General features: G+C 37.0%; 1 long non-coding RNA gene across 2 annotated transcripts; it reads right to left on the bottom strand.

The window, feature by feature from the left end:
* Positions 1–30564: 30564 nt before the first annotated feature.
* LOC122422742 lies at positions 30565–35298 on the bottom strand. Of its 2 annotated transcripts, none has more exons than XR_006263944.1 (3): positions 35188–35298; positions 32355–32470; positions 30565–31924 (listed from the first exon to the last, which is right to left on the bottom strand). It is a non-coding gene; the product is annotated as an uncharacterized LOC122422742 (long non-coding RNA). The 2 variants fall into 2 exon arrangements; XR_006263945.1 differs by having other exon boundaries at positions 32355–32466; positions 35188–35260.
* Positions 35299–72089: the final 36791 nt, after the last annotated feature.

Raw genomic sequence — 72089 nt, forward strand, 5'->3', positions numbered from 1 at the left:
TTTTAGTATCAGCAAGAATTTTAAGCCTTGCAACTCTCCAACTCAGGTTCTGGAACTTTTCCCTAGCCACAACTCCTAGCCACTATGAAAACTCAATCTACAGGTCCTATCTCATTCATCCCACTTGAACCCACTTATACCTCCGCTATTCCCTCCTTTAGATCGTCTCTTTGAAAAGACACAATACATTTTTACTTGGCTGCCCATGAAAGTATCTCAAATTCTGCCATAATACACAATATTTGCAAACAAGATCTTAACCACATCCAACTTTTTTCAAAAACACAAGTATGATATTACATTAATGACCTCAGCCCCACAGTTGGATTCACCCCTTATTTCTTTATACTAACCTCAGGCCTGCATGCGTATTTACTTCTCATGATGATAGCTACACAGCTGGATTCACCCCCAACGATGACCTCAAAAGTTGGATTCCTCCTGGGTATAATCATCTGCAACCTTGAGTCCCATTATAAAACCCATGAAATAAATATTTTCTGCCCCCTATATTCCCTTCTACTCCTCAACTTTCAGGAACCACATTTAAGCAAGACACTCTACTGAAGGCTCAGATGATGATTAGCATTTTTACCAATAAAATATTTTTAAAATTATGGTTTGTACTTTTTTTAGACATAATGCTATAACATGCTTGATAGACTACATTATAGCATAAACATGCTTTTATATGAACTGGCAACCAAAAAAAAAAAAAATGTCTGTGACTTGATTTTTCATGATATTCACTGTATTGCAGTGATCTGGAATTTGCCCCACAATATGTCTGAAATAAGCCTGTACCTAGATTTTGTTTTATCATATTTTGTCAGTTCTTTTGTTTCTGGATTCTGGCAACTGCCAATCTTTTTCTTTTCTTCTTACATCATATCTGAAAACACTGTCATATCCTCACTTTCTGTTTCTGATTTTGACTTTTTGCTCATCTCTGGTACAGCCTGGCTGTCTGCTTCCCTTGGCTTTTAGCTTCATCCATCCATTCTTTCTTCTGTGGACATTTGCTCCCCAATCTGCATGGATTTCCTGTATCATGTTGCCTTTTCTCTTCTACACCCATCACCTACACAGTGCCTTCTTGACATACTAATTTCTAGTCTTAGTTCTTTTTCTTCGCCCAAACCTAATGTCACTGAAATTTATCACCTCTAACGTTTTCCTCTCTCAAATTCTGTCTCTGCCAGGAGTTAGGAAGCTTGGCTGTCTCTGGTGGTATCACGATGTGTAGTGTGTTCTTGTTATTTATACCTAACCAGCAGGTGTTCACTCTTATTTTCAAAAGCCCTATTTTTCTATGACATAACACCTAGTACAATCTTAATCCATGTAGTTTGGAGATGAGAAGGTGATTGTACCTCAATATCTTGGAAGACTAAATGGAGTCCCTTGGAGCTGACAAAATTTAAAGCTAGAACTTTTTTGGAAGTATAGGAATATAAATAAATTATTTTCTGGGGACTCTATAAGATTAGACCTAAGCTTAGAGATTCTTTGTAATGAACCCCTGGAAAGAGAGCACTCTCCTTGTCTCTTCACATTGTATACAGGGAGATCTGGACTCGATTTATAGATCTGTAAATCATTACCCAGTGTACTGTAGTATAAGCCAAAGATGTAAGTGAACTCCCTGAGGGACTTGACTATCTTCAGAGTCAGAAATTTCGCCAAATGGAACTTTGGAGGAGTGTCCAGTATTTCATGATTAGGTGGAGGGAGATAAACCCCTAGAAGAAAAGAGAATGGCCAAGATAATTAGGGAAAAACCTGAGAGAGATAGCTAAAATAAGGCAGAGAAATATTTTGAGAAATGAGATATGATCAACAGAATTAACATCTGCTGAGGGACCAAGCAAATTAAAACTGAAAACTGTCTGGTTTGTGGTGATTTTGACAACAGATACTGCAATAAATTGATAAAAGAATGGGAAATGAGGAAAAGTTGATGGTAATACACCTAGTCTTTCATAAAGCTTGACTCTAAAGGGAGGAGAAAGGTAAGGGAGCACCCAAAGACTGAAAAAGTATCAGAGAGAGAGATTTTTTGAGGATGAAAAAGATTAATGTATGTTAAAACATTGACATAAAAAATAGGTGATGTGAGAGAGGAGAGAGAGAGAGATAGAAAGGAAATTGAGGATAGGAAGGAACAAAGGAAGAAAAAGTGAAAAAAAGTCTTATTTGCTGGAATGAAGTCTCTGAATATGCAGGCAGGAATAGATTTCAGACCACAGATGAAAAAAGAAGATTCTCCGTCTTCTCCACCCTGCATCCCCTGTCCCCACCCTGCTCCTAGGACTGAGATTTATGGCTAATCAATTTTATCTTAAAGTTATCTCCAATCCTGCATACACCAAATAGTTCCTTACCTTTTCTCTGAAAATCTATTTCCTATTGTATCTTATCTCGATACAACCATATATTTTGCATCTACTTCCCAAGTCAATAATCTTACATTCATTCTTGAAATTTTAATATACCTTATTCTTACTAGCTCATTAATCAGCAATATTTTTGTTTTAAGTCCTTATCCTTATTTACTGAATGGAATCAGTCTCTGTGTGTGCTGTCTCTTCATTCATGTCAGAATCTTTGCAACCACATGGACTGTAGCCTGCTTGGCTCCTCTGTCCATGGGATTCTCCAGGCAAGAATACTGGAATGGGTTGCTTTGCCTTCCTCCAGCGAGTCTTCCTGACCCAGGGATCAAACCCACATCTCCTGCATTGCAGGAGAATTCTTTACCCACTGAGACACCTGGGAAGAACAATCAAATCTCTAAGAAGAGTCAACATTCTCTTAAGAATCTCTAGTCTCCTTCATAGACCTTCACAGGCAATCCTTTCTCTATTCATTTATGTTTGAAGAAATTGATTTATGTTGTAGAATTGCTGTATATAAAATCTTAAAACAGGTCCTTTGGTATTTTCATCTCCTTTATATTTTCTTTTTCCAGATTTGTAGGCTCTTCATTGTGTCTCTAATACCTTTCATAGTCAACATCTGTCTATCTAGTAACCTTCTCTTCTTCTGGGAATGCTTCCCATTCTGTTTCTCTCCAACATTTTATGTGGTTGGTGTTAGAATTACCATGTTTTTATATGATGTTGATTTCTAGAAATAGTTAATCAGATCTGAAGTGCTCTAAGACCTATTACGATACAGGACTATTTGGACAAAATTGACAAATTGAAGGAAATGGTTTTTCTTTGATGGTGTCCTTTTAAGGATAGTTCATGGTCTGTAGAAGAATTTGGTATGTAGTCAGAGACCACACACACACACCACACACACACGCACAAATACACTCTCAGAAAGAGAGAGAGAGAAGGATAGAGAAGTTGGCATACACAGAAAGATAGACGAGATTTTGTGAACAATTTCAGGTTATTTACAAGTCTGTGATATTATCTGTTTGTAACACTCAGCTTTAACTGTATGCCTACTGTTACTAAGGTCATGCTCATTTATAATGACTATTTCAGGTGGTTTTTTGTTACTTGCAACAGAAAATCAAGTTTCAAGTTACTGTAGTTGCAAGTTACTTTCTGTTTACTTGCAACTAAAGGATTTTTGAATAACAATCTCAATTTACAACTTTTGGTTGAGAAATATGAAAAAAATAAACCTGTTGTTCCTTCATAATTTGTGATAACAAAATATTTTGTGGTAACAAACAGAACTGTTACTATATAACAGTGACAAACGTTTATATCTCTCCTTTTATATATGAGTTGAGTGTCACAGTGGGTTTATTCCTCATGTGATCCAGACCAAAGAAATAGTTGTTATTTAGGATATACCATTCTCATGGCAGAGGGAAGAACAATTAATAGAACTATGAAATAACTCTAAAGCTTCCGTCATTCATGGCTTCATCTCTTATTCTATTGGCTAAACCAATCACTTGACAAAACTTGTCACTATGATGCAAAGTGTTTTCATTCCGTAGGGAGGTTCTGTAAGCCATACAGCAGTGAACATGATATATGACTCTCATAAGAAGGATGATGAATAATTGCTAATAAGAATACAAGCAACCAAACCTAGTTTTTCCCTACATATTCCATGTTCTAAATCTACATTTTCCATTCATCAAGCCAATTCATCAAAGAGAAAAATAAAAGTTTACTTCTCTTACCTGATCGCAGATATATATCAGAAAAAAATGATAGGATCTGTACTAAAGCCTTCCGAGAATTATTTCTGCTGTTAAAACAGAGGTTGGTTTAAAAAACACTGGAGTTGTTCAAATAATAAATAATAGAAGTAAGTGAAATATCTGTGTGAGGGAAATACATTTTGAGTTTATATCTGCTTATTTTATGTATCTTATAACTAGTTAAAATATCTCCTATTTTCCCTTAAGCTCCATGAAAGAAGATATCGAGTTGGCCCAAAAATTCATTCGGGTTTTTCCATAAGATGTATTGGGAAGCCTTAACAAACTTGTTGACCAACCCAGTACAAGAAGCAGGAAGCATGGCATGGTAGTCATATGTCCCTTAGTTTGGAGTTAGACCACCTGGGTTGAAATTCTAGCTCCGCTCTTTGCTAGCTATGTGACCTAAGTTCTTTTTCCTCTCAGTACCTGAACTTCAACTGACTAATACCTTTTCATGGGGTTAATAATTAAGCAAGTCTAGAAAAGGCAAATAACTCAGAACAGCATCAAGCATGGATATAAATCTTTGTTACTGTTATTATTATAGAGACTAAATGTCTTGCTTACAATCACATTCCCAGGGCTTAGCATAATGTCTGTATATAGCAGGCATTGCAAATATTTATGTATTGAGTGGATGGAAGCCTGTATAAATGGATGGAAGCCTGTATAAATGAATGGATAATTATATCTTTATATATATTTTATGCATTTGAATGTACAACAATGTGTGTGTGTGTGTATATACACACACATACATGTAATTGTTTCATCTTTTTACGGTAATATATTAAGGCAAATACATTTAAAATGTAGAAGTAGTAAAAGTCTTACATTTTTAAAGCTACAGAATCATTAATTTTGCAAGATGTCAGAATGTGAAAGGAAATTATCAGTGAAAAGCCATGGAGATGTCTCTGTGTAATGGGGGACAAAAGGAAAGAGGAATGGCTTTTATTCTTCTTTCCTGTCACTTTGACTTTATGTCAGCTGCTTAAAAGGTAGCACTGAAGCGTGTGATTGGTTTCATAAGAGCCTTAAGAATGGTAAAAGAGTGCTCGCTTCGGCAGCACATATACTAAAAAAAAAAGAATGGTAAAAGAAAAATGACTCTTGCATATTAAAGCAAAGGTCCAGGAGACTGACCAGACTAAAGGAGAGGGAGGAACAGACATATCTACATTTTATTGTGGATACCAGTGCTTCTTTACATCCTGAAGCTGACAACCAAGTTAACCAAAAGTATTAGGCCATTGCTTGTGTACAGATGATTCTTTGTGTTAGACACATGTTTGTAGTTTTAGGGAGCTTCGGCAGTGATAGCCAGCTGGAAACGTCTCATAAACAGAATCATCAAATACTTATGCTAGAAGGAAACTCAGGTTGTCTGACTTCGGGTCCAGTAACCTGTCCTTGTTCTACAATTGCTTGGTCTGGTTCTATGGAGCCTGTTAGGCCAAAGAACAAAATATTTACCAAATGTGAAAAATGAAACTCAGCAGTTTGAGCATATAGTATTATTCAGTCAAATTCAGAGGATCTTTTCCTTTTACTGTATTTGAAAGTGAAAGTCATGTCTGACTCTTTGCTACCCCATGGACTCTACAGGCCATCAAATTCTCCAGGCCAGAAAACTGGAGTGGGTAGGCTTTCCCTTCTCTAAGGGATCTTCCCAATAGGGGATTGAACCAAAGTCTCCCACCTTGCAGGCGGATTCTTTACCAGCTGAGCCACAAGGGAAGCCCAAGAATACTGGAGTGGGTAGCCTATCCCTTCTCCAGCAGATCTTCCTGACCCAGGAATCGAACCAGGGTCTCCTGAATGGCAAGCAGATTCTTTATCAACTGAGCTACCAGGGAAGCCCTTGTTTTCCTGTCTGTGCATGTGCATGTTAGTGGCTCAGTCATGTCTGCTCCTGGCGACCCCATGGACTATAGCCCACCAGGATTCTCTGTCCATGGAATTCTCCAGGCAAGAATACTGGAGTGGATTGCCATTTCTTCCTTCAGGGGATCTTCCTGATCCATGGATCTAACTCACGTCTCTTGTGTTCTTTACCACTGTGCCACCTGGGAAGCCCTTTAATAGTGATTAGAGATTTATTTAATAAACCTTCAGTAAACAGCTTAAGATTAACCACTGGAAAATGACTTTTCTTTTCTTTTTTTTTTTTTTTTGCTTCTTAAAAGATTATTTAAGCCAAATTTACACACAATAAAATCTCTCAGTTTAAAGCGCCCAGTTCAGTGGGTTTGCTGTTCCTGCTTAGTTGTTCGGTCATGTCCGACTCTGTATGAGCCTATGGACTGCAGCCCACCAGACTCCTCCGAATACGGGATTCTCCAGGCAAGAATACTTGAGTGTGTTGCCATGCTGTCCTCCAGGGGACCTCCCTGACGCAGGGATCGAACCCAGGTCTCCTGAATTGCAGCCAGATTCTTTACTGCTGAGCCACCAGAAAAGCCTTCAGTGAGTTTACCTGTTGTTCAGTCGCTCAGTCGTGTCTGACTCTTTGTGACGCCATGGATTGCAGCATGCCACTCTTCCCCATCCATCACCATCTCCTGGAGCTTGCTCAAACTTATATCCATTGAGTCAGTGATGCCATCCAATCATCCCATCCACTATCGTCCCATTCTTTTCCTGTCTTCAATCTTTTCTAGTATCAGGGTGTTTTCTAATCAGTCAGCTGTTCACATCAGGTGGCCAAAGTATTGGAGTTTCAGCTTCAGCATCAGTCTTTCCAATGAATATTCCAGATTGATTTCCTTTAGGATTGACTGGGTGATCTCATTGAAGTACAAGGGACTCTCAAGAGTTTTTTCCAAAACCACAGTTCAAAAGCATCAGTTCTTCAGAGTTCAGCTTTCTTTATGGTCCAGCACTCACATCCAACAAAGGTCCAAATTTGCCAACAAAGGTCTGTCTAGTCAAAACTGTGATTTTCCGATAGTCATGTATGGATGTGAGAGCTGGGCTCTGAAGAAAGCTGAGCACCGAAGAATTGATGCTTTTGAACTGTGGTGTTGGAGAAGACATTGAGAGTCCCTTGGACTACAAGGAGACCAAGCCAGTCAATCCTAAAGGAAATCAGTCCTGACTATACATTGGAAGGACTGATGCTGAACCTGAAACCGGCGGCCACCTGATGTGAAGAACTGACTCATTTGAAAAGACCCCGATGCTGGGAAAGATTGAAGGCAGGAGGAGAAGGGGATGACAGAGGATGAGATGGTTCGATGGAATCACCGACTCAATGGACATGAGTTTGAGCAGTCTCTGGGAGTTGGTGATGGACAGGGAAGCCTGGCATGCTGCAGTCCATGGGGTCATAAAGAGTTGGACCCGAATGAGCAACTGAACTGAACTCACATCTATAAATGACTAGTGGAAAAACCATAGCTTTGACTATACAGACCTTTGTTGGCAAAGCAATGTCTTGGCTTTTAATATGCTGTCTAGGTTTGTCATAACTTTTTTCCAAGGGGCAAGAGTGTTTTAATTTAATGACTACAGTCACCATCTGCAGTGATTTTGGAGCCCAAAAACTAACATCTGTCACTGTTTCCATTGTTTCACCATCTGTTTGCCATGTAGTAATGCGACCAGATGCCATGATCTTAGTTTTTTGAATGTTGAATTTTAAGCCAGTTTTTTCACTCTCCTCTTTCACCTTAATCTAGAGGCACTTTAGTTCCTCTTTGCTTTCTGCCATAAGGGTGGTATCATCTTCATATCTGAGATTACTGATATTTCTCCCAGCAATCTTGATTCCTTCTTGTGCTTCATCCAGCCCAGCATTTCTCATGGTGTATTCCGCATAAAAGTTAAACATGCAGGGTGACAAAATACACCTTGACATACTCCTTTCCCAATTTTGAACCAGTGTGTTGTTCCATGTTCTATTCTAACTGTTGCTTCTTGACCTGCCTACAGGTTTCTCAGGAGGCAGGTATGGAGGTCTGGTACTTCCATCTCTTTCAGAATTTTCCACAGTTAATTGTGATCCACACAAAGGCTTTAGCGTAGTCAGTGAAGCAGAAGTAGATGTTTTTCTGGAATTCTCTTCCTGTTTCTATGATCCATTTGGGTGTTGGCAATTTGATCTCTGGTTCCTTTGCCTTTTGTAAATCCAGCTTGAACATCTGGGAATTCTTGGCTCACATACTTTTGAAGCCTAGCTTGGAGGATTTTGAGCATTACTTTGCTACCATATGAAATGAGCCCGATTGTGCTGTTTTGAACATTCTTTGGCATTACCTTTCTTTGGGATTGAAAAAAAATTGTTCTTTTCCAGTCTTGTGGCCACTGCTGAGTTTTCCAAATTTGTTGGTGTATTGAGTGTAGCACTTTCACAGCATCATCTTTTAGGATTTGAAATTGCTCAGCTGGAATTCCATCACTTCCACCAACTTTGTTCATAGTGATGCTACCTGAGGCCCACTTGACTTCACACTGGCTTCACAGGATGTCTGGCTCTAGGTGGGTGATCACATCATTGTGGTTATCTGTGTCATTTACTTCTTTTTTGTATAGTTCTGTGTATTCTTGCTAAATCTTCTTAATATGTTCTGATTCTGTTAGGTCCATACCACTTCTGCCCTTTATCGTGCCCATCTTTGCATGAAATGTTCCTTTGGTATCTCTAATTTTCTTGAAGAAATCTCTAGTCTTTCCCATTCTATTGTTTTTAGGCAAACAGTAGAATCAGCCATCTACCATCAAGAACAGCATGTAGAATATTTCTTTTACCCCAGTAAATTTCCTCATGTCCTTTCCCCCAAGTTCCTTCCAGCAACCCAAAATCAGCGCTATTTTTGCTTATTCTTAAAGTTCATGGAATTTACATCATGCAGTATGAACTATTTTCTTTCTGTATTTACTCACTCAACATAATGTTTTGAGATTCCCCCCTGCCCAAATTTTTGCATGTATCAGTGGTTTATTGTTTTTAATTGCTTAGTGGGATTCTGTTATAAAGTGTTACACTTATTTTCTTTATTTTCCCATTGCTGGATACTTCATTGTTTTGCATTCATTATTTATTATGATTAAAGTTTCTATGAATGTTTTTATATTGGTATTTTGTGACTGTATTTCTCTTTATTCTTAGCAGTAAAATTGATGGGTCAGAGTGTAGGTATGTTTTTAATAAACTATCAGTTACTTTTCAGAATGCTGATAGCATTTTACACTCACACAAACAATATACGCAAATTACAATGGCTCCATATCCTCCATATGTTGGTATTACCAGTCCTTTAAATTTTAAAGATTTTGAGTATGAGACAGTATCTCATTATGCTCTTAATTAACATTTCTCTAGTTACTAATGATGATTAACATATTAACAGATATATATGTTTAGGTATTTTCATTTTTATGCATGGGTCTATATTACATCTCAATTTAACTTTTATATACTAAATAGAGATCAAAGTTTTTGTTTGGTTTGTTGGTTTCATTTTTAAACATATGACTATTCAGTTGTTCCTGCACTATTTGTTGAACATGTATTCTTTCCTCAGTGAATTATGTTGGCATTCATATCAAAAAATGTAATTAGTCATACATGTGTGGGTTCATTTCTGTAAACATTGTTCTGTTTCATTTATCTATGACTGTATGCAAATCCTACATTATCTTGATAGTATGGCTTTATGTTGAGTTTTAAAATCAGGTAATATAGTTTCTCTAAATTTGATACTTTTCAAGACCATTTTGGCTATTTTAGGTCCTTAGTTTTTCTATCATTTTTAGAATCAGCTTATCAATTTCTATAAAAAACAGATTTCTTGAATGAGATCACACTGAATCTATAGATAAATTTATAGTGCATTAACATCTTAATAATAGGTCTTCAGATCCATGAACATGGTATATATCTCTATTTATTTAGGATTTCTTTAATGTCTATTATGTTGGAGAGATTTAGTATAGGGATCTTGAACAGAATTTTTAAGTACATTGCTAAATAAATTATGTTTTTTTTAATGTTACCGTAGGTTCTATTTTTTCTTAATTTCATTCTCAGTTGTTTATTGCTGGTATATAAAAATTAAATTGCTTTTGTATATTACATTCCTTAAATCTAACTGAAATCACTTTTGATTTTAGGAGCTTCTAAATGACTATCACTTGGGAATAGTAGTGTAACCACCATTGCAATCAAGTATGTTGTTAAATATGTGTGCAATCAACTAGGCCATAACCACAAATATTTACTTCATGCTACTCCTATATTTTCATAGCTGTTCTCTATCCTCTAGCCATCCCTAATTCCTGCCAAACACTAATCCGTTTTCTACATCTATAATTTTGTAATTTGATAGACATTACATGAAGGAATCATATAGTATGTGATCTTTTGAGATTTTCTTTTTGACTCAGCATAATGCTTTTGCAATATATTCTAGTTGTTGTTTATATAAACAGTTACCTTTATTCTTGAGTAGTATTCCATGATATAGACATGGCATTGTATTTACCTGTTTACCTATTGAGAGACATTTTTATTGTTTTCAGGTTTTTTTTCCTACCCTAAATATAGCTGCTGTGAACATTCATACACAGGATTTTTCATTTATTTTGGAAAAATGCCCAGCAATGTGATTCTTGAGTCACATGATAAATGTAGTATAATGTTTCAAAGAGACTGCCAGACTGTTTTTCACAGTGGCTTATCCATTTTACATTCCTATCAGCAATGTATGAGGGACTCAATTTTATTGCATCTTTGCCAGAATTTTATGTAATCACTATTTTGCTATTTTAGTTCTCTAATATATGCTTTGTAAGATCACATCATGTTCGTATTTGCATTTTCCTAGTGACTACTGAAGTTTAAGATTTTTCATGTTCTTTCTTTTTTTTCCACTTATATACCCTCTTTGGTGAAATGTCTTCTCATGTACTTTGCTCACTTTTCAATTATATTGTTTGTTTTTTACAGTTATATTTTAAGGATGCTTTCAAAATCCTAGATACAAATTCTTTGTCATGTGTCATTGACAGATATTGTATAGTCTTTGTATCTACTTAACAGGGTCATTTGTAGGAAAAAGGTTTTTAATTTTAATGAAGTCCTTTTTATCAGTTTTTTTTCTTCTTTTATGCATCATGATTTGGGTTATTTCTAAAAATTCTTCCCCAAGCCTCAGCCCTTAAAGATTTTCTCACACATTTTATCATAGATGTTTCACTTTTAACTATGATCCATTTAGAGTTAAGCTTGTATCAGGTGTGAGATTTAGCTAGAGAGTATTTTTTTTTAACCTATGTTATATCAGGCAAAAGACTATTTAAAGGCAATTTTCCCTCTTCCTTCATTGAATTGATTTTGCACTTTAGCAAAAAAAAAAGTGTTGACTATACTGGTATATACATCTGTATTTTAAATTCTGAATTCTTTATTCTGTTCCATTGATTATGTGCGTATTGCTCTGCCAGCACTACTGTTTTGATTAGACTAGCTATATAAAAATCTTAAAATTGTGCAGAGGGATGCTTTCAACTTTATTATTCTTTTCTTGTTAAAACATCTATTCTTTCTTTGCCTTTGTAAGATTTTAGAATAATTTTATTTAAATCTATAAAATACCTTGCTCCTTGCTCTAATTTTGGTAGAGATTATCTTGAACATATATCAATTTAAATAAATTTAGTATTTTTACAATGTTAAGTGTTCCAGTCCATGAACATGGTATGCATCTCCATACCATTTACATGGTATGCATCTCCATACCATTTCGATCCTCTTTGATTTTTTTCCAATAAATGTTTTATTTTTCAGCATGCAAGTCCTATACATCTTTTGCTTATTTATTTTTGCTGTTCAGTCACTCAGTCACAACCAACTCTTTGTGACCCCACAGAGTACAGCATGCCAGAGTTCCTTGTCCTTCACCATCTCCCCGAGCTTGCTCAAACTCACTGAGTTAGTGATGCCATTCAACCATTTTGTCTTCTGTTGTCCCCTTCTCCTCCTGCCTTCTATTTTCCCAGCATCAGAGTCTTTTCCAATGAGTCAGCCCCTTGCATCAGATGGCCAAAGTATTGGAGCTTCAGCATGAGTCCTTCCAATGAATATTCAGAGTTGATTTCCATTAGCATTGACTGGTTTGATATACCTAAATAGTTATGTAGTTTACCTAGCATTATTTATTTAGAAATATCTAAGTATTTTAAACTTCATGCATCTATTTTTCTTACTATTCATCTACTCCAATCATCAATTTCTCTTACCCTCATTCCCTGCCTCTGACAACTACCAGTCTGAGCTCGGTTTTGTTTTATTTTGCTTTAGATTCCATTTGGTAAAGAAATCATGTGGCACTTGTCCTTATCTATCTGACTTATTTCACTTACTGTAATACTTCAAGATCTGTCCACATTGTCAAATAGTGAGGTTTTATTTTGTCTTTTTTGTGGCAGAATAATATTCCATTTGTATGTGTGTGTTTGTATATATTTTTTAATCCATTCAGTCATGGATGGACAGCTTTAGGTTGTTTCCATATTTTGGCTATTGTGCATAATGCTGCAATGAAAATAGGGTTACATATATCTTTTTGATTTAGTGTTTTCATTTTCTTCAGATAAATACTCAGACACGAAATTTGCTGGGTCATAAGGTTGTTTGATTTTTAATTTTTCGAGGAACCAACATAATGTTTTCTCATTTGGTTACCCAGTTTACTTTCCCACCAACAACTCACAAGAATTCTCTTTCATTTACATCCTCACTGACTTATTATTTGTTGTCTGTTTAATAAGTCATTCTGATAGGTGTAAGGTGATATCTCATTGTGGTTTTAATTTGCATTTCCCTTATGGTTAAGGATATTGAGCATCTTTTTATGTACCTGTTGGCATTCTGTATGTCTTCTTTGGAAAAATGTCTATTCAGATATTCTGCCCATTTTTTTTTTTAAAAGGATTGCTTCTGTTTGATATTTAGTTCTATAAATTTTTCATATATTTTTAATATTACCCCCTTATTAGATACGTGACTTGCAAATATTTTCTCCAATTTAGTATGTTGGCTATTTATTTTGTTGCTGGGTTCCTTTGTTGTACAGAAGCTTTCTAGTATGGCATAGGCCCACTTATTTATTTTTATGCTTTTTACTTTATGGTCAGATTAAAAAAAATCACCACAGTGTGTGCTGCCTATATACTCTTCTAGAAGTTTCATGGTTTCAGGTATCGAGCTTAAGTCTTTCACACATTGTGTGTTGATTTTTGTGTATGGTGTAAAACAGTGATCCAGTTTCATTCTCTTGCATTTGGCTGCCCAATTTTCCCATCATTATTTTTGGATAGACTTTCATTTCCCTATTGAATAGCCTTGACTTGTTTGTCATCAATTAATTAACCATATACACATGGGTTTGTTTCTGGGTTCTCTACTGTGTTACATTTATCTATGGGTCTGCTTTTATATCAATTCCATACTACTTTAATTACTATAGATTTGCAACACAGTTTGAAATCAGGGAGCATGATGCTTTGTTTATTTTCACTATTTGTGTGGGGGAGTCCATACAAATTAGGGAATTATTCCATTTCTTTGAAAATCATTATTGAAATTTTCACTGGGATTGCATTGACTCTATATTCTTTTGGTAGTATGGAAATTTAACAAATATTGGATTTTTCTAATTCATAAGTTTGGAATACCTTTGATTTATTTGTGTCTTATTAAATTTCTTTCATTAATGTCTTATTTTCAGTATAGGTCTTTCATCTCTTTGATTAAATATATTTCTAGGTATTACTTTTTGATGCATTTGGAGATGATTTCTTTTTATAGTAGTTTATTATTTGTGCATAGAAATGCAACAGATTTTTGCATATTGATTTTGTAGCCTACAACTTTGTTGCATTTTTTTAGTTCTAACAGTTTTTTGTGGTTTTTTTTTTTTTTTGAGGATTCTTTAGGGATTTTATGTATAGTATCATGTTGCCTGCAAATAATGACATTTTTATTTCTTCCTTTACAACTTGGATGCTTTTTAAATTTATTTTTCTTGTTTCATTGATTTTTCTAAGATTTCCAATACTATGTTGAATGAAAGTATAGAGAATTAGCATCCTTGTCTTATTCTTGATGTTAGAGGAAAGATTTCATCTTTTCCCCATTGAGTATGATGTAAGCATTAGACTTGTCTTTTATGACCTTTATTAGATTTTAAATGGTTATAGATGTAATCATACTTTAAATTTTGGTTTCCATGTATTTGTTGGTCATTTTGGAAATAAAATTAATTTTGTTATTTTGATTTTGTATTTTGTGATCTTGATGAAATCAGGTATTCTTTCTAGGAGTGTTTTCATAGAGTTCTTAGGATTTTCTATATAAACAAGTGTGTCATCTGCAGATAAGGACAGTTCATGTCTTCTTTTATGATCATTATGCCTTTACTTCCTTTTATTTCCACCTTCTTGAATGGTCAAAATCTCTAGTAGTATGTCAGATAAGACTAGATATTTTACCATATTCCAGATTTTAGGGGAAAAGCATTCAGTTTTTTACTACTACATATGATGTAAGATGTAGTTTTTTTTGTAGTTTAGGAAATTTGCCTCTAATTTACTGTGAATTTCTATCATGGCCAGGTATTAAATATTGTCAAATGTTTTTTATACCAGTTTGTAATGATAATGTGATTTTTTTTCTCCTTTGACTTGTTAATATGGTAGATTATATTGATTGGTTTTCAAATATTAAGCCAGCTTTGCCTCCCTGGATTAATCTCATTTTTCATCAAGTATAATTCTTTTATACACTACTCAATTTCACTTGCTATTATTTGGTTAAGAAGCTTTGCAGCTATGCTCATGAGAAATATTAGCTTGTAGTTTTTCATGTTTTGGTACTGCCTTTGTTTCTTTTTGTTATTAGAGTAATACTGGCTTCATAAAACAAATTGAGAAATTACCCCTTTTGCATTTTCCTCAAGAGATTATGTATATTGGTGTTAATTCTTTAAACATTTGGTAGAAGTCTCCAATGAAATCATACAGGACTCACTTGGAGAATTTTAAGATTTTGAATTTATTTTCCCTGATATTTTTAGAGCTACTCGCACCTGGGCTACCAGATGCTATATGGTTTTTTAAAGAACTTCCTATTTCTGGGGGCTACAGTTTTCTTCCAGAAAGGGCGTTAATGAAAACAGAATAATAAGTCTGAAATCACTTTAATTTTCTCACTTCGTATCTAATGTTTTGTTATCCTTCTGTAGCAATAGTTTCCAAATATTTTTTTTTCATAAGATAGAAATGTTGAAGTCCAATGTAGAAAACAAATAAAAGATGTGATCAGGACTAGAAGAGTTCTGTCTTGTGTTTTCTCCTAAGGTGTCTCTGAAATGGACAGAACTCTGTGAGACACACTTGTTAATAACCCTTGTTTAGGAAAATACATTACTGTACAGTGAATCAGCAGGCTTGCCTTCCTGAATCATCTCTGCCATAAAATTTCTGACCTCAATTATGTCTCTTCATTTCTCTATATCTCAATACTCTACAGAAAAGAGCATTGAAATTGATCAGACATTCATACCTGGGACGCATGTAATGCATGAAGTTACATTTAATATTTTGCTTGCCTATGGATATATGTATTTTTCTTGGTATAATATCTATAACTTTCATCAAGTTTCCAGTAAGTTCTATGACCTAAAAATGTTTAGGGAACCTGGAATTAGAAAATGTTCTCTGTTCCATTCTAGTGCTAAAAATCTGTGATTCTAAGTTCATTGTAAGTACAATAAAGCCAGGGTATAGAATAACTTGGAGTTTCTAAAATGCTATGGTTATAATTTGCTTTTATCCATATTCTTGTTTGATTTTTTTAACAGTCTGATAACATAGCAGGGCAATTTTTTAATCTAATCTATAGGAAAGAAAGAGCTAAGTCCAAAGAAGAGAGATTTTTATAGGGAAGCTGACAAATGAACACAGGCCTTCTAGCTTCAGATCCAAATTCTTTTTTTCCTATCTCATCCTGCTGCCCCATATACTCCATATAGGGAAATTTTGAAATGTTTTGAGGATAATTTTATGTTAAAGCAACCTATGTTAGTTTAATTTATTTAGTGTCATGTGAGGTTCACTAAAATTCTGATCCTGTTTTCCCAGTATCTTCTATCTAATAAAATAAAAGACATAACATTAAAATTACTCAACATCACTCATTATCAGAGAAATGCAAATCAAAACCACAATGAGGTACCATAACACGCCGGTCAGGATGGCTGCTATCCAAAAGTCTACAAGCAATAAATGCTGGAGAAGGTGTGGAGAAAAGGGAACCCTCTTACACTGTTGGTGGGAATGCAAACTAGTACAGCCACTATGGAGAACAGTGTGGAGATTCCTTAAAAAACTGGAAATAGAACTGCCATATGACCCAGCAATCCACTCTGGGCATGCACACTGAGGAAACCAGATCTGAAGAGACACGTGCACCCCAATGTTCATCGCAGCACTGTTTATAATAGCCAGGACATGGAAGCAACCTAGATGCCCATCAGCAGATGAATGGATAAGGAAGCTGTGGTACATATACACCATGGAATATTACTCAGCCATTAAAAAGAATTCATTTGAATCAGTTCTAATGAGATGGATGAAACTGGAGCCCATTATACAGAGTGAAGTAAGCCAGAAAGATAAAGACCAATACAGTATACTAACACATATATATGGAATTTAGAAAGATGGTAATGATAACCCTATATGCAAAACAAAAGAGACACAGATGTACAGAACAGACTTTTGGACTCTGTGGGAGAAGGCGAGGGTGGGATGTTTGAGAAGAACAGCATCGAAACATGTATATTATCTATGGTGAGACAGATCACCAGCCCAGGTTGGATGCATGAGACAAGTGCTCGGGCCTGGTGCACTGGGAAGACCCAGAGGGATCGGGTGGAGAGGGAGGTGGGAGGGGGGATCAGGATGGGGAATACATGTAAATCCATGGCTGATTCATGTCAATGTATGACAAAAACCACTACAATATTGTAAAGTAATTAGCCTCCAACTAATAAAAATAAATGAAAAAAAAAATTACCTGTAAGTTAACCAACAAGGACCTACTGTATAGCACAGTGAACCCAGTTCAATGTTCTATAATAACCTAAATGGGAAGAGAATTTGAAAAATATGGGTACTTGTGTAGGTATTACTGTGGAGAAGGAAATGGCAACCCACTCCAGTGTTCTTGCCTGGAGAATCCCAGGGACGGGGGAGCCTCACGGGCTGCCGTCTATGGGGTCGCACAGGGTCAGACACGACTGAAGCGACTTAGCAGCAGCAGCAGCAGTGGGTATTATTGAATCACTTTGCCATACACTTGTAACTAACACAAGTGTTAATTAAGTCTACTCCAATATAAAATAAAAATAATTTTAATGCCTAATCTGATAGACTTTAAAAATAGTAAAATAAATAAAGTTGAAACCACTCTGCCATCTAGAGTGTAGGTAAAATCAGATGCAGGAAAAAGCATCTAAAAACTGTACTTAAAACCTTTTGATTTATTATAAGGAAAATGATTTTTAAAAACTTCTTTTGTATTTGTTTAATTTTATACTCTTAGGAAACATTTTAATCACTTTGTTATAAATACAAATATTAAATTTCCTATTTCCAGCTACTTGCTTCTAAAAACTCAGAGAACATTACTTCTTAGAATAATGACAGAGAATTATTGCAAATTATAAGTATTAACAGGAATTCAGAAGATAAACTGAAGGTCCAAGGGAGGTGATGCAGAAACATTTCACTGCTTTGATATCCCTGTTTCTGAAATGAGTTAAATCTATTCTTAAAAGTTGTCAAGAAAAAAGCTATGTAGTTTAATATTCTAACAGCTTGTACCAGATTCCTAAAAGTTGTTTGTGGAAAGAATTTTGCTGACAAGAATACTTTTTCTCTCTTTTTAAAATTTTAACTCAGAACTCTATCCTGCTGAGTAGACTTTAACAGGAACATAGAAACACAAATTCAGACTTATTTAAAAAAAAAAAAAAGACTATTCAGAAGATATACTCTGTGAAGCGAATCAAAGAATAGAGTTACTAAACATACTAAAAGGTTTTTAATGGGCTTTTCTCTTTCTACCTCAGAAAATATCTACGCTTCATAATTAGAAGTTAATGGAGAAGGTTATATAACTGCCTTCACAATGACAGCCTGAAATGATTAATTGGATATTCATGACCACCTATCTTGGTCTTGCACATAAAATTTCTGAAATAATATTCATCTTTTAATATTCTGTGCATATTTCTGATAAAGCTATTTGTATTATTCCTGCTTTGAAATAAATTTGTTTTTATACTTTTAGAAGAATTGTGATCTCAAGTTAACTACTTTTTACAAATAAGTTTTGAGATAATCAGATTTGAATATATACAACTATCCCATATAAAGAAATTATCATAGTTTACAGAGAGCCATTTCCTTTGAGCTTCATTGCTGATAAAGAAAATTTAGAGGGAGTTGCCTTTAAGCTTAAAAAAAAAAAAAAAAAAAAAGGAGAGAGAAATCCCATGCTTGGGCTGACATCTGGTAAGTAGGAAACTCATCTGCCCTTTGAGCAATGGAATCTGAACTTCAGTGAGTAGAGGTTACAGTGAGTCCAAATCTTTTAAAATTCTCTTTGCCTCATTCAGTATTCAGAAATCCATCACAGTGGGGCTATTGTTGTTGGTATTGCTCAAAAGCTTCAATAAATATGCATGCCAATATTTGTGGGAAAGGTTAGTAATCTTCCTATTTCAGAAGAAACAGGAATACATTTCTTCAAACTGGTGGAAAAATACCCGAAGCTGTTATTTATTTTTATTGTGGTTAAAAACACATCACATTAAAAAAATCTACAATCTTAACCATTTTTTAAGAGTATAGTTTGGTAGCATAAAGTATATTCACTTTATTGTGAATGATATCTCCAGAACTTTTTCATCTTGTAAATTTGAAATTCTCTACTCATTAAGCAACATTTTCTCCTTTTGCCGTCTCCCCAGGCCCTAGCAACCTCCATTCTACTTTCTCTTTCTGTGAGTGTGATTACTTTGTTCCCTATGTAAGAGGAATCATATAATATTTGTGCCTATGGCTTATTTCATTCAGCATAATATCCTCAAGGATCATCCACATTGCACCATGTGGCAAGATTCCCTTTTTTTTTAAAGGTTAAATGATATTTTATGTTGTGTATATATCACATTTTGTTTATACATTCATCTGTCAGTGGACATTTGAGCTGCTTTCACCTCTTGGCCTTTATGAATAGTGGTGCTCCAAAGCTTTTATTTTCTTTTACTTTTCAAATTTAATCTAATTGTTTGGCTTATGACAAAGCAGATGTGGGAGAATATATTTTTTCAGTTGACTAGGAGTTTTGTTTTCCTGTAGAGTGACCCAGATAAGTAAATATGTATAAATGAATGTTAATAAATGAGTCAGGTACAGTTTTTCTAAGAGCAAAATTAAAGAGGGAAATACTCTAGTAGAGACTATGGGAATTGGAGGGAAAATGGAAATTGGGCCTAGTTCGGAAGGGAGATGAGAAGCAGGGTTGATTTGCTTGCCTCAATAATCTGGTTCCCCATGCAGGCCTAGGAGATGACTCCTCTGGTCCATGAAAGTTAGGAATTTTAAACATGGGGCCTTCACTTAAAGTGGGAGGCCATTTCATCAATGAAATGGCAGACAAAATAAGTCCACATACCTGTTTAGGAAGATAATAAGGAAGGCTTTTGCTCTGGTTAGAAAGGTCAAGTGTCCTCTAGGAATGTGTAACATTTTTGCCTCTTATGTCAGTTTGATATTTGAATTTACACAACTAAGCTGAGAAAATGACACAAAAGGGAGCCCCCCACACACTAAATATTGACAAAGACATAGAGGAACTCTAATTCTCATACACTGCTAGTGGGAATATAAAATAGTATAACCTATGTGGCAAGTAATTTGGCAGTTTCATAAAAACGTAAAACACCTACCATATAACCCAGGCATTCCACTCCCAGGTGTTTATCCAAGAGTATTTAAACATTTCTTCCCATAGAGATTTGTATATAACTGTTCATAGCAGATTATGTGTAGTAACTTAAACTGAAAACCATTCAAATATCCATTGGTAAGTGAATGTATAAACAAACTATGATATGTCCATGCAATGGAATACCACTCAGAAATAAAAGGGAATAAAATATTGATGTGCTCGATAGCCTGGATGAATATCAAACTGTGACATTTTCAATATCAAATATCAAAGCCATTCTGCTAACTTTTAGAAGCTATGCCAACAATAGTACCTACTGTATGATTTCATTTATATAAAATTCTAGAAAATGAAAGCTAATACAAATATAGTTCCTCCTCTGCGAAATTACAGATTAATGGAAAAGGAAGATCTATTTAATAAATATATACAAAAATAATTTTCAGATGGATTAGAGACCAAAGCACAAACATTTGCAACTCTTTAAAACAAAATAAGAGTATATTACAATGACCTTAGAGAAGGAGAATTTTCGTAAATAAGACATTAAGTGTATAAATCAGAGCCAAATAGAAGCATTAAATTTTAACTCTTTTGTTTAACAAGGTTACCATAAACACTGTTCATGGGATTCTCAAGGCAAGAATACTGAAATGGTTTGCATTCCCTCCTCCAGGGGACCGTATTTCATCATATATGTGTATGTATCCCAAATGTATATAAATATGTGTGTGTGTTTGTATATATATTCCCAACAAAGAATTTGGGTCTGTGAAATGTGAAGAAACCTATAAATGATTATGAAAACAAGAACATAATGAAAAGCAAAAATAAAACAATTTACAAAAGAAGAAACCTAAATAGCCAGTGGACATGTAAAAAGTTGTTTAATTTTATGAGCAATCATAGACATGCAAATTAATATATATACATATATTTTGTTTCCTAATAGTTTTTTAACCATTTTTTATTAAAATACAGTTAAGTTGCTATGTCATCTTAGTCTAAGATGTACAGAAAAGTGATCCAGTTATATATATAAGAATCTGAAAAAATATATGTATATAATATATAAAATATATATTCTTCTTTTCAGATTCTTTTCCATTATAGGTTATTATAAGATATTGAATATAGTTCTAATATAGTTCCCTGTACTGTACGGTAGGTCCTTATTTATCTATTATATATATATATATATATATATTAATGTTTATATGTTAATAATACACTCCTAATTTGTCTCCCCCCTCCTCCCACTCTTCCCTATGGTAACTATAAATTTGCTTTCTATGTCTGTGAGTCTATTTCCATCCTATAAAAAAGTTCATTTATATAATTTTTTAGATTCCACATATAAGTAATATTATACAATATTTTTCTTTTCTCTGACTTCACTTAGTATGATAATCTCTAGGTCCATCCACGTTGCTGCAAATGGCATTATTTTATTATTATGGCTGAGTAATATTCCATTACTCAGTAAAGAATCTGCCTGCATTGCAGCAGGTGAAAGAGATGATCCTTGGTTCTGGAAGATCCCCTGGAGAAGGAAATGGCAACTTACTCCAGTTTTCTTGCCAGGAAGAATCACATGGATGGAGGAGCCTGGTGGACCCCAGTCCATGGGGTGGCAAAGAGTCAGACACGACTAGCATGTAGCACACACTGACCACATATACACAGACACACCCCAACAACATCTTCTTTGCCCATTTATCTGTCTGTGAACATTTAGGTTTCTTCCATGTCTTGGCTATTGTAAATAGTGCTGCTGTGAACACTGGGCTGCATACATCTCTTCAAATTATAGTTTCCCCTGGATATATGCCCAAGAGTGGGATTGCAAAATACTATGGTAACTCTAGTTTTTCAAGGAAGCTACATACTGTTCTCTGTAGTGATTGCTGCACCGGCTTATATTCCCACCAACAGTGTAGGAGGGTCCCCTTTTCTCCACATCCTCTTCAGAATTTATTAGTTGTAGACTTTTTGCATGATGGCTTTTCTGACTGGTGTGAGGTGATAACCACATTGCAATTTTGATTAGTGTTTCTGTAATAATTAGTGATATCGAGCATCTTTCCATGTGCTTTTTGGCCATCTGTATATTTGCTTTGGAGAAATGTATACTTAAGTCTTCTGCCCATTTTTTTAATGAAAAAAATAAAAATTACAAACAGACTATTAAAAAAGTTTTAAATATGCAAAACAGAATGGTAGCATAGAATACTTGCATACAGTACTCATGGTGCGAGGATAAATTGGTGCAGCCACTTCAAAGAGGAACTTTAAAACATCCTTTAAATTTTAAGATTTGTATATATCTTAAAATCCAGAATTTCAACTTCTTGCCTTATACACTATGGAAACTCTTAAAAATATACCTTCTAAAACACATACGTATTTTCTTTTAGCATCATATGTAAGAGTAAAATCAGAAACATCCTACATGTCTAGCTAAACTATAAATAAAGGAATTATAGCTTATTTGTTGCCATCAAGTAAAACATGAGCCAGAAAATTTTTCAATAAAGGTAAAACTAAAAAAATATAGGTCCATTAAAAATAGCAATTCAAAACACTATCTAAACATTTTGACCAATACCATGTACTTTTTACCTAAGAGAAGTATGGTAAAAATATAAGATGAACAGTCATGCACTTGATAAAACACTACATTCACTCTGATGGTTACATTTCGAGATGGGAGACTGGAAAATTGCATTAGAAGATGTATAGATGTTTTCAGCTATGTCTGTATTGTTTTATTTCTTAAGAATAAATTTAAACTATCTCAATTCAACACAACATAAAAGTTTAGATTGACTAGAGTTGGGAACAAACTTTGAAAACATGCTTAAACAATAGCAAGAGAAGCTAGAAGTTATCTGTATGACAATATGATTTTAAAATATTTGGTGTTTCCATCACCTGCTTCTGGATTCATTTGAGTCATTGCCTTACAATGGAAAAGGAAAATGAGCAGTGCAGGCAGCTTGGGTAGTTATGGTTCGAGGATACCCAAGCCCACTCAGCCTTTTATCCTAGCTGACTTTCTTTTGCATGTACTAATCAATTACTTGAAATAGTCATGCAGACTTAGGTTACTCTGGGAAATGAATTTTGCAGGTTATGATCCCAAAGGAAAATTTGTGACACATTTGAAGATTTTCTTGTTTTTCTAATTCATTGTCTAGTAATTGGGGTGGCAAAGTTAAAGAGCATTTAACCAGGACTCAAGAAACTGTTCTTAGCTACTTTTTTGATTAGCTGCTCAATCGTGTTCAATTCTTTAGCAACCCCATTAACTGTAGCCCGCCAGCCTCCTTCGTCCATGGATTTTCCTGGCAAGATTACTGGAGTGGGTTGCCATTTCCTCCTCCAGGGGATCCTTCTGACCCAGGGATCCAACCCACATCTCCACATCTCCTGCACTGCAGGGAGATTCTTTACCTCTATTTTTTTTTTTTTACCTAGTGAAAATTTCTTAAGTTCTCCACACTTACCTTTTTTTTTTTACCTAGTGAAAATTTCTTAAGTTCTCCACACTTACCTTTTTTTTTTTAATGCAGACTTTGGACTAGCTCACCAATAACCATCTTTCTAGTACTAAATGTTTCAAATTTCCATTTTAACATTAATTCATACTATTAGTCCTAAGAGAATTATTGTAATTCTATCTACTGTGTTGACACAGTCTCTTTGTGACAAAACTTTAAGATGCCTAGTTTGAGGTCTCAGATGTTATTGCTAACATTAATTCTCTGAAGACATAATTATATTTAATTTATCAACTAAAGGTATGTTCAGAGAATTTTTATCAGACTACAGTTTAAAGTGTACACATATATTCTTATAAATTAAAGATTCATGTCTAAAGATTTCATTATGAATCAGTCAATTTTCAAGCTGTTCAGGGAATTTAAATACTTCTAGGAAAAGCATTAAATTTTGGTCACAGCATGAGTCTTCCTTCTCCAGACTATATTTCATTGACACACCAAAATTAATTGGTTTTTAAAAAAAATGTTCTCTTCGCATTTATCAAACTGGCAAGAAATTGATCTAATTCATTATTTAACTTTTTAACTTGAAATAGCTTTTAGAGAAATTTTTAAATATTTCTTTGTCATATGATTTATAATGTCCTCAAAAATACAAATAGTTCAAGAATATTTGGGGTATGAGAGTTGACTATTCTTTAGCCTAGTATAAATAGGAAAGCTTACATTTTGTAATATTTGTTTAATGAGGTATGTATTACATTAACTTGTAATGAGATGATTTCAAAGATAGAGTTGCAAATACCAAACAATCTGCTACACATTAAAACTAATCCCTTCCAAATGGTTGGAAACTCTGTTATACACTCTAATCATCACTACCACCCCACAAAAATAATTCTGGGATTTACACAATAACACACTTTTTTAAAATTTAAAAATGATACTATAACTTTAAACCTTGTTAAGTGTGTAACTAACTGTATTAAAATGTATCTAAAAGAAACCTTTCCATAATTTCCTGAAGTTTTAGTCCTTATCATACCAATGTAAGTAAAAGGATTTCTGGGAGAAATCTGTTTGCAAGGAAGTCTTTCTCGTTACTAATTGGGGTTTTAAATGAATTAATTCATAACATATGAATCTAAAAGAACAATGTAGGGAGTTTTACACAATATAAAGCATAATATTCTTGTACTGATCTCTTGCCTAATACTTGTGTAGCAAAATCTGTGTTTTTAACGACTGGCAGACTGGCAGAATTCCTGTTTAGGTACAAATGAGCTATGTGTTAATTTTCACTGATTTTTCAGAAAATTATTCATATCATAAGATTAATTTATAAATATAACTTATTGAAAACTAATTATTTTAAATATTTAGGTGTATCAGTATTTCATCATGTATCTATGATTCTTCTGAATATATTTGTTAATGATTCACCACTCAGTCTCAATTTTCCAACTAAATTTAAAGCCTCAGCTATCTTCTGAGGTTCTCAAAAAATAAAAGAAACAAATATGTTCACAATAGTTTTAAAACAGACAAATTTATTATTTTGAAAAAACTTATTTTTCACAAATTCATATAAAAAGCCTGAAAGAATCTTGATGATGACAAAATATAGGTTTTAACTTTTTTGCTTGTGACTGAGTATAAAATTTAATTCCCCAAATTCTAAATTTAATAACAAAGAAATTTTGGGATTGTTCTCAGTTTATTTACCTAGAGGTTAAATGGTCAGTGGAGTTGGGAAAGAATGTATTAGCATAAGCTTCACAATGTTGTGTCCAAATCTGTTATGGCAACTGTATTTGCTATCACAACTGTATGATTTAATTAATGTCACAGTAAACCAATTATTATCACAAAAAAGGCTAATGAGAAATAGTGACAAATGGAACAAAGTTGTTATTTCTATGAAAACTCAGTTAAAAATTTGGAAATATTGCCAATATTAAGGTGAGTTGCTAAAAAATGTTAAATTGACTTTGATCAGAGAACTATACAGTTTAGAGGAAAATATTGTAAAAATCTTAAAACAGCCTACATCCAGAGGGCTTCACAAGTGTCTATATTTAATTGCTTGTTCGTCTTTAACAGTCTGGTAATCACAGATGGTGTTTTATGAGTGTGACTTATGCACAAAGACTGGGAACTCCAATCGTTGGATCTTCACCCAAAGACTCACCCATGCATTAAAGGAAGATGAATGAATGTACCTGTTTTACATATATGTGTGTGTGTGTGTGTGTGTATGTATATAATATGTGTGTTTCCAATCTTGATAAACTTAAAAATTAATCTACCAAGGACTGTTTCTAGTCATTTGAGAACAGAGGGTATCTATTTTAAATGCCAGGCAAATTATGGACATAGAGAATGGGATGGTGGAGAAAGTCCTGCACCTTTACACATCACTTTCTGTATTTGTCCTGACAACCTCTTAGGTGCTGTTTTAAATTCTTTAAATATATGAATATGCTAAATACCCACAACATCCCTATTAGACATATGAATAAGAAAGTTGCCTAAAGTAACACTGCTGATAAGTGGCAGGGCTAGTGTTTGTATTAAGGGAGTCTGCCTACAGAGCCTGAAATCTTTTCATTTTGTAAGGGAGATTTTTTTTTTCTTTTTTTTTTTTACATTTGTGTTGAGGTACAAAGTGCATAAAGTATCCATAAAGAAGATATACAGATAACAAATAAGTCCAGGAATATATGTTCAAAATCATTACAGAAATTCACATAAAAATTATAAGATATCACCCCTATCAGAATGGGTAAGAGGAAAAAATAATGATAACTCCAAATGCTGAATAGAATTCAGAAAAAGTGGATCACTCACACATTGCTGGTGGGAATTAAGATGGTTCAGATCTCTAAGGAATAGTTTGGGAAATCTTTCAAAACTGAAAATGAATTTAAAATAAAACTCAGAAATTGCACTGTTGGGCATTTATCTCAGAGAAATGAAAACTTATTTTTAATCATGTTTGTAGCAGCTTTATTCATAATAGCCAGAACTAGAAACTACCCAAGTTTCACTCAGCGGTAAATGGTTAAACAAACTGTGGTATATTCATGCATGGAATACTACTCAGAGATAAAAAAGGAGCAAACAATTAATATGCATATCAACTTGAGTGAAACTTAAGGAATGCTGAGTTGTTAAAAAAAAACAATCTCAATACATACTACATGATTCCATTCAGTTGTATTCATAAAATAATATAATTAGAAAGATGGAAAGCAGATTAGTAGTTGTCAGGGGTTAAGGATGGGGGAGAGAAAGGAGAATGTGGCTGTTAAAGGCTAGGGCAAGGTAATCGAGTTGAGTATCTTGATTATGATGGTAGTTTCATAAGGCTACACCTTACTAAAATTGCACTGACATGTACAAAAAAGAGTGTTTGTGTAACCTATGACATTTGAATAAGTTCTGTCATTTGTAGTCATCTCAATGTCTTGCTTTTGGTATTCTAATATAGTTGTGTAACATGTTCACTTTGAGAGAGGCTGGGTAAAGGAGGCATATGATTTCCATTTTTTGCAACTTGTGAATCTATATTTAGTTCCAAATAAAATGTTTTTTTAAATATAGAAAGCAAAGTACAAAAGTGTGCCATTACCAATATACAGTTTAATGACATTTCACATGTAAACATGTCCTTTTACCAACCATCATACAAATTAAAAAATAGAGTAATCCTAGCACCCTATGAGGATTCCATGTTCCCCTTCCTAATCAATACCCAGTCGCTCAGACTTCTATCACTATTCTGACTTACATTACCACTGACAAGTTTTTGTTGATCTTGGAACGTTGTAGAAATGGAATCCAATAGTATACTCTTATGCATCTGGCTTTCATCCATGCTGTTGAATGCATCAGCTATTGTTCTTTCCCATGGCTATGTGGAAGTCCATTGTGTAAATACACCACATATTTTTTTACTTTGCTATTGATAGATACTTGGGTTGCTTTTCCGTCTTTGGCCATTTTGAATAAAACAGCTATGATTGTTCTTACACATGTGTTTTGGTACACATATATATTTTTTTTCCTTGGGAATGTGCCTTGAAGTAGAATTGCTTTAGTACATACAGCCAAATAATTTTGGATCAATTACATTTCCACTTCCACCTGCAAAATGTGAGTGATCCAATTGTTTTACAGCTTTACTAGCATATAGAAACTGCTATCATAACCTGAGTGCTATACATAGGAGTAAGGAAAAGATGTGAAATAAGCACAAAAGAGAGAAGAAAACATAATTTACTTGGAAAGTATAGTAGGATTGATGATATCTGTAAATGTCCATTTGAAATCTATTGATACTAGTTTTAAAGGAAAATGAGTAGTCCTGATTTTGTGGTTCACTCCATAAAAATTTATCTACTTGAGTGCTAGTGTTGCTCATTGAATTCAACCAACATGTTTCAGGAAAAGCAAGTTGAACAAACTGGAGGCCTTTGAAGTTTGTTTTTGTAGCTAGAAGGTTTGTATTTGGTGACAACAAGGACAAGTGATGCATGCTTGAAAAATTGGGAGTTGCTATCTTTTGGGATACTGCATATTTCTTGCTTAAAAACTTCAATATCTTCTCTATATCTTCTTAAAGTTTTTAATACATCTTTTACAGAGTGTGCAAATCTATGGTATTGATAAGAAAATAAAGAATCATGGCAGATGAAACTGCAGTAATATATCATTGTTTACCCATTAGTATCACCCATTTTGCTTGTATGTTGCTTGTGCTTTTTACTTGTAAAGCCCATTGTTTGATATTCTCTATAGAACCTCACATCGTTTACAGTTTATATATCCTATAGTACATCCATTATGTTCTCTTTCAAAGCTTTTAGAAACATAAAAGGAGACAGCATTGTTATCACAAATCTCTGATTCCAGTTCTCCACATGTTTTTTAAATCTGTTCTATAATCCTGCCATTTGGAAGGTTTCTTTGAGAATTCCATCCAGAGATGCCATTGCCTTTTCATATTTTACCCACTAAGGAGACTTAGCCAAGAAATTTCTTTCAGGGGTAAAAAAATAACCAAGATAGTCTTAATTAATTTTTTACCAATATAATTATTGATAAAGGTATTTCAATTTTCCAGAAAGTCAGCTATTATTTCTTCATCATCATCTTGGGTTTTCATAGTCTTTTGCAAACAAAATTATCTCTACATGTGGATGTGTTTACAATTATGCACTGAAAAAATTTCATGAGTCTTTTGACTGGGCCATCCCTTTAATAACATAATTTTGTTTCATGATACAGAATTCTTGACCAAGAACTTTGACTGGAGTAACTTAAATGTATTTTATTATGCTTTTTCTCATTTATATATAGAGCTCATTTTTAAATTTTGACTACATAGTAAATTGAATTTTTCCAATGCTATTTCAAAAATTTCTAGAAAATACCTTTCTGTAGCTCATGACAACTTAAAATGTAGAATAATTCCTCATATTAGAACAGACCTATCCATTGTACTGGGAGGTATTATGATTTTTAGTGGTTTTAGTAACAATTTGTGCAAAAATACCATGTGCTTCAATCTGTGTATGCCACATGATTTTGAATGTAGTTGGAATAACCTTGTAGGTAAAATATGTCAGCTCAATAGTAAGTTAGTTTTTCTTTGTTGTTGTTGCTCTGTTGCTAAGTCATGTCTAACTCTTCAGTTAGACATGGACTAAAGCCTGGCAGGCTCCTCTGTCTATGGGGTTTCCCAAGCAAGAATACTGAATTGGGTTGCCATTTCCTTCTCCAGAGGATATTTCTGACTCAGGGATTGAACCAATGTCTCCTGCATTGGCAGGTGGGTTCTTTACCACTGAGCCATCTGGGAAGCCCAATGGGAGTACTTCAGTTCAGTTCAGTCACTCAGTCCTGTCTGACTCTTTGCGACCCCGTGAATCGCAGCACACCAGGCCTCCCTGTCCATCACCAACTCCCGGAGTTTACTCAAACTCATGCCCATCGAGTCGGTGATGCCATCCAGCCATCTCATCCTCTGTCGTCCACTTCTCCTCCTGCCCCTCCAGCATCAGGGTCTTTTCCAATGAGTCAACTCTTCTCATGAGGTGGCCAAAGTATTGGAGTTTCAGCTTCAGCATCAGTCCTTCCAGTGAACACCCAGGACTGATCTCCTTTAGGATGGACTGGTTGGGTCTACTTGCAGTCCAAGGGACTCTCAAGAGTCTTCTCCAACACCACGGTTCAAAAGCATCAATTTTTTCAGCGCTCAGCTTTCTTCACAGTCCAACTCTCACATCCATACATGACCACTGGAAAAACCATAGCCTTGACTAGATGGACCTTTGTTGGCAAAGTAATGTCTCTGCTTTTTAATATGCTGTCTAGGTTGGTCATCACTTTCCTTCCAAGGAGTAAGTGTCTTTTAATTTCATGGTTGCAATCACCATCTGCAGTGATTTTGGAGCCCAAAAAAATAAAGTCTGACACTGTTTCCACTGTTTCCCCATCTATTTCCCATGAAGTGATGGGACCAGATGCCATGATCTTAGTTTTCTGAATGTTGAGCTTTAAGCCAACTTTTTCACTCTCCTCTTTCACTTTCATCAAGAGGCTTTTAAGTTCATCTTCACTTTCTGCCATAAGGGTGGTGTCATCTGCACATCTGAAGTTATTGATACCAGACCACCTGACCTGCCTCTTGAGAAACCTGTATGCAGGTCAGGAAGCAACAGTTAGAAGTGGACATGGAACAACAGACTGGTTCCAAATAGGAAAAGGAGTAGGTCAAGGCTATATATTGTCACCCTGCTTATTTAACTTATATGCAGAGTACATCATGAGAAACTCTGGGCTGGAAAAAGCACAAGCTGGAATCAAGATTGCCGGGAGAAATATCAATAACCTCAGATATGCAGATGCGAGTAGTTAGAGGTAGTCAAATCTGGAATATATTTCAGATATAGAGCTGATGAGATTGTCTCGTGAACAATATATGGGGGTATAAGAAAGACATCAAGAATGATAGCAAGATATATTGACCTGAGGACTGAACTGGTTGCTAATTAAGATCGGAAAGACTATAAGAGTAATTTACATGGTTTGGTACATATTAAGCTCAGGTTATTATCAGATGGTCAAATGATGATATCAAGCAGGCAGTTGGAAATATAGGAGAGGATTCAGACATATTATTGGTAACATGGCCAAGTCTTTATATACAACTTGAGTACAAAGATTAGTGATTTAGACATCAAGTTACTTTATAGTAACACTACAGTTAATTATACTTTTCCTATTCTTAGTATACATGCTCTAGAATCACCATGTACTAACAGAATGTTTAGCCTTTTAATTTTTTTGACACATGATCCAAGTATCTAACTCAGGTAAGACATTCAGATATATTACAAAAAACTATGTTTTGAACCAGTTTTCTTAAAATTTTATCAAAGAAAATTTTATCTTCCTAATTGTATTTATGCTCAGTTGTTTCTGACTCTCTGCAGTCACATGGACTCATGGGGTCCCATGGAGCTCACCAAGCTTCTCTGTCCATAGGATGTTTCAGGCAAAAATTCTGGAGTGGGTTGCCATTTTCTACTCCAGGGGATCTTGCCAACCCACGAATCAAACCATGTCTCCTGCTTTGGCAGGAGGATTCTTTACCACTGAGACACCTGAGAAATCCATCTTCTTAATTAAGTAGTTTTAACTATTGGTTGAAATGGCACTTTCCATGTTGATAACTACTTTGGCAAATCTGAACTCTCTAAACACATTTTTTAAACCAATTAACACTCAGTAAATTGGTCCAAGGTACAGTTTCATGGTCAGTTCTCTTCATTTAGATTCCATAGTTGTTTTCCTATGTGCTTTGCCCCTTGGAAAAAAAGCCCATCCAATATTGTCTATATGTGTTGCTTTCCAACATGGTCACATTCTCTTAGGTGAAAAGTGGGAGGGCTGGATCTTCTTTGAAATTCTCCGGCTGAAGCAATAGGATTTTCTCTTCCACTCTGTTCTTGGCCTGGAATCCTTAGTGATGCAGCTTCATCCTGGGGAAGATGCTCTCAATGGCTCTGTGGTACTCTTTGAGCTCTGCTTAAGAAGAATATCCACAAAGATGGTGACTGATTTTTATTTTAGTTTGCCCTGTTGTCACACTGATCCTGTTCCTGATGCCAATTGTCTTGCTGTTCACACTGTTCACTGAACCTAGGGTAGGCAAGGCACGAGCTAAGAGGCTCAAAGGAGACTTGAGGAGCCATAGGAACAACAGACATGCTTATTCTCTCCTGGCTGACACAGCCTCTCTCTCCTGTCTGATGCAACGCTGGTAGCAGCAGCCACAACATAGCCGTAATGGAGCCATAACATGACCTCACAAAGCATAGCCACGATGCCGCTCCAATGTAGCCCCATTGCAGCACCAGCTCGGACTTTCATGCTGAAGCTCATACAGGCATAAAGCACAAAGTGCTCTGTGACCAAGTGAGCACCTCATGATGCACACATGCAGTGCTACAAGTGATCTCAGCTGTTACACAACCATGCAGAGTCACTGTTTACAGAACATGGGGTGAGAGGGCATGAGACAGTGGGGCAAGAGAGGCTGACGGGAATGATTTTGTTAATTTCCCCATACCTGCCATTCATCCAGCCATCTTCATGAACTCATTTGCCAGGATGGAACGTCTTCTGAACTTTGCTGTGTACCCTTCACTGTCTCCTCTTCAGAAGTACAACAGCCAGTAGTCCTTCCTCCAAGGAAATAAAAATATGTTCATATTACTACAGTATCATTTGCTACTTCTGTTGAGAACATTTACAGTAGCGATTTTTAGAAAGGACAAATGTTGTATAGATTTCAAAATTCCAATTACAAGGAGAGGCATTTTTCAACTCCCTCCTAATTTTAAAACCATAGACCTTATCTTATTCTCTTACTATGTTGAGAGAACTTGTCTGGCAATAAAGATATTATTGTTATTCGATGCTGTAGAAATTGTTCTTCAATGCTGTAGCTTTTTGTATGTAAAACTGCCAATTTGATAGTTTTTAAAATGTTTTTTGAAAAGAAATCTTAGATGGCAAGTTTGAAACAGAATCCGTTCTCAGCATTTGCATTGTCTACCTTACGATTGGCTATCAGAGGCAGAAACTGATTCTGACTTGCTTATATGAAAATAAAGAATTATTAAATGGATAGGAAGGGCCACAGATTTAATGGGAATCTGGGAACCATGCCGGACACTACAAGAGGGGCTTAGAACCAAAAAACTAGAAACAAAATGACTATCTTTTAACAGAAAGAGTAAAGCTAGATCTTCTGAGGCTCTTTCTTCTGAAGAAGAAAGATTATTTCTTCTTTCTCATTTTGTATGCCATTCACTCAAGAGAGAAAGGCCTACTGGGGCATCTGATCAGCTTTTGCAAAGTGGCACACATTTGTGTTGCTTGCCAGAGTAGAGCAAAAGTGCTTGCCTTTCTGGTACTGGTATTAGGAAACAGATCGTTGCCCTTCAGTAAGGTGACACATGCAATAGGGAACTCCTGCCAAATAGAAAAGAAGGATGAAAGCTCATCAATCAAAAGATGGTCCCAAACTTACAGATGAGCTCTTCCCCCTTAAAAAATTAAATCTATACATATATACATGTATAAATGTACATATATGTATACAATGTATTACACATTTTAGAAGAAATAACATTCCTTGGAAAAAAGAGATCAATAAGTACATTTTGCAAGACTCTTTCCCTCCTTTTCCCCTTCTGAGTCATAATATTTTAATCTAGAGAAAGCGTATTCTCACTGCTGATTTCCTCAACTGTATGCAACACATTAGTGTGTTAACAATGTGAATAAAATACATATAAATATTTTCCAGTGATATAGTCCTCTATAATCCGCAGGGAAAAAATGTACAATTGTCCCATTATTTCACTTTCCAAATGACAAGAGTGAGGAGAAATTCCAAGTTGCTTATTTTAATAAGGAGGAGACACGTGATGCTGTCACAGGTGCTACATGACCCTGTTGCCCCGAGAAGGCTCCCTGACATGCTTCCATCAACCCTCCCTTCATCAGGGGTCTGCACATTCTGAGGAGACTCTGCAGACAGAGCTAACGTTCCCCAGCTGTGCCCCGGTCTCCCCCTCCTTTCACTCACTACCTTGCCAGGAAGAGGCTCGAGGGTTCCGGCAGTTCCAGCCACAGGGGGTCTGGCTAATTAGATTTCTACTCTAAATGGATTTTTCAAATAATACAGTTTAAAGTTCTGACTTTTGAAAAAGTGCAATTTCTTGTGCTAATGCTACATCTCATATGGGAACCAGAATCTTTAGTCTGGAAGTTTGTGATTAGAGATGAGGCAAAGTAGAGCACTATATGATATCAGATTATTAACCAGGAGATAGACAGCTAGGCAGATAGATGAACAGATAATCACTTGAAGATAATCATACTCCATACTTATAAAATGTCTTTGAGGGAAAATAGTGCTTCCATTTTCTTGTCCTTATATTTAACTAAAATACACATTTTAGAAAACAATATATAGCTATATTTATGATTTCAGAGTCCTATCTGAAGCTCTGTTACTTACAAGGTAAAGAGTAACATAAATGGACTGAATTTGGATTCCAACAGTACACAGTTGAGAAAATAATTCTCTGTTAAGTTTGTCCCTGTGTGTAGGGCCACTCTTAAATTCATTCTTTCCATGACAATGACCCACAATTTTTAACAAGAAACAATTCATTTACAACTTTTAGATATTTTTCCTTTGGACTTTCTTGATATTTATATTTTCTATTAAAATACAAAAGAATAAATTTCAGCCCACTCCTAATATGGAAAGGGTGACCCTTCTAAAATATTTTTTGGCATATTTAAGTTGTGGTGCAACAATACAACATTTTCTAGTGTTTAGAGATGATGTATGGAAGAAAAATATTAGAGAGCAGAGTTGGCTTAAATCCTTCACAGATGTAGTCGGCACAACTTTAAAACTAAAGTAGAAAACAAATACATCCGATGTGATCTAGGTATATCTCAGCTGTAATCGAAGCCTGTCTTTTCTTTCCCTTTGGAAACACTGAGTCTTCCCAGAAGTGGATTAAAAGACAGGCCACCTGCTTCTCATTTGCGAGTTGACAGGTCATCAAACATTAGTGGTTCTTGCTTAGTTCTTAACATTCTTTTCCCTGTTCTGATTTTATTTTCATTCTCTGCATTTCACTGTGAATTAATTTTCATTCCAAATAGCCAAACTCATTCTTTCTTTACGAACCAGCTTGTCCCTTACCTTCCTACCATCATCTTTTCCTTGTTTTGTTGAGTCATTTCTTTATTCCTCCTCTTTAGTGAGTCACTTACACTCAGATAATCCCCACTGAGCCACCCTGACAAACACAAAGTCACTTTATAGCAACTACTCTTAACTACCAACAGGAAAAATAAAATTTAAAGCAAACCTTGTTCTTGTAAATGGAGGTGTGAAAGGAAAACTGCGCCTTTGTTTTCATAGCCACATTCTCTCGGCTTTTCTTTTTCCAGTTTAGGAGTAGAATGTGAGTGTATCTGACACAGAAGCATATTTTATATCCCCAACCTGAGAAAGAATAGCAGGAAATAGTTTTAACCTAGTGATAGAATGACCAACTTTTGCCTATTGTGGTAGTACATGGTGAAAATATTCACATTGCCGAGAAAAGAACCCTTTCTAGAGGATTTTTGCAAATCAAATATATTTCATCCTCACTAATGCCTTTCCCCTCTCCCTATTAAGTTTCTAAAACTTCATTAAAATGATTAGACTAAGGTTGAGAAGAATCCACTTTCTCTAGATGTTTCAAAGAGGAGCTATTTTTCCTGTTTATTTTTTTTAATTGCTGAACATTTTTTCCCTTTTTTCCTCCTTTGCTTTCACATCATTGAGTCCCAGAGAGGTTAAGTTACTTTGAGTACTTTTTGAAAACTGACAAATGAAAGTTAACCACAGTAGTGGATGTTTGTTCAGACTTAATTAAAGCAATAGAAATTTGATTTAAGACTCTTTACCATTCCAGTTTGAGCTTGCTTCAGTTTGAGCTTGCTTCTAGCAGTACCGAAATGACTTCTTTATAACTAACAGTTTTTGCTCATTGATGTGGCTATGTGAGGCAGGGTCACTTCACGGCTTGGGTGAGCTGGGTGGGGATTTCTGGGTGAACAGGACTGACTGTCATCTCCAGACCAAAAGACTTCGGTTTCTGCAGCCTCAACCACATCAAAACTTGCCTTGGGGCTGAGGGAATGGACACTGAAGCCATTCTCCAGACTCTAGTGGAAGGGAGGTTGGTCCCCTTTACCAAAATTTATTGGGAAAAGAATTTCAGAGAAATTTGCACTCTGATTGCAATGAACACAATGGGCCTCCATGGAGACAGCAAGAAATGTGTAAGGGACCCTTAGTTTAAAATGATGGTATGGTTGACAAAATAATGGTGTCCTTATGATGCCCATATGCTAATCCCTGTGAATATGTTAGGTTAAAGGTCAAAAATACATTAAGGTAGCAGATGGAATTAAGCAGTTGTTCATCATTAACTGATCTCAAAATGGATTATTGTGGATTTTTCCAAGTGGTCCCAATGTAATCACAAGGGCCCTTAAAAGTGGAAGAGGGATATAAAAGAGAAGGTCAAAGTGATACAGTATGTGAAGAACATGTGTTGTTTCAACATTCATGGAGATGACACAGACAGCAATTCCCCTGAAGAACTTCTGGGCCATTTTAACTTTCATCTCCACTTTATATCAGCTACAGTACCAAGAGAAAATCCATGAACTTAACCATCACCTGTAAATGGTCCACCTTAAAAATCATGACTATAACTTACCACGCTTTGACCACATTCTTCCATTCTTAAGTCTCACCCTAACTCTCCTAATATGCCCAATTTTCAAACTAAGAGAACCGCCTACTCCCTAGTTTTTCTCCTGAGCCTATCAGTCCTCTTCACTGCTAATCATCTCCTTCTTTCTCTCCCTCTTTTCCTGCCCCCTTCTTCTTGACACCGATAATCCCAACTCTGCTGCCTTTGACTCCTATGCACAGAGAATAGAAAATCACTTGGCTTTACATGCCTCTCCTGCAAATCCTCATCTATAATCCTGAAAGTAACCTTTTAATTATCCTTGGTTCATTAGTGATAATAGGCTTGCTTATGCTGCCATAGCAAATCCCCAAATCTCAATGGCTTAATACATCAGAGCTTATTTTTTGTTCCTGTTATACTCTGATAATACTTGATAGTCCTTCTTCAATTTATAGCTTTTCTATTGGAAACTCTCAGCCTTTAAGATTTTCATAGCTAGAGGAAAGAATATGGAGCAGGTATAATCTAAACTGTCTTAGACTGAATAACACTCTGCTCACATGAGCCCTGCTAGATATATGAATGTTCGGGAAATATAGAGGACAAAGTGGATATTTCCTGAACACTAAATGATGTCTGGCATATCATTAGCTCCAACTCTATTTTCCTAAATAAATGTTTTAACATTTTAATCACTCTCCTTAAGATCTTAAATCATTTTCTGTCTCCTCCTTCCCCACCTCCCTCACTTCTCTTACCATTTTCAATAGATTGCCCTTTTCCTTCTTTCATGAGAACTTTGGGTGCTTTATGTTTGATTTCCTTGTATTTTTCATCCGTCATCATTTCTCTTTCACTCTCATGCCAGTGAATCTACCCTAACCCTTCCTCATCAAGACCATGCATCCTCAATTCCTTTCTATTCTATATCTTTAGACAACCTCTTTTATCCTTGGATCTTTTCGTCAACCCATAAGCCTAGATTTAAAAAAAAAAAAATCTATCCTAAATGCTTTTTCAATATCATTTGCTTTTTTCCCCTGTCCTCAAAATATATCAGAGTTCTGGTTTTTTACCTCTCATACACTCATGATGCCATTGTAATCTAGCTTTTGCACTTACTAGCTTTTTGAAATTTCACCTTACAAGCCCTAAATACAAAGGATATTTCTAGTCTTTATCCCACTAGACTCATCTACTGCATATGACTCTGCTAATCAGCATCTAGTTCTGAAAACTTTATTTCTTTTTAAAAAAGAACACAACCTTTTGAGTCTTTTCCTATCTTTTCTTTTTTTCACTTAATGAATTTTTCTCCACCAGTCTTTTCAACACTGGTATTCTTGGAGGCTTCATCCTTGGCAGCTCTTCTTTTCATTTTGCACTCGCTATGGGAGAAATTGTTCAATTACATGTTTTCAGAGATTGGCTATATAAAAGAAATAACTCTAAAGTCCATGTCTCTAGCTAAGTTCACTTACATGACTTCAAGACCTTCTATCCAATTGCCTATTTTACCACTCCCACTGACTGTTCTAAAGATGCTTAAAAAAAAAAAATTAGAGAGTAAACTCATTTTCTCAGCACCGTCATTCAGTTGACACTTCTTCCTAAAGTCTATTTCAGTTGGCGATGACATATTCCTCTGTGATAACAAAGTGACATTCTGGTCAACACCTTCCATAGCACAGTTAGAAGCCTTGACCTCCTCTCTCAATCTTCACAATGACCAACCAATGATGAGGACGGTCACTATCACTTAGCATGTATTTCCAAAGTCACTGTAACCATTCCTAGTCCCACTGCTATAGTTGAGATACTTTTCAACTTTCAACTATATTATAGCAATAGGCTCCTCCATGATATTTCCCCTTGTAGTCCTGTTTTTCCCAGTCTATCTTGCATATCCATAACCTAAGGTAATATCAGTCTACTGCTTAAAATTCTTGTTTGATTTCTCACTACCTACAGGATAAATTCCAACTCCCTTAGCAGGACACATAAAGACCTTTTCCATCTGACCCTGTCTTGACAGCCCATCTTCACCTCTTTACCCATTTTGTATGTTACACTCTCACATTATTAAGCTGTTAGAAGACCAGGAGCACACCATACTCTTTCTCCATATTCCTTAAATCATGATGTCGCCTTTGCCTGGAATGTTTCTTCTCCCCTCTGCTTTTGGCTGGATCTTTCTCTTCTCCCCATTTTTCACAACTGTGGACCAACAGTAGATATATACACATGAATATACACGAGGATTTATTTTAAGGGATTATCTCAACTGATTATGGAAGTTGGCAAGTAGAAAATCGGCAGAACCAATGTTCTTGTTTTAGTTTAAAGTCTGGTGGGTTGCTGAGGTGCCAAGAAGAGTCAGTGTTTCCACTTGAAGAGTTGCCAGTGCTTTTGTGGCTCAGTGGTGGGTCAGCCTTTGTGATATATAGGACTTCAACTGATTGACTGAGGCCCACCCACATTATGGTGAGCAATCTGCTTTTACTGTATCTACTGATTTTTAAATGTTAATCACATTCAAAATAGCCTTTCTTGTAAATCAGCTATACTTTAATAAAAGACCCAGCCTCCCAGAAACACCTAGAATAACATTTGACCAAATATCTGTTCACCCCATGGCCCTAATTATACTACCTAATACTATTCTAAAGTATTTTGTGCCTGAACCCTTTTAAAGATGACCTTATCATACTTATGTGCAATTAAAATATATCTATATTAAAATTCAAAAATTTTTCTAGCCATCATGTTCTGTGAAAAATTTTCCTCTAGATTAAGATATTATTATCACTATTTCTGTAAAATGGATGAAAATAGCTTAAATATGTTTTTCATAGATTGTTAAACATAAAATTCAAATTTTTACTAGGAATTCCTGTTTTAATTACATAGATAGCTGCTTTCCCTTCAGATAGTTTCCAGGTATTTGGATGAATTGTACTTAATACAAGACTGAGAATGGGTTCAGCATCAATTTTATTCCTTTTGTTCATTTTTATCAATGTGAATGATAGCGAATCTTGTTGTGATATAGCAGTGTCACTTGACTCTGTCATATGCCAAAAATCACACAGTGATCTGTGATTTACCAAAAACAAAAGTCATCTTTTGGTTGACAGCTTGATTAAGTCCTCTAAGTCTGAATCAAAGAGTCAGAAGCCACCCCAGTGTGATAACATGACCTTTCTTAGATTGTGACAGGTAACGCTGTATAAAATAACCACACACATGTACCCCCTTTCCTAGTGGTTTGTGAGCCTCATGAGCACAGGGAGAATGTGATATCTATCTTTGTTCCCACAGTGATACATCATATCTGTCACATAGTAGGTGCAACTTAAAATTAAATTTATACATTGTGGTTTGCTTTATAGTAATTTTTATTATCTCTGAAGGTAAATAAATTTAATAATAGGTTTCACATGAGGCATAAGTCAATTAGATAGTTGCCTATATATAAAAATACTGATAATTTTTTTTTAAGAAAAATCCTCTCATTCAGAGATGGAAGCAGTAATTCCTGCATTATTTTACTAGGAGTATCATATTGAAGTACCACAGACTGGGTGGCTTAAATAACAGTTGTTTATTTTCTCAGAATTCTGGAAACCAGAAGCAGGAGAGTAAAGTGTTGACAGGATTGATTTTTTTCTGAGACCTCTCTTTGGCTTGCAGATGACTGTCTCTTCCTGAGTGTTCACATGGTCTTTCCTTTGTGCAAGTCTGCATCCTAATTGCATCTTCTTATAAGCAGGCTAGCCATACTGAATCAAGCCCCATCTTACTGATACCATTTTAAATTAATTACTACTTTAAACGCTTTATCCCCTGATACACTCAGTCATCTCTGACTCTTTGAGATCCTGGAGACTGTAGCTCACCAGATTCCTCTGTCCATGGAATTCTCCAGACAAGAATACTGAGGTGGGTAGCTATTCCCTTCTCCAGGGGATCTTCCCAAATGAGGGTTAGAACCAGGGTCTCCCACACTGCAGGCAGATTTTTTATTGTCTGAGCCACAAAGGAAGCCTTTAATTTCCTCTTTATAGGCTTTATCCCCAAATAGAGTCAAATCCTGAGGTACTGGGGGGTTGGAGCTTCAACTTATAAATTTGAAGGGGCCACAATTGAGCCCATAATAATGCCTAATTAATAAAATGTATGAATTTTACCTTAATTTTATCTTTCTTTTTACTTTTTGATTGAAATCTTATCCACCCCTCCCCACCTCTGTCCTCACTCCAACTACTGAGTTATTTTATGCTAGGGCCAATTCTTAATTGTTTCAGACTGCAAAGGAAATACCTTATTCACCTTCCTGTGCCCTTGTTCTATGCCTGTAGATCTAATTACTAAATGTTATCAAAATTGCTCTTGTCAATGGGAAACCTTTCTATTTCTAGGTGTATATAAACACTGATCAAAATAAATATAAGTATATAGTTTTATAAAGAACCTGCTAGAAAACTTTACCATGGAACAGATTGTATTCATTGTTTTGTTATTTTTATGTGCTCATCTGCTATCCTAGTTTATAAGTTACTGGAGGTCGGGAACCTATCTAATTCAACAGACTGAGAACCAAACATAGTGCTTATAATATGCATAGTGGCATCTCTATAAGTCTTGAATGAAGAATGATCAGTTAAAAATCATGTCCAAGGTTTTACTGCATTTCAACTGATTATGTGTTGAAATTCCTTTTAGTTGGTGTAAATCTCCTCCATACTTTTGGTGAGCATAAACGAATTGAATAGTAATTCAATTTTATTTTTGTGTTTAGTAAAGAATGTTCTCAACATCCAGATGGGAGAAAATAATGGGATAAAAGCGTAAAGTTTGAGCCTTTTGAGTTTTCTGTCCTTTCATGTTCAAAGCAACTGATGCTTTAAATCTATTTCCTCAATTTCAGTCATTGTAAGTAAATGTCAGTGTTTCAGGGGAGGAAGCATCTTGTTCTATTTAGAACTTCTTTTCCTGTGTAGGAAGCTGCTTTTTTCCCCTTTATTCCCTCTTCCCAGAGAATTGTGTTGTATACCAACAGACCTGTGTCTTGTCTTTTTCTATTTGCTGATTCATCTAACCAACTATCTACGTTTAAACTTCAGAATCAGCTGGGAAATCACAATAGCTGGCTGTGATACTGAAAAAGCTTGTCTGTTTCAAATTTCTAAGCCAGTTCCTGTAGCTATCTTCCTCATTTGATCAGACATACCCACTGGAGGTGACAGGGCCATAGTGATCAGTACTGCTCTCATTGTGACAATTAGCTTCATTTTTATTGTCCTTCAAGCGTGAGTTATGTGTTCATGGATAAAAAGAGGAAAAATCATTTTACATATATATATATCAAATAATATTAATGCTAAAAAATTTAGAATATAAAGTTAGCTAAATAGACTCCATTCTATGTGGTTATCTGTAAATATTCCCTAGTCCAGCAAGAACTGATAAGTGAAAACATTAGTCTTAATTTACTGGAGATTGTTATCAAAAAGGCAGCAATATAAGAACAAATGTAATTAAATAAACATCTAAGTGCATCAATAATTTTAGAGGCATTCCACAAAGAAGGAATAAAAATCAATTATAAATTAAAGCCAAAATGCTATATGAACACAAAACATGTACAGTAGGCTAGCATAACACAATAATAAAATTCAGATAATTTTCTAACTATAACCAAGAAATGTTAAAAGTTCAATCTTTATCTTCCATGTACAAGATTGCCTATATTTACTGATGTATTTCGGTTGATAACCACCAAACATGTTCTCAATGAAGTGTAGAGAAATAAATCCAAGAGATATATTCTTAAATGTAGGCAAAGTATATTTATCTTTTTGCTCATGAACTCGGCCCAGGAAATTTATGGTTCCAAGCTTTTATAAAAAGTTATCTAAAATAAAATTAATCTATAAAGACTTGGGAGCAAAAGAAATAAGCCTGGTTAAATCATAAAGCTTTGATTAAAAGTAAACAATTGTGTATTTATGTCACCTATAGAAAATATCAGTATTGCTGTTTGTGTAACTATCTTACATTTATAAACTCATTTCCTAAATATTTATTTTAATAATCATGACAGCCCTATTAGCTAGATGTACTATTCCTAATTTCTGTGTGAAAAAAAAATTGAGTTTTACAGCAGTAAGTCAGTAGCCCAAGATCACACAGTTAGAACAAAACTTGAATTTCCATTTGCTGAATTTAGTGCATCCCAGCTTTCTCCCATGTTGCTGTTGTTCAGTCATTCAGTTGTGTCCGACTCTTTAAGACCCCATCCTTCACCATTTCCTGGAGCTTGCTCAAACTCATGTACATTGAGTTGGTGATGCCATCCAACCATCTGGTCTTCTGTCATCCCTTTCTCCTCCTGCCTTCAATCTTTCCCAGGATCCGGGTCTTTTCCAATGAGTTGATTCTTCGCATCACGTGGCCAAAGTATTGGAGCTTCAGCTTCAGCATCAGTTCTCCCAATGAATATTCAGGACTGATTTCCTTTAGGATTAACTGGTTTAATTTCATTGCAGTCCAAGGAACTCTTGAGAGTCTTCTCCAACACTACAGTTCAGAAGCATCAATTCTTCTGTGCTCAGCCTTCTCTGCATTTCAGCTCTCACATCCATGCATGCCTACTGGAAAAACCATAGCTTTGACTAGATGGACCTTTGTTGGCAAAGTGATATCTCAGCTTTTTAATATGCTGTCTAGGTTTGTCATAACTTTTTTTGTTTTTTCCCCACAAGGAGCAAGCATCTTTTAATTTTATGGCTGTGGTCACCATCTGCAGTGATTTTGGAGCCTGAGAAAATAAAGTCTGTGACTGTTTCCATTGTTTCTCCATCTATTTTTCATGAAGTGATAGGACCAGATGTCATGATCTTGGTTTTTTGATGCTGAGTTTTAAGCCAGCTTTTTCACTCTCCTCTTTCACCTTCATCAAGAGTCTCTTTGGTTCTTCTTTGCTTTCTGACACAATGGTAGTGTCATCTACATATCTGAGGTTATTGATTTTCTTTCATGAGTGGCAGCTAAAATGTATTTTTTATTTATTTATTTATTTATTTATTTATTTTTTTATTATTATTTTTTTTTTCCAGTGGGTTTTGTCATACATTGATATGAATCAGCCATGGATTTACATGTATTCCCAATCCCGATCCTCCCTCCCACCTCCCTCTCCACCCGATTCCTCTGGGTCTTCCCAGTGCACCAGGCCGGAGCACTTGTCTCATGCATCCCACCTGGGCTGGTGATCTGTTTCACCATAGATAGTATACATGCTGTTCTTTTGGAATATCCCACCCTCACATTCTCCCACAAAGTTCAAAAGTCTGTTCTGTATTTCTGTGTCTCTTTTTCTGTTTTGCATATAGGGTTATCGTTATCACCTTTCTAAATTCCATATATATGTGTTAGTATGCTGTAATGTTCTTTATCTTTCTGGCTTACTTCACTCTGTATAATGGGCTCCAGCTTCATCCATCTCATTAGGACTGGTTCTATTTAAATTGTTTGATTTTTATCATTTTTAATTTGCATATGTTGAACAATCCTTGCATCCCAGGGTTGAATCCCATTTAACTGTGATGTATAATCTTTTTAATGTCCTGTTGAATTAAGTTTGCTATTATTTTGTTGAGAATTTTTGCCTCTATATTCATTAGTAATATTGGCCTGTAGTTTTTTCTTGTGGTGTCCTTATCTGGCTTTTTTATGATAGTAGTGCTGGCCTTGTTGAAAAAAGAAGTTTGGCAATGTTCCTTTTTCTTGAAATTTTTGTAAGAGTTTGAGTAGTTGAGTTCAGTTCAGTCACTCAGTCATGTCCGATTCTTTCCAACCCCATGGACTGCATCACGCCAGGCCTCCCTGTCCATCACCAACTCCCAGAGTCTACTCAAACTCATGCCCATTGAGTTAGTGATGCCATCCAACCATCTCACCCTCTGTCGTCCCCTTCTCCTCCTGCCTTCAATCATTCCCAGCATCAGGGTCTTTACAAATGAGTCAGCTCTTCACATTAGATGGCCAAAGTATTGGAGTTTCAGCTTCAACATCAGTCCTTTCAGTGAACACCCAGGACTGATTTCCTTTAGGATGGACTGGTTGGATCTTGCAGCCCAAGAAGATCTTCTCCAACACCACAGTTCAAAAGCATCAACTCAAAGAGCTTGAGTAGGACTGGTATTAATTCTTTAAATGTTTGGAAAAATTCACCAGTGAAAGCATCTAGTTGTGGACTTTTTTTGGTGGGGGATTTTGGATTACTGATTCAGTCTCCTTACTCATTATTGGCAGTTCAGATTTTCTATTTCTTCATGCTTCCATCTTGGTAGATAGTATGTTTCTTTCTAGGAATTTATTCATGATGTCTAGTTAATCATACTGTATTATAATCCTTTGTATTTCTGTGGTATCAGTTACAATGTCTCCTCTTTCATTTATAATGCTATTTATTTGGGTCCTCTCTTTATTCCTTGATTGGACTAGCTAAAGGTTTGTCAATTTTGCTTATCTTTTCAAAGAAGCAATTCTTATTGTATTAGTCTGTCCTATTGTTTTGTTTTTCTCTATTTCATTTATTTTTGCTCTAATCTTTATTATTTCATTCTGCCTAGCTTTGGCCTTAGTTTCTTCCTTCTTAGTACTGCCTTTGTTGCATTGTGTGAATTTTTATGTTATATTTTCACCTTAATTTAATTACAAATGTAATAAAATTTCTCAAGATATTTAATATATGTTATTTAGAAGTATGCTGTTTAATCTTCAAGCATTTGGGGATTTTCTATCTTTTTGTTGTTGATTAGAGGATATATTACTTGAGTCCTATTTTTTAAAAAGAATTTAAAGTGTGTTTTATGACCTGGGATATAGTCTATCTTGGTGTTTCATGTGCACTTGAAAAGAATGTGTATTCTGCTGTTGTTGGATGAAGTAAACTATAGATTCTTTATGTCCAGTTGAATGATGGTGTGGTTGAGTTCACCTGTGTACTTTTGATGTTTTGCCTGCTGGATTAGTCTGTTTCTTAGAGTGATGTTGAAGTTTCCATACATTATAGTGGATTAATCTACTTTTCCTTATAGTTCTATCTGTAAGGGGACAAGTCTCCTGGCAATGTGTGTGTTAGTTAATTCAGTCACGTCCAACTCTTTGCAACCTTATGGACTGTAGCCTGCCAGGCTCCTCTGTTTATGGGACTCTCCAGGCAAGAATACTGGAGTGGGTTTCTGTGCTCTCCTCCTACTGGCAATAAATTCCCTTGATTTTTGTTTGTCTGAGAAAGTCTTTATATTTCCTTTACTTTTGAAGTGTAATTTCAAAGGGTACAGAATTGTAAGTTGGTGTTTTCCCTTAGTACGTTATAGTTCACTCTCTCTCTTTTTGCCACACTGTGAGGTATGTGGAGTCTTAGTTCCCCAACCAGGGATTGAGCCCATGCCCTCTGCAGTAGAAGCATGGATTCTTAACCAGTGGACCACGAGGAAATCCCTGACTCTACTCTCTTTTAGTTTGCAAGGTTTCTGAGGAGAAGTTGGATATAATTCTTATCGTTGCTCCTCTCTTGGTAAGGTGTTTTATTCCTCTGGCTTCTTTCAAGATTTTTACTTTGTCTGGTTTTCTGAAGTTTGAAAATATGTCTAAATATAGGGGTTTGTTTGTTTGTTTGCAACTATCCTGCTTGATGTTTTAGTTTCCTGGATTTTTGGTGTGGTATCTAACATTAATTTTGGGAAAATTCTCAGGCATTATTGCTGCAAATGCCTCTTTTTCTTTTTTTTCTGGTATTGCCATTACGTATGTTGTTATGCCTTTTATACTTGTCCCATATTTCTTGGACATTCTGTTTTTTTGCAGGTTTTTACCCTTTGCTTTTCAGTTTGGAAGTTTCTATTGATATATCCTCAAACTCAAAGATTCTTTCCTCAGCCACGTTTAGTCTACTAGTGAGCCCATCAAAGATATTCTTCATTCCTTTTAGAGAGCTTTTGATCTCTAACATTTCTATTTGATTCTTTCTTAGACTTTCCATCTCTCTTCTTACATTATCCATGTTTGTGCATGCTGTCTACCTTTTTTTTCATTAAAGCTCTTAGCATATTAATTATAGTTTAAAAAAAAATTCCTCTCCTGATAATTCCAACATTCCTGCCATACCTGACTCTGGTTGTGATGCTTGTTCAGTGTCTTTGCACTGAGTTTTTCACCTTTTTAGTGTGCTTTGAAATTTTTGTTGAAAAGCAGACGTGGTGTACTGTCTAAAAGGAACTGCAGTAAACAGGCTTTTTGTAATGTAGAGGTAAGCTGTGGGGCAAGAGGAAGAGTTCTATAGTCATATGATTAGGTTTCAGTCTTTTGAGGACTTTCTGTCTCTGGACTGAGAGATTCACCAGTGCTTCTCAGTTTTGTCTTTCTCTCCTTAGGTGAGATAGGATGGCTAGAGAGATCGAGAGTTTTATATTTTCCTTTCCCCATGTGGAAGACTAGAGGGAGGTGGCAATGGTTATTTCACTTCTCCCAAGCTGATTGGGCTCTGATAAAACCCCAGTAGGCTAGGTTCTGGTAAAATAGTTTCTTATGAGTGTAGACTGTATCAAGCAGACTGTTTTGGAATATTTCATAATTGTTCCTTTTATCCTCCTGCTGGAAGCATGAAGGGATTTTTCTCCAATATTCACTATAAGAACCAAGTTGAGTTCATGGAGGTAAAACTCAAAAAATGTGATTCTCCCTATGGTTGGGCCTCCCTGTTTTTAACTCTTAGAGTTGTTCACATCGAGCCTCCAGCAATTTGTCATTATAGTCCAGACTTTTGTACCCAGAACTGGTTTCCATGGAGGTTTCTGTTTGGAGTTTCTGATCTGATAAATAATGATTCTCTGAATTCCCCATGTATCTCTCCAATTTGGGAGGCAGTGGTTTGCCCTGTGACCTTACTTCTTTGTCAGACCTAAGAGGAGTATTGATTTTTTTCCCAGTTTTTTCAGCTTTTTACTTTTGTTAGAATGGAGTGGCAACTTCTTATCTCCTTACATGCCAGACTAGAAGCCAAAAGTAAAGCAATAAAGTTCTTAGCTGTGTTCTGGGCCCTCCAGGTCCATCATGGATCTCCTGCACCATGTTAGTGAGTGAATCCCTAGGTAAAGCCACAACAATACTCACCTACCACCAGCACTACCAAGCATCACAAAATACTCACAACCCCTTACACATGTTTGAGTTCCTCTTCAAAACATACTCACACTGAATATCAGCTATGTATCCATTTGCTTTTTTCTCAAGAAAACAGTTCCATGTGTTTGGAGCCTCTGTGTGATTGTCTATAATTTATGATATAACTTCTGTGTACTTACTATTCTTATCTCCTTGAGAGTTTTATGAAATAGCGTTACATTATTTTGGGAGTATTTTTTTTTTTTTAATTTTAGGGAAATACATTTTGTAAAGGAAACAATTTTGAAAGAAGTGATTGCTAAATAATCCCCATGCCCTCATGGCCCAACTTCAGTAGCTGACTTCTCTTAGATTCAAGCTAATTTTTGGCAGGAGTAATGGAGGTAGAAGGGAAGCAGAAGGTTCCCAGAGAGGAAGCTGAAGGAAAACTCAGTGTGAGGCGGAGGCTAGAAAGAATCCAAAATGAGCCAAGGGGTATTATGTTGAGAACTATTGACAAAGTATAAACAAAGGTTTTTAAATTTTCTTTTTAAGCCTTTTTTCCCTTAAGGATATGATAATTCAATAGTCTGTTAAATCTAAGCACACATATCTTATTTTCTCTTTTACCTTTTTAAGAAGGATATTTATCAGCTGGTCATTTTCTAATGAAAATTTTTTAATGTGTTTTCATTTTATTATAAATAATATACAAGAGGTTTGTCCTAAATTAACTTTGTTTCACTTCTTCTTTATCAAAATTGATTAGCTAGGGATGTTTAATGAGAAACATGGAAGTGGGATAAAATAGGTAGAATGGAGAAGCCATAGATATTTGGAAAAATCTTAATCTCTACCTCACAATGGAAGAAAAAAATCTTGATAACTGAAAGTGCCAAGGCTCTCATTTCCTCATTTGTGAGTATGGGCATTTCAGATTAAATCATGTTATTTTAGAAAAATCAATAGGTCTCATAAAATTACCAGCCTCCTCGTGAATGCAGAACAGGGTTTCTGAAAGCAAATATGATTTGTTGCTCTGTTCTATATGTATACTTATAGAAATCGATGAGAGATATGGAATAACCAGATAATTCCTTGGCAGTCCCTGATAAGTCACTTTTCCTTCCATTATGAGAGGAGAAGAATATTTTATCATTATGGAAATTCCAGAGTATATTTCCACTGGCTTCTCTGGCACCCCCACAGTAAGAAGTATAACCTAAGCTCTGTTGCTCAGCATAACTTTCAGTCGGTCCTTTTAGGCTGTTAGACACAAAACAGGTCACAAACATTAATTCTTCTGCATGGGCCATTTCCTCACCATTCAGACAAAGGCAACAGTCAACCAGGAGCCCCAGTGGAAGTCACAGAATAGCCTACTAAACAAGAAACATTGGACTGCTGTTGAGGGTATTTGAGCCCCATAGTGAATACTCTATCCTTTGAATTTTCCATCTATAAAACACGAAAATCAATGTCTTTCACATACTAATTATAATGGAGATGAACAAATTCCACAGAAAATCCTCCAAATTACATTACACATGGGCTTCTGCCTACTTTCTTATCTCAGCCATCATAGCTTTCTACATCTTTGCCCTGGGGAAATTATTGGGAAACAATGGAATGGCAAACAATGGATGGAGGGATGCAGAGGCAATAAGAACCGAAGGGTTTCCACCAATTAAGGAACTGATGCTTCTCTCAACTCCAGCATATTTGTTACCAGGTCATCTCTACCAGACAGTTCAGCACAATTAATTAAGAACATAGGGCTTTTGTGTTAGGTTTGGGTTTGAATTTTGGTTCTACCACTCACTCACTGTGGGGTCTTGGACAAGCCCCTACTCTTTCAGGTTCAATTTCTTCATCAGTAAAATGAAGCTAAGAATGCCTTCATTAGCTTCCTTTCATGACTAAATGAAATTACTGAAGTAAAAGGAGTATAGCATGCAGCCCCAAAGCAGTACCCTGCGAGCGGAGTTTGTGGTGGTGGTGTTTATATTTGTTGTCTTTCTTTGGAACCCATATCCATCCGATGTTTGGTTTCTTTTAACATTATTGTTGAGGGCAGGTTCAGTGCATACTGTGTAAGCTGATACAAAAGGCCATTGGTCTGAAGCCATTGAATACCTGTTTTTGTCATTTTTCAAAGATGATTTTTGTCTTGTAAAATTTCTACTCATCTTTATGAACACAGGTTGACTTTAGGTCATGACTCTGGAGCCAGGGGTTCAACAAAAAGTTGGGTGACAAGTATGGAAAGAGTAACATGGAAACTTACATTACCATATGTAAAATAGTCAACAGGAATTTGCTGTATGGCTCAGGAAACCCAAACAGGGTCTCTGTATCAACCTAGAGGGATGGGATGGGGAAGGAGATGGGAGGGAGTTTCAAAAGGAAGGGGACATATATATACCTATGGCTGATTCATATTGAGGTTTGACAGAAAACAGCAAAATTCTGTAAAACAATTATCTTTCAATAAAAATAAATTAATTTTTTAAAAAAGTCATGATTAGCTGGTTGTCATTACTAACTAACCAGAGCTTTGAACAAAAGTTCTTTCCTAACTAATCTGCTGATAGAGAAGCCATTCAATCAAACTGAACTGAGGCCTTGTGTTTCAGGCCTCTCACCCTTGACTAAGTGGTAAGGCCTGTGAGAGGGAGTGTTAAACTATGGGTCATGAAACCAGAAAAGTTCAGTCACTTGCGAGATTATGGAAGCTACTAGGCTTTAAAATAATGAATTCTAGAAGGGATGAGTCAAAATGGCAGAGTAGGAGGATGCAGAGTTCACCTCCCCACACAAACACATCAAGAATACATCTACAAATGGATCAGTTCTCATAGAGCACCCACTGAACACTATCAGAGGACCTTGGACACCTAAAAGAGCAAGAAAGACCTGGGTAGGATGAAAGATAGAAGGGAAAGAAAGAGAAGCAGTGTGGAAACTGTGCCCTTGAGGGGAGCTGAAGGAGAGGTTCCTGCACCCAGGGAAGCCCCCTCACCAGCAGGGAGATCAATGGGGTCAGAAGGTGGGGGGGCTTTGGGGACTCAGCGAACAGCCCAGCAACCAGTTTGTGGTAGGCCAGACAGAGTGACACCTACACAGATGGTCTGTGCCATAGCCTATGGCCCCAGTGTGAGAAGTGTATCCACTGCTGTGGACAGGAGCTGGATGCTGGAACATGGGGTTGGGAGAGAGGACTGCTGCTGGCTGCAAAGAGACAGCCTAAAAAGATGGGAGTGAGGAGTTCTGCAACCAGGAATGTTCATTGAAGAAGCCCAGGGCACCATAGAAATGAAGTGCCATTGTTGAATAGCATAGTGGCTGCCTCAGCCCCTTGCGCCTGGGCAGGCTAGTGTGCTCCTGGGCAGCCTCACGAGCAGATGCCAGTGGATGTCCCATGAACAGAGGTGGGGCTGAAACCACAGTTGAGCCCCAGGACCATGCAGCTAAGGAAGAAGAGTTGAAATCTCCCATCATGACTGTGTGAACCATGGATTTATACCCCTGTGGCTGGCTTTATGAACTCAGTGCCCACAGAACATCTGAAAAGACCATGAGTGCTCTTGAAGTTGAGGTGGGTCTAGCTTTAGCAAGTGTGGCTTTGTGGGCATGTACATGTGGGGGCTGGTTACAGCCCAGAGTCTGAGTTTCCTCTATAGCACCCACAGCAGGCCCAGATGCAAGATGGCTGCAGTCCTGGGACTTGACTTCAGTAGATCTACACTGATTGCCTGGTGAAAATAATGCCTGCAAGATACCAGAGCCAATTACCAGCATATCCATGGTTATGGTGGGGCTAAGTGCAGTGACAATTAGTATAATTTGTGAGCTTGCTGAATGGGTGAAAGGTGACACAGCAGAGCACACCCACAGGTAAACAGCTCCAGAGGAGGAATACTCAGTGGCTTCTCTCCCAGTGACTTCTCTCCCAGTGGGAGCACTTCAATCCCACATACCTCACACTACATATCAGAAACACAGCTAAGAAACCGATCTGGGGGGGGGGCTCTACAACAATGACAGAACAGACCCCACCCCTGACAGGGCAGTGGGGCAGTGACAACCACAGAGCAAAAGGGAAGCCCCACTCAATATTCAGTGCAGGTTCTGGTCACCACAAAATTAGTCACACCTCCTATCAAAGGGATAATGGCCAGCAAACACTGAGGGAGGAGGCAGCAGATATCCATAGTAAAAACAGCCCTTGCACCAAAAGATATTATACCCACATAGGCTACACAGGGCTATTTCCACATAAAAATAGTCCTCCAAGACAGTTTGAGGGTCTGGTATTGGGAGGAAGAACCTACAGAACATATAGCCTTGAGAGGGAGAGAAGCTTGAGTATAGGAGTTCCACAGGGCTGGGGGAAATGGGACTCCACTCTTGGAGGGCACTTACAAAGCAGCACCCCCATAGCAACCTGGGCTAGACATACATAGGGGTCTTGGAGGGTCACCTGTAATTCACTATGGGGTAAAGGGGCAAGGATACTGGTTGCAGAGGCCTCAAGGAATATTGACTGGTGTGAACTTTCCCAGAGGTCCCCATTTTGGCACTAAGACCCAGTCCCAACCCAAGGGCCTATAGGCTCCAGTGTTGAATGCCTCAGGCCAAACAACCAGCAAGATGGGAACATAGCACACCCATCAACAGACTGACTGCCTAAAGTCGTATGGAGCTGACATCCACCTCAAAACACACCCCTTGACATGACCCTGCCCACCAGAGGGCCAAGACCCCAGTTCCTCTCACCAGAGGGCAGGCACCAGTCCCTCCCACCAGGAAGCCTGCACAAGCTATAGACTGGCTGCTGCTGCTAGGTCACTTCAGTCGTGTCCAACTCTGTGCGACCCCATAGACAGCAGCCCACCAGGCTCCCCCATCCCTAGGATTCTCCAAGCAAGAGTACTGGAGTGGGGTGCCATTGCCTTCTCTAATAGACTGGCTGAATGGATACAAAAACAAGATAATATATGTGCTGTCTATAGGAGAACCACTTTAGACCTAGTGAAGCATATAGATTGAAAGTGAGAGAATGGAAAAAGATAACCCATCAAAATGGAAATTAAAAAACTGGAGTAGCAATACTCATATCAGAAAAAAAATAGACTATAAAATACTATTACAAGAAGCAAGGACACTACATAATAATCAAGGGATCAATCCAAGAAGAAGACATACATGTAAATATTTATGCACTGAACATAGGAGCATGGTAAATAATCTGCCTGTGATGCAGGAGACTAGGGTTTGATCACTGGGTCAGGAAGACCTTCTGGAGAAGGGAATGGAAATCCACTCTAGTATTCTTGCCTGGAGAATCCCATGGACAGAGAAGCCTGGTGGGCTACAGTCTGTGGGGTCGCAAAGAGTTGGACATGACTGAGTGACTAACATATGTATACACATAGGAGCACCTTAATACATAAGGCAAACACTAACAGGCATAAGAGTGTAAATTGAGAGTAACACAATCATAGTGGGGAACTTTAACACTCCATTTACAGTCTTAAATGACACAATAGACCAAACAAACTTATTGATATCTGTAGGGCATTCCACCTGAAACCAGCAGAATAGACTTTCTTTTCTAGTGTACATGGAACATTCTCCAAGATGGATCACACCTTGGACTACAAATTAAGCCTTAGTAAATTTAAGAAAATTGAAATCATATCAAGCATCTTTTCTAGCCACAACCATATGAGATTATAAATCACTTACAGGAAAATCATGTTAAAAACCAAAAAACTAACACATGGAGGCTAAACAGTATGCTACTGAACAACCAGTGGAGCGCTGAAGACATCAAAGAGGAAATAAAAGAATACCTAGAGGCAAATGACAATGAAAACATTATGATCCAAAACCTATGGGATGCAGCCAAAGCAGTTCTAAGAGAGAAGTTTAGAGCATTACAATCTTACCTCAGGAAACAAGAAAAATCTCAAATAAACAATTTAAGCATACACCTTAAGCAACTAGAGAAAGAAGAACAAACAAATCCAATGTTAGTGGAAGGAAAGAAATCATCCAGAACAGAGCAGAAATGAATAAAATAAAGACAAAGAAAACAATAGCAAAGATCAATGAAACTAAAAGCTGGTCCTTTGAAAAGATAGACAAAATGGATAGACCTTTAGCCAGACTCATCAGTATAAAAAGGGAGAGGGCTCAAATCAATAAAATGAGAAAAGAAAAAGGAGATGTTACAATGAACACCACAGAAAGGCTCATTAAAGACTACTATAAGCAACTATTTTCCAATAGAATGGACAACCTAGAAGAAATGGAACACTAGAAAGGCTTCCAAGACAGAACAAAGAAGAAATAGAAAATATGAACAGACAAGTACTGAAATTTGAACTGTAATTTTAAAAACTTTCAACAAACAAAAGTCCAAGACTAGATGACTTCACTAGCAAATTCTATCAAATATTTTGAGAATAGTTAAAATCATTTCCTCTAAGGTCAGGAACAAGACGAGGGTGCCCACTCTCACCACTTTTATTCAGCATAGTTTTTGAACTCTTAGCCGTGTCAATCAGATAAGAAAAGGGAATCCAGATTGAAAAAGAAGTAAAGCTGTCAGCGTTTGCAGATGACATGATACTTACTATATATAGAAAACCAGAAAACTACTTGAGTTCATCAATGAATTTGGTAAAGTTTCAGCATACAAAAGTAATACACAGAAATCTCTTGCATTTTTATACGCTAACAATGAACAATCAGAGAAATCAAAGAAGCAATCCCATTTACCATTACATCAAAAAGGATAAACCTACCTAAGGAGACAAAAGCTCCAAAAACTCCAAAAACTATAAGATGCTGATGATGATCAAAGATGACACAGATAGAGAGACACACCATGTTCTTGAATTGGAAGAATCAATATTGTGACAATGACTATAACACCCAAAGCAATCTACAGATTCAGTGCAATCCCTATTAAATTACCAATGGCACTTTTCACCAAATTAGAACAAAAAAAAAATTTACTTCTTATATGGAAACACAAAAGACCACGAATAGCCAAAGCAATCTTGTGATAGAAAAACAGAGCTGGAGGCATCAGGCTCCCTGACTTCTGACTATACTGCAAAGGTACAGTCATCAGAACAGTATGGTACTGGCACAAAAACAGAAATATAGATCAATGGAACAGGACAGAAAGCCAAGAGAAAAATCCATGCACCTATGGTCACCTAATCTATTACAAAGGAGGCAAGAATGTACAATGGAGAAAAGACAGTCTTTTCAATAAGTGGTACTGGGAAAACTGGACAATTACATGTAATTGAATGAAATTAGAACATTCCCTAACACCATATAGGACGTCCCTGGTGGCTCAGATGGTAAAAGCGTCTGCCTACAATGTGGGAGACCTGGGTTCGATCCCTGGATTGGGAAGATCCTCTGGAGATGGAAATGGCAACCCACTCCAGTACTCTTGCCTGGAAAATCCCATGAATGGAGGAGCCTGGTAAGCTACAGTCCGTGGGGTCGCAAAGAGTTGGACACGAATGAGCGACTTCACTTTAACACCATACAGAAAAATAAACCCAAAATGGATTAAAAAGACATAAATGTAAGGCCAGACACTATAAAACTCTTACAGGAAAGCATAGGCAGACATTCTCTGACATAAATCACAGCAATATCTTTTTGGATACATCTCCTCAAGTAATGGAAATAAAAGCAACAATTAATAAATGGGACCTGATTACACTTAAAAACTTTTGCACAACAAAGTAAACCAAAATGAAAAGATAACATATGAACTAGGAGAAAATATTTGCAAATGGTGCTACTGACAAGGGGTTAATTTATAAAATATAAAAACAGCTCAAACAGCTTAATATCAAAAAAAGCAAACAACTCCATCAAAAAATGGACATAAGACCTAAACACACATTTCTCCAAAGAAGACATACAGATGGCCAACAGGCACCTGAAAAGATGCTCAACATCACTAATTAGTAGAGAAATGCAAATCAAAACTTCAGTGAAGTATCACCTCACTCCAGTCAGAATGCCCATCATTAAAAATTTGACAAATAATAAATTCTTGAGAGGGTATGTAGAAAAGGGAACTGTCCTATTCCATTGGTAGGAATGTAAATTTGTACAGCTACTATGGAGAACAATATGGAGGGTCCTTAAAAAACTAAAAAGATCTACCATATGATTATACAATCCCACTCCTGGACATATATCTGGAGAAAATCATAATTCTAAAAAGATACAGGTGCCACAATGTTCATTGCAGCAATATTTACAATAGCCAAGACATGCAAACAATGTAAATGTTCATCAACAGATGAATGGATAAAGAAGATGTGGTACATGTATACAATGGAATACTACTCAGCCATAAGAGTGAAATAATGCCATTAACAGCAAAATGGATAGACCTAGATATTATCATACTGTGAGAAATCAGACAAAAATGACAAATACCATATGATATCACTTATATTTGGAATCTTAAAAAAATGGTACAAATGTACTTATTGACAAAACAGAAATAGAGTCATAGATGTAGAAAACAAACTTAAGGTTACCACAGGGAAAGGGGAGGAGGAATAAATTAGCAGATTGGGAGTGACATGTACACACTGTGGTGTACAAAATAGATAATTAAAAAAGACCTACTATATAACAGAGGGAACTCTACTCAATATTCTATATTCTATATTCTATTCTAATATTCTAATTAGAATATTCTAACTCAATATTCTAATATTTATACTGAATATTCTATATGAGAAAAAGTGTAAAAACATGGATGTGTATATATGTATAACTGATTCACTGTGTATATATATATATGTATAACTATATATGTATAACTGATTCACTTTGCTGTATACCTGAAACTAACACAACACTGTAAATCAACTGTACTTCAATAAGAATGAAAAATAAATAAAACAAATTCAGGGGTGAGGAGGGTCCATACAGAGCCCAGAACCAGGGAAGTCAACCTATCAGCTTCCTCCAGTTCCTCATAGCTCCATCTCCTTATAGGTTTTTCTTGTAAGCCTCAACTTACACTGGTTCTTCCTTTTATTTATTTAATTTATTTATTTTCATTGGAGGCTAATTACTTTACAATTTTGTAGTGGTTTTTGCCATACATTGACATGAATCAGCCACAGGTGTCACATGTGCCCCATTCCAACCCCACCTCCAACTTCCCTCCCCATCCCATCCCTCTGGGTTGTCCCAATATACCAGCTTTGAGAGCCCTGTTACATGCATCAAACTTGGACTGTCTATTTCACATATGGTTATATACATGTTTCAATGCTTTTCTCTCAAATCATCCCACCCTTGACTTCTCCCACAGAGTCCAAAAGTCTGTTCTTTATATCTGTGTCTCTTTTGCTGTCTCACACTAGTTCTTGAACCAATACTGATAGAGTCATGAGGGTTTTATGATGATTAAACCACTACCACTAAATCAAAAATAGGGAGTATGGGGATCTGAAATGCAATATTGCTTTTGCAACACTGCGTCAATAGTGAGGTTAATGACCAATTTGCATCATTCTCATATCCACTGCAATGCTGGCCAAACTTGACTGAGTTAACATACAAATAAGTAAAATAAGTACAAATAACAAGGGATATCGCTGGGAGCTTTTTACTCTGGCACTGCCTCAGGGTCTCCCTGCAGACTGAATCCCTGATGCCTGGTGGCAGATCACAACTAGTTTCCTTTATGATGACACATTCTTATAGAAGACAGGAAGACTTGACAGTCTGACAGACACTTGAAGTGTGAAGATGAATAAAAGATATATCACTCCTGATGGGTGTGTGTGTGTGTGTATGTATAAAAGCTGTCAGCTGATGTAAGCAGTATTCTAAAAACATACAGTACCATATCAGTGCTAGAAGATGTTGGATACAAAAAACAATTGGAAGATGGACAATTTGATAGTCAGATCTATGTGGATGTGAAAACCAAGCTGAGGAGGAGTAGCCCTGACTTGAAAATCAAATTTGGAAGCTTTGATTTCTTTCCCTTCGACTTCCCTCAAGGGCTACATTATTAGCCAGATGATCATCTAGGTACTATGTTTAATGTGAGTGGCAGCAGGCAGGAAATTCTACTTGAAACATCTTACTCACTGCCTGTTGCTTTGTCTGAAATTCTACCATCAGATTCTTATATGGGAACATACTACAACTCAGACACTCTGGAAAAAGGAAATCTCTAGCTTACTCTAGTGAAGATTGATTTCCAGCCATTTCTGCTACTATGGTATTACGGATTGTGGGTTAGCTAGAAGTCAGGTGAAAGGGCAGAGAATGGGAACAAAGAATCATAAGGCACAGAAGTTCAACATTATCTGCTTCACAGTGTCATAGAAATATTTGAGGATATTCATCTAACCTTTTCCTGGTATATGAATCTGCTTAAGAACATCCCCATGAAATGTTCATCCAATTGCTACTTGAAAACATCTAGTGATAGGAAGGGCCTTAATTATTAAAGTTCACTCTATTATAAGGCAGTTCTAAAATCTAGTAAGTTCTATGCTATAGGAATCCCAAATTTTCCTCCTTGCATCTTCCATACTACTACTGTGTGTTCTTCATAGACTGCCTCCTGTGAAGGCTCTCTGGATAGGTACAGGCAACTTTACTGATTCCCATGCAATTTGTGTATGTTAGTTACTCAGTTGTGTTCGATTCTTTGTGACTCCGTGAACTGTAGCCCTCCAGGCATCTCTGTCCATGGAATTCTCCAGGCAAGAATACTGGAGTGGGTAACCATTCCCTTCTTCAGGGGATTTTCCTGACCTAAGGATTGAACCCGGTTCTCATGCATTGTAGGCAGATTCTCTACCATCTGAGCCAACAGGGAAGTCCCACTGATTTCCTACCCCTAGGTAATAAATGAAGCTTCTCCCACGTCTTACCACATTTATCAAAGGACATAAAGGTAGGATGATAGTGACCAGCCAATAGGGGAAAGGTCTAATGGCTCAATGTTCTTTAGGAGCTTCTCTAAAACCCCATACAAATAAAATGTATAAGACTGAGAATGCCAAATGTTGGCAAGGGTGTATGACTGGAATACTTGTATACTGTTGATAAGAATACAAAACAGTATAGTCACTTTGGGAAATAGTTTTCAGTATCTTATGAAGTCAAACATTCTTACCACATGACCTACACCTCGGTATTTAACCCAAGATAAATGAAAATATATGTATGCACCCAAACTTATACACAAATGGTCATAGAAGCTTTACTTTTAATGACCCCAAACTGGAAACAACCTAAATATCCATCAATAAGGCAAAAGAACATGTGTTACATCCATACCACAAAATATTTTTGGCAATAAAAAGGAATGAGGTCCTGATATATGCCACAACATTATATAACATATAATACCTCAAAAACATGCCAAGTGAAGGAAGTCAATCACAAAGATCACATACTGTATTATTACATTTATATGAAATGTCCAGAAAGGGCAAATCTATGCAACTAGAAAGTAGATTCATGATTACCTGGGCTCAAGGATGGGGAAACTGACTGCAAAGGAATGTGATAGAATTTTGAAGTAATGGAAATATTTTACATCTCAAATGTGCTGGTTTATACACACACACACACACACACACACACACACACACTTGTCAAAACTGATTATCTCTACATACTAAATTGATGAATTTTATTATGTGTAAATTATATCCTCAATACATTTTCAGATTTTTTAAGGTCAGGTGGAGCCCACCTTTCTGCAGAATCATGTTACTGCTGGTCCCTTTGCATCCCCAGTTATTCTCTGGGAACTCTATTTGCCAATGTCAGTACAGACACTGCCAATCCTCAATACAGAGGTCACCAAGAACACAGGTACACAAGTAGCTGGAAAGAGCTAAATCTTATTGGAAATATGATTCAATGAGAAAAGTTGGAGAAGTAGATGTGACCTTACTGAAATCTGGAGCTCAAGACAGAAGGGCTTTGCAAAGAGAGCATTTTGAGTTTATTATGAGCAAAGGCCATAAATCCAATGACAGCATTTTCTCATCTGTGATGGATGTGAAGAAGGGAGCTGTCTACTTGTCATTTATGAATTAGTTCCCTGCCATAATATCTGTACTTAGAGTGCCATCAGAGTTGTTGGCCCCTTTAACAATAGTTCTTCCATTTACCTTTCTTTTTGCTCCAGCCAAATTTCAAGCAGTTCAAGAGCTACTTTCCTCAAAAGGCCTTTTATTTTCGGTCCAACTAGACCTGTGTCAGTATTGAGTCATTACCTCTTAGAGGGAGAAGACTTGCAGGGAGTTTCATATTACTCTTATATGATCTTCCCAAGCTTATAAAACAGTTAAGATCATTTTTAGTTACTTTACAGGCTAGGAAATTGAGGTATGTAACATTAAAAAAAGTCTTGCCCAAGTTCTCCTGACTAATATGAGGAGTTCATATTCTGATAGAACTGGAACCCGGGTGTGACTCCAGAGCCTGGACTCTTAACCATCATATTCTTATATTTCAGGCTGTTAAAATAATAACTATTAACAGTTGTTATGAACCTGGTTCTGAGACAAGCAGTTTGCATAACATTACTTAAATAATTCTAGAATGCCTGTGCTCCATGAGGACTCACTACTGCTTTCCAATTCCCAATGCAGCACCTAAGATATTACAGACACTCAAGCAAGATTTATTATGTAAATAAACAAACAGCCCTCTGTGGTAGATATTAGTGGTCACATTTTTGTTTAAAAAAATGAACTTCAAGGATATGAACTTGCTGAGTTTACAGAGCTCTGAACTGGCAGAGCCCCAAGTTCTACCACCTTGTACCTGGTATCTGTCCCAATCAGTGTCAGGGCATTGGGGAAAGTCAGTCAGTGAAAATGGAGCACTCTCGCAGTCAGACCACAGAACTAAGGTTGCTGCTGCTACTTGAGATGCTAAAGATTCCCACTACTTCCTATTTGGCCTTTTTCCATACTCCAGAATCTGCTCCAATGCTGAAGCTTGTGACCTGCCTATGCTTGGGGCACAAAATGGGAAAGGTAAATAATTCTGTCTTCACTTAAGGGTGGTTGAAAATATGATGTTGTTAAATAATTCTTGCCTGGATTATTTTGTATTCATTTTCTTTCCAAATCTGATGGATAATTTTTTTGACCTAAGGGCCTAGGCATAGAATAGCCACAAACTAAATGACCCATTTGCCCAAGTGTAGTACATTCTCAGGACTTCCCTTGTGGCTCAGATGGTAAAGAATCCGCCTGCAATGTGGGAAACGAGGGTTCAGTCCCTGGGCTGGGAAGACGCCCTGGAGGAGGGCATAGCAACCCACTCCACTGTTCTTGCCTGGAAAATCCCATGGATGGAGGAGCCTGATGGGCTATATTCTCAAGGGTCTTTAAGGCTTCTCACTGCCCTGGCTAAGGTCACCATAAGTCCAGGGCTGGGACATCTTCCTCCTGAGCATTAGTCTTACTACCACAAGTATTTCTTCATCTATATTTCTGTCTAGTTAACTCAGGTTATCTGTAATACAAAAGCATGATGATACACACTGCAGCAGGGCTAGCTTGTTCAGTCACTTCAGGGACAAATAACAGAAGTTATATCAGGAATGGGAAACAGTAAGACCAATTAGCTACTATCTGGTTTTAACTAGGTCTGCCATGAGCAGCCATTATAAATTCAACAAAGAATTACTGAATACCTCTATTTGTAAGGAAGTACACTAGGACCCAGGGATACAGAGTGAAACTGTATGACTCCTATCTTGATTAACCCATAGTCCAGTAGGAAAAACAAGCATGTAATAATTAATTACAAGTATTACAATTGCTATGACTGCTACAAAGGAGAAAAACTGGCAGGTTTTTATGCTAAGTGACTTAGTTTAAGCCACTTGCTTGACACCAAGAATCACCTTCCTCCCAGATGGTGAGGACAATGGAGCTGGTGACAGGGATGTTTGAAAGGTAACCTTCCAATGTCTGCAGAAAACACGCCGTCAGGGGTATCTATCATTGCTGTCTGCTGAAAGCCAAGAGTTTTATACACAGTATCTCAACTCATCACAGCTACTTTGCACTACAGATTTTACAGATGTTAATACTAAGGTTCAGAGAGGCAACTTGCCCAAGGTCTCAAAGCTTTGGCCTTGAATTCAGATTGGGATTTTAATCTAAATTCTATCTAATTCCCAAGCCCATGATTTTTCACTGTTTCAAACTACTTTTAGGATGCAGTATTGTTAGGAGCAAGAGTTGAGGATTCTAGTCCAAGACCTAATACTAAATAGTTGTTTAAGTGTGTTAGTCACTCAGTCATGTCCAACTCTCTGTGACCCCATAGACAGCAGCCCATTAGGCTCCTCTGTCCATGGAATTCTCCAGGCAAGAATACTGGAGTGGGCAGCAGTTCCCTTCCTCAGGGGATCTTTCCAATCCAGGGATCGAACTCGAGTCTCCTTCATTGAAGGCATATTCTTTACCATCTGAATCAACAGGGAAGATAAATAATTATATATCCTTAGACAATTCTTTTTTATCTGTTGGTGGGAGTGTTGAATACATGACTTGCTTACTTCGTAGTTTAGAAAGATGATAAATGAGACAGTAGGAGAAGACTTAGAGCAAACAAAATGCTCTGCATCTGTGTGGGATGTTACCAGTTATTGAATACTTTAAAAGGTTTCCTCTATCATACTCTCATAATCCCTGCATTGAGTGTTCACTCATAGTCAAGCCTGGGAGAGGAAAGAAAGGCTAACTAGAAAGGTTTGGGATTGGAACCTAGCAAAGAGAGTCATAACATGACTTGAATAATTTTCCAATTCCTGAGCCTTAAATTCCTCATCTCTAAATTTGCTTTTTATAATGAAAAACATGATATGTACTAAATTGCTTATGTTAATTTTTCTCCACCTTGAGCAGGGCTGCAGGTTGCCTGCATACCACACGGACCTGACAAAGAAAAAAAAAGTTTAAATCTAAGTAGCCTTGGCTCTGTCAGCTCATCAGTTGCAAGTGGTGTTCAGCACTAAGTGAATTGCACTTAATGAATTAAAGACGAAAGAGGCAGCAGGGAGCATGAATGCAGGAGAAGACCTTTCACTTCACATTTAAAGAGCTCATTTTATGACTATTTGAGATCTGCAGATCAGAATGTTTCCATTCTTCCTCTAATTGTTTACTTGAAACAGTATATGCTCTTTAAAATGATGGAGGCATGGGGAATGGACAGAGGAACCAAGCTAAGTCCTCAAATTGGTAAATAAAACCTGCTGTATCTTAGTGACTGAGTCTCCTATAGGAACAGAAGCTGTGAGGTAGGTGGACAAGATGGGTACGGTTCAGATTGGCTGTAGATCTGAGGATCAGATTCTAGATCACATACAATTATGGCCTGTCTTTTAGCTGTGTGCTCAAGCAAATTATAGAATCTATAGCTTTGAAATGATTACAGCATCTTCATGGTGCCTCCCTTTTATCTGATTCATGGAGTCTCCATTCTAATAACTCTCTGAGTAGTAATCCTAACTCTGTTTACATTTTTCCAATGTATGAAACTCATAAATTACTTCATGGAGGCAATAATCCAGTTTCCACCCCCACCCTCCCAAATATATCTTCAGGTAGCTCCTTCCTTTGTCTCTGAGAATAAGTATTCCATACAAGGGCCCTTCAGAGACAGTTACATGTGTATCAAGCTTCCCCTTAGACCCTTGACTTTGCTTAACATCTCGGTACCTTAGTTTTCTGACCTGGAAAATGATAAAATTGGAGTCAAAATTGAATGTGATAATGAATATTAAAGTGATTTTTAAGATACTTAAATCTCTGTACACACAGACAGTGAAGCTCCGTGACGATGAGAACTTAATCATTCCTTTTTGGTTGTTATTTTAATATTTTCATGTATTGCTTAGATAGGTGTGGTGATAGCTCCACCCAGATTTATGGAGATGGTCCCAATTTAAAAATGTTATCTCATTGTTCTTATAAAACATGACAAGGTACACATTCAGTTACGCAAAGCACTCTCCCAGACTGCTTTCTTGAACCTAGAAGTAGTAAAGAAGTCTTCGTCAGACATCATCATTTGTTTTGCCTTGCCAAAAAATAAAAATCACTGAATTTATGGGGTTTAAGGAAGTAGGGAAGATAGTGGATGGAAAGCCCAAAACTGGTGATACTAATGCCTGCTGGTCCTTCCTTCAAGCTCAGATCACTTCTACAGAGTTGCTGTTCCCTGCTCTCACTCAGCTTCCTAACATTTTGACAAGATTTTCATGGCTGGCTGGATTCTAGGTCTGATTTTTCTTATCATAATTTTAACCTCATGCTAAGTCACTTCAGACACATCTAACTCTTTGCAACTCCATTAGGCTCCTCTGTCCATGGGATTCTCCAGGCAAGAATACTGGAGTGGGTTGCCATTTCCTTTTCCAGGGGATCTTCCTCACCCAGGGATCAAACCCATGTCTCTTCCATCCCCTGCATTGAAGGCGCCACCTGGGAAGTGCAAGGTATTGAGGGAGCTTAAAGGAAAGAACATACAATCATGTGTCCTTCAGGAACTGAATAAGTTGTAAGGGTGTGAGTAGTCAGAAAGACTGTATTGAGGAGGGTGAACTTAAGGTGAGTATAGGAAGAAGAGAACTTTTGAATGAGGGGAGAAACAGATAAAAAGCAGGAGTGGGCATGACTACATGTTTTTAAGTGGAGATAGGGGCTTGGTTTCCTTACATGTAGAATGCATATAATCATACCTACATTGAAGACCACTGTGAGGATTATAAGGTCTAGGAGAGAGGCAAAAAATGTTCAGCATGGTGCAGTTATTGCTCCAGAGCCCATAGCAGACACTGACAGTCCTTCACAACATTCTACCAGTGAGGCCAGTCACAGGCTCAGAATCCTCTTACACATAGCACCAGGCAGCCAGTACCAATCAGAGTATGTAGTTGGCATAAATTAGGTACTCAAGAAGTCATAAGTTTTATTACCTCCCCCCGGAGACCCACAAAATGTTGGGTACAGCTGAAGGAATGCATAATTTGTCCTTCCTAATCTTACCAAATGCAAGTGAAACTATGCATTTACAGTGTGTCAGAGGCCTGCCATGTCTTCAGCACTTGAAGGTCTGGCATGAGACTCAGAGACAACTCTTATGAGCTTAAGTAGCAGCATACTTGATCTTTAGGAGTTGAAAAACCTCCAGAACATGGCTACTTTCCCTAATGTCTTAATTTACCACTTATGTAATGTTGGTACCCCTCAGGGCCTGAATCAAGTTGGAAAGTATAGCCAAGAAGCAATACAGTCTGTTTTGGGGGTTTTTCTTTGACTCTATCTAATGCTTTATGTTCAGCCCTAGTGAGGTCTGCATGCATGCTAAGTTGCTTCAGTCATGTCTGAATCTTGCGACCCAACGGACTGTAGCCTGCCAGGCTCCTCTGTATGTGAGATTCTCCAGGCAAGAATACTGGAATGGGTTGCCATGCTTTTCTCCAAGGGATCTTCCAGACCCGGGGACTGATCCTGTGACTCTTATATCTCCTGCATTGGCAAGCAAGGTTTTGTTGTTGTTGTTTTACCACTAGAATCACCTGGGAATCTGATATGATGTCTACCTATTGGCAGATCATCTTGCCTTCCATCCAGCATCCAGATCCTTGCCTTCCCAGAAAAACTGTCCCAGTGCTTGTAGACCTTCTTCTTTGTTGAAATGAGAGAAAAAATCAGTGTAACTGGGTCGTGTATTTCAGGGAAGATGTTATTCTGGGCAGAATCATTCAAACATGTGATCTGGCTGCCAGCAGATAGTAGGCAAAGGAGAGAAGGTAGATGAAGGAGGAGACTGGGAAACATGACCTTAAGAGGAATGTTAAATAGGTACATGGAACAGGGAGGCTGATGAGGCTCCTTAATAGTGCTGTGCACATTATGAATGAAAACTGGGAAACTGACAGAGAATATTGGAGAGACATGCTGAACTTCACAAACAGTTGAACTTAGAAAGCAGCTACACCGTGGGTCCAACTGAGCCAGAGGAGGGTTGAAGCTTAAAGGAAACTATGAGGCCTGAGTTATAGCAATGGGTAAATTGATCCTAGCTGTACTGCTCTGTCTCTGATATGGGGATATGAGGACAGTTTTTCTACATCATTTACAGAGCAGAGTAAAATAGTGTATAACTCTCAGCAGGAACTACAAAGTCCTGAGAGAAGGGTCCACTCAATTGTTACTCTCTCTCTTTCCTCTGAGGTGTTACATGTCCCAAGCCTGAGCCAGGTCTGTTCTAGGCCACTGTTTAGAGGTGACCATGCAGCCCCAAGCAGAGTTTAGGAATAAGCAAGTCACATCTCACACACGTCAGAGACCACTTTTGGAGTCAAATGTTTTCTACCTCCAAAAATGTAGATAGTGCCGAAGCAGAAAGGGCATTTTGAGACTACTCAACTTAAAGTTTTTTTGAATGTTGCTGGAGAGTTTCACAATAGTATTATCCATGGAGCTTGATTGGAATTCAAATTATCTGGTTTCATCCCAGACCCACTGAACCATACTGTCTAGGGGTGAGTCCCAAAAATCTGTATGTTAAAATTCCAGGGGATTCTGATGTATGTTGATATTTGAAAATCTCTGATAAATATAGGAGTTTTGTGTGGGCACTCACACAATATTCCCAAGGTAAGTCTGAAGACCTCTTAACACAGAATAATTTGGGGTGCCTATACAAATTTGTATTCCCAGGTCTCCTGCTAACCTTCTGAATCATAATTTCTTATCTTAATAAACCTTAGGAAACCCAATCCTTTCATTATACAGATACAGAAAATGACCCAGAAGAGGAAGTGACTTGCCAAAATTTATCATCTATAGGATCTATACAATGTGGCAGAGTTGGAGTCAGAAGCAACTCTTCAGAGAAGTCCAAACAGTATGCCCCTGTGGTCACCTTATGAGTGTTATTTGTGTATCAGTTTAGCTCCTGCGGGCTTCCCTAGTAGTCTAGATGGTAAAACATCTGCCTAGAAGGCAGGAGACCCAGGTTGATCCCTGGGTCAGGAAGACCCCCTAAAGAAGGGAATGGTTACCCACTGTAGTATTCTTTCTTAGAGAACTCCACGGACAGAAGAGTCTGACAGACTACAGTTCATCGGGTTGCAAAGACTCTGAAAAGAGTGAGCAATTAACACATACACATTTAGTTCTTTTTTTTTTTTTTATTTTTTTTTTTTACATTTTTTTTACATTTAGTTCTTATATTAGCATCCCGTAGAAGATCTGGAGACCAAGAGTAAGAATGCAACTACTCTGGGTAGTTGTATAACCCTAGTTCAAAGTGTCTCCTCCAATGGGTTATGTAGAACAGCTTGAAAATAAAGCAGGGTGAGGTCTTAAAGCTCTCTTAGAAGCAGCAGGGTACAACAGGTCCTTCTCCAAATGGAGTCTCAGGGAACCCCAAAGTGGAGTAATTTTATATCTGGGGAGACTCTTAACTCTGGTTTGAATCTAACTGAACACAAATATCAAAGTGACCTGCAATAATTTATTAAGCCCTATTTGTGTGCTGTTGCTTTCATAGCTGAAACTCATACTGATTAAGGGAAAATTTAAGCATATGCATTTCCATCAGACCTAGTCCAGGCTCACAAGTTGAACCCCTCGAGATTGTTCATTTGCGTTACAAGCTCTGTTTCTACTTCATCTCCAAAAGATTGTGGTCTGGAACTCCTCCAGACTGTCAGTTCAGCCCCAGGATCTGCTGGGACAATCCAAAGGAAGGCCATTGACTTCTAAAAAGGAGAGTGATTTCCAAAATGATACGTCAAGATAGATTTTCATTGAGGGATTAAGCAATTGCCATTGACAACAATGCCATTGCATGATTTGAATTTGGGCTAAGGCTTATAATTTTAGCAAGTGTTTCACCAGTGCTACATTAACTAGAAAAAATTAAATGATTTTCCACTTTCAATACATAATTCTATGAAGAAACAGGAGACATTAACAGATATTCTGGAACTTCTGAGAGCAGAGGGAAAGGGCAGAAAGAAGGGACAGAGAAGGAAAAGTGAATGCAGAGTTCCAGAGAATAGCAAAGAAAGATAAAGTAGCCTTCCCAAGTGAACAATGCAAAGAAATGATGGAAAACAAGAGAAAGGGAAAGACTAGAGATGTCTTCAGGAAAATTAAGGATACCAAGAGAACATTTCATGTGAAGATGGGCACAATAATAAACAGAAACTGTCTGGGCCTAAAGAAGCAGAAGAGAGTAAGAAGAGGTGGCAGCAATACACAGGAGAACTATACAAAGATGATCTTAATGACCCAGATAACCATGATGGTGTGATCTTCACCTAGAGCCAACATCTTGGAGTGTAAAGACAAGTGGCCTTAGAAAGCATCACAATGAATAAAGGTAGTGGAAGTGATGGAATTCCAGCTGAGCTATTTCAAATACTAAAAGATGATGCTATTAAAGTGCTGCACTCAATATGTCAGTGAATTTGTAAAACTCAGCAGTGGCCATAGGACTGGACTCAGTTTTCATTCCAACACCAAGAAAGGGCACTGCCAAAGAAAGTTCGAACTACTGCACAATTGCATTCACTTCACGTCCTAGCAAGGTTATGCTCAAAATCCTCCAAGATAGGCTTCAACAGAATGTGAACCAAGAATGTGTGGATGTACAAGCTGGATTTAGAAAAGGCAGAGGACCCAGAGATCAAATTACAAACATCCATTGGATCATAGAAAAAGCAATAGAATTCCAGAAAAATGTCTAGTTCTGCTTCATTGACCACACTAAAACCTTTGATTGTATGGATCACAATAAAAGTGGGAAATACTTAAAGAGATGGGACTACCAGACCACCTTACCCACTTCCCGAGAAACCTGTATGCAGGCCAAGAAGCAAAAGTTAGAATCAGACATGGAACAACAGACTGGTTCCAAATTGGGAAAGGAGAATGTCAAGGCTATATGTTGTCACCCTGCTTATTTAATTTATATGCAGAGTACCTCACATGCAATGCTGGGCTGGATGAAGCTCAAGCTAGAATCAAGACTGCTGGGAGAAATATCAACAACTGCAGATATGCAGGTGACACCACCCTTATGGCAGAAAGCAAAGAACTAAAGATCTTGTTGATAAAGGTGAAAGAGGAGAGTGAAAAAGCTGGCCTAAATCACAACATTCAGAAAACTAAGATCATAGCATCTGGTCCCATCACTTCATGGCAAATGGATGGGAAAACAGTGGAAACAGTGGCAGACTTTATTTTCTTGGGCTCCAAAATCACTGCAGATGGTGACTACAGCCATGAAATCAAAAGATGCTTCCTCCTTGGAAGTAAAGCTATGACAAACCTAGACAACTCATTTAAAAGCAGAGACTTTACTTTGCCAACAAAGGTCTATATAGTCAAAGCTATGATTATTCAAGTAGTCGTGTATGGATGTGAGAGTTGAACCATAAAGAAGGCTGAGCGCTGAAAAATTGATGCTTTTGAACTGTAGAGTTGGAGAAGATTCTTGAGAGTCCCTTGGACTGCAAGGAGATCAAGCCAGTCAATCCTAAAGGAAATAATTCCTGAAGATTCATTCGAAGGACTGATGCTTAAGTTGAAGTTCCAATACTTTGGCTACTTGATGGGAAGAACCGACTCATTAGAAAAGACCTTGATGGTGGGAAAGATAGAAGGCAGGAGAAAAAGGGGGTGAAAAAGGACACAGTTAGATGGCATGAACTTGAGAAAATGCCAGAAGATGGTAAAGGACAGGGGAAGCCTGGCGTGCTGCAGTCTATGGGGTCACACAGTCAGACAAGACTGAATGGCTGAACCCGCAAAAGAGTTTGATAGATTTTCACAAACGTTATTTTCAATTCTGAAATCAAAAAGCTCTGTACAACATAAGATTTTTTTTTATTAATTTGGTGCCAAAACTCATTTTGCAGGAAAACCTGACCCAAACTCACATGAACATAGTCTCCTACTCTTTGAATATTCAGACATCTTTTCCTGCAGAAATGTTAATGGCTTAATTATGGGATGTTTTCCCAGACACTACTGAGAGTGTTGTCTAATAAATAGTACATACTCTGTGCTGCCTTTCTAAAATTTGAACATAATTTAAATTCTAAAACACAGACTGTGGACCTAGAATAATGATAACTAACATTTATGGAGCATTCACCATCTAAATGAAGCTGTACTAATCTCTTTTTATCTCATTTACCCTCATGACACCATGAGGCAGGTATTAAAATCATCTCCATTTTAAAGTTTGGAGCTGATTCTCACAGAGTTTAAATAACTCATCCAGAGTCACACAGCTTCTGTCCAAGCCAAGGTTTGGACCCAGATCAGTGTGATTCTAGAAACTTCATGCTGAACTCTTGCTCTCTACTACTTGAGAGACACGAACAGTTGTTAAGGACACTGTGGACTATTTGCGGGCTTTATTATGGAGAGAGAAGACCTTACTACCTATTCTGTTTCATTTCAAGGTCAACTTCCTACGCCCAAATGTCACCACCCCCCCATTCCTACTTCTCAGAGATGCAACTAATATGGGTTTATTCCATGATGTTTGTGTGTCTGGCTTTTCTCACAAGGGCCACCAGCAAAAGGAATCTGCTAGCCAACTGGTACAGGTTCCTGGTATCCATCCAGACTTACAGAATCAAAATTGCTAGAGACTGTGACCAAGCAGATTCTTATACATGTTGAGGGGAAAAAATGAATGCCCTGAGAAAGGCCAATCATTAATCTTTAATAATTAATTAACATCTTATATCAGTTGACACCTAGTTGTGTTGGCAGAAATAAACTTATGGATGGGCCCTGGAGGGTTAAAGATGTCTGAAAGGTGAATAGGAAAATAGGTAGGTGAGATACGGAAAACAAGAAAGGATGTATGACAGTAACTTCCTACTTTGGTATCATGTGATGAGGGTAGACTCTCACCATTGGAATTGTCAGCTGCATTGGAACAATCTTGGAAGCAAATCACTCATTTTTTGTTGATACTCAGAGCACCTATCTATTGTATTATTGTTACAACAGCCTTTTAAAGAAGACAAGATAGTCATCCTCATTACATAAAAGAGAAAATTGACAAGCAAACAAGTTCTTCAAATAATCTGGCTGACAGTGTTTGGGTTAGTTTCTAGCCACCAACCTTATGCTATTTCACTCTCCCAATGATATCTTCCATAGGTCTAGAGAGGAGGTACCATCATATAAAACCTAGGGAATTAAATCTTACATTCAGTGACATACATTTCTTTTGTCCAGCGAGGGCAAATTTAAATGCTGTACTATACAAAGAAAGGACAATAAGACCAATTAAATATGTAATAGAATAGTTCAAACAATATAAAATATGTTTGGGTTTGTTATAAATTTTTCCTGGATTATTTATTCTTGTTATCTTTGCAGGGAAGACTGAACATTTTGAATTTTATACTTTAAGAATATTCTGTTCTTGTCTCTGAGGTTCTCAATCTCACCTTTTCATCTTGCCTGTGATATTTTAATCATCTCCATGGCAAACAATGTGACCTCAGACACAGACTAGGAAGCCAGAAAAAATGCATTGACCACCACCACAGCAATAAATACCCATAGCACTGCAGGCTATGATTGGAGCACTGAGGATCAAGTTTAACCAGTAGGTATTCCAATTCTGTCAAAGTATTCTCTAGAATAGCACTTCTCAAACTTCAGTGAACATTCAAATCACCTGGAGAATCTTGTTAAAATGGACTGACCCCGTAGTTCTGGGATCGGGCCTTCAGTTCAGTTCAGTTCAGTTCAGTCGCTCAGTTGTGACCGACTCCTTGCGACCACATGAATCACAGCACGCCAGGCCTCCCTGTCCATCACCAACTCCCAGAGTTGACTCAGACTCATGCCCATCGAGTCGGTGATGCCATCCAGCCATCTCATCCTCTGTCATCCCCTCCTCCTCCTGCCCCCAATCCCTCCCAGCATCAGGGTCTTTTCCAATGAGTCAACTCTTCTCATGAGGTGGCCAAAGTACTGGAGTTTCAGCTTCAGCATCAGTCCTTCCAATGAATACCCAGGACTGATCTCTTTTAGGATGGACCGGTTGGATCTCCTTGCAGTCCAAGGGACTCTCAAGAGTCTTCTCCAACACCACAGTTCAAAAGCATCAATTTTTCGGCGCCGAGCTTTCTTCACAGTCCAAGTCTCACATCCATACATGACCGTGGGAAAAACCATAACCTTGACTAGACGGACACTTGTTGGCAAAGT

This window comes from Cervus canadensis, chromosome 20 (genome assembly GCF_019320065.1).
Source record: "Cervus canadensis isolate Bull #8, Minnesota chromosome 20, ASM1932006v1, whole genome shotgun sequence".
Classification (NCBI taxonomy): Eukaryota; Metazoa; Chordata; class Mammalia; order Artiodactyla; family Cervidae; genus Cervus; species Cervus canadensis.